This window comes from Rattus rattus, chromosome X (assembly GCF_011064425.1).
Source record: "Rattus rattus isolate New Zealand chromosome X, Rrattus_CSIRO_v1, whole genome shotgun sequence".
In the NCBI taxonomy this organism is placed as follows: domain Eukaryota; kingdom Metazoa; phylum Chordata; class Mammalia; order Rodentia; family Muridae; genus Rattus; species Rattus rattus.
In genome coordinates, this window is record NC_046172.1 from 128,195,368 (window position 1) to 128,256,315 (window position 60,948).

At 46.2% G+C, this 60,948-nt stretch overlaps 1 protein-coding gene across 1 annotated transcript; it reads right to left on the reverse strand.

Annotated features, from left to right (window-relative positions):
• Positions 1-32,436: 32,436 nt before the first annotated feature.
• On the reverse strand, positions 32,437-59,015 carry Flna (filamin A). Its single transcript, XM_032889607.1, is given in 52 exon segments — positions 32,437-32,955; positions 33,566-33,769; positions 33,850-34,068; positions 34,228-34,404; positions 35,076-35,208; positions 35,735-35,850; positions 36,067-36,204; positions 36,360-36,626; positions 36,715-36,837; positions 36,951-37,103; positions 37,183-37,386; positions 37,615-37,776; positions 37,874-38,048; positions 38,227-38,372; positions 38,694-38,834; positions 38,923-39,025; positions 39,167-39,262; positions 39,372-39,619; positions 41,966-41,989; positions 42,148-42,337; positions 42,935-43,091; positions 43,172-43,295; positions 43,611-43,781; positions 43,870-44,030; positions 44,111-44,273; positions 44,357-44,530; positions 44,619-45,216; positions 45,769-45,908; positions 45,911-46,033; positions 46,148-46,186; positions 46,189-46,218; positions 46,221-46,263; positions 46,449-46,618; positions 46,711-46,801; positions 46,889-47,049; positions 47,137-47,260; positions 48,130-48,273; positions 48,364-48,386; positions 48,389-48,473; positions 48,799-48,992; positions 49,093-49,229; positions 49,372-49,495; positions 49,575-49,712; positions 50,265-50,465; positions 50,549-50,711; positions 50,805-50,882; positions 50,963-51,081; positions 51,784-51,931; positions 52,020-52,117; positions 52,223-52,471; positions 55,333-55,820; positions 58,925-59,015. Coding segments are annotated over 51 exon segments (7,950 nt in total). The 5' UTR covers positions 55,706-55,820; positions 58,925-59,015; the 3' UTR covers positions 32,437-32,767.
• Positions 59,016-60,948: the final 1,933 nt, after the last annotated feature.

Below are 60,948 nucleotides of genomic sequence, written 5' to 3' on the forward strand. Positions count from 1 at the left end.
TTTGCATCAATATTCATGAGGGAAATTGGTCTGAAATCTTTCTTTGTTGGGCCTTTGTGTAGTTTGTAATAAGCATAATTGTGGCTTCATAGAAGAAATTGGGTAGTGTTTCTTCTGTTTCTATTTTGTGGAATAGTTTGGAGAGTATTGTTATCGGGTCTTCTATGAAGGTCTGATAGAATTCTGCACTAAACCCATCTAGTCCTGGGCTTTTTCCGTTGGGAGAATTTTAATGACTGCTTCTATTTCTTTAGGGGTTATGGGTCTATTTAGATCATTCATCTGATCCTGATTTAACTTTGGTACCTGGTATCTGTCTAGAAAATTGTCCTTTTCATCCAGATTTTCCAGTTTTGCTGAGCATAGGCTTTTGTAGTAGGATCTGATTTTTTTTTTTAATTTCTTGAGTTTCTGTTGTTTTGTTTCCCATTTCATTTCTGATTTTGTTAATTTTGATACTGTCTCTATGCCATCTGGTTACTCTGGCTAAGGGTTTATGTATCTTGTTGATTTTCAAAGAACCAGCTCCTGGTTTTGTTGATCTTCTTCTTCTTCTTCTTCTTCTTCTTCTTCTTCTTCTTCTTCTTCTTCTTCTTCTTCTTCTTCTTCTTCTTCTTCTTCTTCTTCTTTTTTTTTTTGTATAGTTCTTTTTGTTTCTCCTTGGTTGATTTCAGCCCTGAGTTTGATTATTTCCTGCCATCTATTCTCTTGGGTATATTTGCTTCTTTTTGTTCTAGAGCTTTTAGGTGTGTTGTCAAGCTGCTAGTGTATGCTCTCTCTCCAGTTTCTTTTTGGGGGCACTCAAAGCTATGAGTTTTCCTCTTAGCACTGCTTTCATTGTGTCCCATAAGTTTGGGTATGTTGTGCCTTCATTTTCATTAAATTCTAAAAAGTCTTTAATTTCTTTTTTTATTTCTTCCTTGACCAGGTTATCATTGAGTAGAGCTTCCATGTGTATGTGGACTTTCTGTTGTTTTTGTTGTTATTGAAGACCAGTCTTGGTCTGTGGTGATCTGATAGGATGCATGGGATTATTTCAATCTTCTTGTATCTGTTGAGGCCTGTTTTGTAACCAATTATATGGTCAATTTTGGAGAAGGTTCCATGAGGTGCTGAGAAGAAGGTATATCCTTTTGTTTTAGGATGGAATGTTCTATAAATATCTGTTAAATCCATTTGGTTCATAACTTCTGTTAGTTTCTCTACATCTCTGTTTAATTTCTGTTTCCACGATCTGTCCAGTGATGAGAGTGGGGTATTGGGTGTTAATCTCCTACTATTGTTGTGTGAGGTGCAATGTGTGCTTTGAGCTTTAGTAAGGTTTCTTTTATGAATGTAGGTGCCCTTGCATTTGGAGTATAGATGTTCAGAATTGAGAGTTCATCTTGGTGGATTTTTCCTTTGATGAATAAGAAGTGTCCTTCCTTATCTTTTTTGATAACTTTTGGTTGAAAGTAGATTTTATTTGATATTATAATGGATACATGGATACTCCAGCTTGTTTCTTGGGACCATTTGCTTGGAAAGTTGGTTTTCAGCCTTTTACTCTGAGGTAGTGTCTGTCTTTGTCTTCTGAGGTGTGTTTCCTGCATACAGCAAAATTCTGGGTCCCATTTACGTATCCAGTCTGTGTTAGTCTATGTCTTTTTATTGTGGAATTGAGTCCATTGATGTTTAGAGATATTAAGGCATAATGATTTGGGTTCCTGTTATTTTTGTTGTTAGAGGTGGAATTATATTTGTATGGCTTTCTTTTTTTTTTTTTTTTTTTTTTTTTTGGAGCTGGGGACCGAACCCAGGGCCTTGCGCTTCTAGGTAAGCACTCTACGGTGAGCTAAATCAACCCGGCTTTCTTCTTTTGACTTGTTTAAAGATTACTTTCTTGCTTTTTCTAGGGTGTAGTTTTCCCTCATTTTGTTGGAGGGTTTTTTTGTGTGTGTGTGCATTTGATGTTTTGACTATTATGTTATGGGAGGAATTTCTTTTCTGATCCAATCTATTCCGAGTTCTATAGGTTTCTTGCATGATTATGGGCATCTGTTTCTTTAGCTTAGGGAAGTTTTCTTCTATAATTTTGTTGAAGATATTTACTGGCCTTTTAAGTTGGGAGTCTTCACTCTCTTCTATACTTATTATCCTTTGGTTTGATCTTCTCATTGTGTCCTGGATTTCCTGGATGTTTCGGGCTAGGAGATTTTTTGTGTTTTACATTTTGTTTGACTCTTGTGTTGATATTTTCTATGGTATCTTCTGCCCCTGAGAGTCTCTCTTCTATCTCTTGTATTCTGTAGGTAATACTCGCATCTATGACTCTTGGTCTCTTCCCTCAGTTTTCTATCTCAAGGGTTGTCTCCCTTTGTGATTTCTTTATTGGTTCTATTTCTATTTTCATATCCTGGATAGTTTTGTTTAATTCCTTCTCCTGTTTGGTTGTATTTTCCTGTTATTTTTTAAGGGATTTTTGTGTTTCCTCTTTTTTTTTTTTCGACCTATTTACCTGTGTTCTCTTGTATTTCTTTATTTATGTCCTTCCTAAAGTCCTCTATCATCATCATTAGATGTGATTTTTAAATCAGAATCTTGCTTTTCCTATGTGATAGGGTATCCAAGACTTGCTGAAGTAGGAGAAATGGGTTCTGATAATGCCAAGTAGCCTTGGTTTCTGTTGCTTATGTTCTTGGGCTTGCCTCTCACCATCTGGTTATCTCTAGTGTTACCTGCCCTTGCTGTCTCTGACTGCAGCCTGCCCCTCCTGTGATCCTGGTTGTGTCAGAACTCCTCAGAGTCCAGCTGTCTCTGGGATCCTGTGATTCTAGGATTCTGTGATCCTGAGATCCATGTTGGGTCCAATCTCTTGGAAGATAAGCTTCCTCTCTAATCCTTAGATCCTGGGCATTTCAGAGCACCTCTGATCCTGGACGTGTTAGAGCACTGGGAGTCCAGCTTCCTCTGGGTATTGTAGTGTTGTAGTGTTGTAGGAATGGGTGCAGAGCCCAAGTATGCTCAGGGCACTGGTTCAGACCAGAAGGGCCCTATTGTTCTTTTATAGCATTTTTCTAACCTCCCAGTACTGTGGAATTTAGGGGGGGAAATAGGTGGAATCATATTTTTTTTCAAAATTGAGCTCCCTGTCAAAAAATCTTGCTGGTACGATTGCTTCACTGATTACTTCAGTCAACAACCACATGTTTTGTGCCTCCCTTTGGTAGGCCTCCTGCTAGGAACTTATTACATAGCTAAAAATTAATCATAAATGTTTGATCTTCATGTCCCTACCTCACAAGTGCTGGGATTACAGGTGTGAGCCACAGTGCCTGGCTCAACATGATTATTTCAAATTGTTTACTGCTTGATCTGAAGATTCATACTCCAGAATGCCACCCACTATAAAATCAAGGTGGGTGTAAACATGTTTTTTGACAGTTTGTTAGCTGGAAGGTGGTTGGCAGAGAGACAGTGGGAAAAGAGACCCTGGGTCCTTTCTCAGTATCTTGATTTTGGAACCAGCCACAACCACCATCCCCCTTGGTAAGTTCCAGTTTGCTTCCAGAACAGAAAATCAGGTCCTAGCTTAAAGCCTTCTAGAGTATATAAACCTGGAGTGCCTACCAGAGGAGCTGTAAAGAATAACAGTATAAAGTGGAAACCATTAATATGCACACCAGGGGCTGGAGAGATTGTTTGACTAAAAGATCTAATACCAATGCTTGGCAGCCTCCAGCTCCAGGGAATCCTTAGTCTCTTTTTGCCTCTATGTGTTGCAGTAAAAATAAAAAGTGGCAGAAGTTCCGGGTTCTAGAGTACCCTGACTGTTGCACTCTCTGGATAGTTCTGGCCATTTGAACTAGTGCTAATTTATCTCAGATTAGTATCTCTCCGGGAGGCTCTCTGCTAGCCTCAGAACTCTCTGGTTCCAGCTACCGGGTAAAATCAAGACTCAACAAACTGTAACTCAACAATCAGATATACATGTTAAATTCTCAATCCATAGTACATCCATACAGTAAACTTACACAACCAATAGATAAAGATATAAACCACCCACCTAGATAAGCTATAATTTGCCCATCTGGACAACACAAAATCCTGTACATATCCATCCCTTAAGAATAGTCATAACAACCTGTAAATGTACAGAAATAAATCTTAATATCTGCCTCCATGTTCTCTGGACTGTCTCCCTCCTCCTCCCTCTAGCCTCCTCTGCCTCTCTAAAACTTTTCTCCCCACATCCTTCTCGTCCAATGACAGGCCTCATTCTATCCTGTACCTGCCTTCACCTGCATAATGACATTAACCTACATCCATGGGCACCCAAACACACAGAGACACGCATGGAGGGGTGTAATGTGTAATTTTTAAAAACTATGCTAAATCTGTCTGAGGCCAGCCTTAACAGTTTTGCCCACCCCTCATGGCTAGCCCTAAGCAGCCATCTGACCCTGACTCCAGCTGACTCTGGCTGCTAAGCTGACCAAACCATTTTTTCCTGAAAAATGCCTAGAGCCTGTGTTCCTCAGGCCAACCCCCACTGATGGTCTGTGGAATGCCAATAACACTCTGGTCTTAGTTAGCTCCTTCTAGCCCCATGAAAGGAAAACACTACAGACTTATATTTATACCAGCCAGATTTATGTCAGTAAATCTCCAACCCCAAGATGCCTGTGCAAAGAGCACACAACTCAGTTATTCTTCCCTCTTCTTCTCCCTCCATCTTTTCTCTTTTTCCTCTATCTTTTCTCTTCTTCCTCCATCTGTCCCTCTCTAAAACTTTCAGCTCCTCCTTTTCTCTCCACTGCCCGATCACAGGCTCTAGCCTTTATTTGTCCAATTAAGATTTTACCTGGGGATTGGGGATTTAGCTCAGTGGTAGAGCGCTTGCCTAGCAAGTGCAAGGCCCTGGTTAGGTCCTCAGCTCCGGGGGGGCTAGATTTTACCTGACATTGCCTGAGTATGTGATCTACTCTTCATCGGGCACCCCTCTTGAGGGGCAGAAAAATACACTCAGCAATCCACAACAGAGGAGGGGGGCAAAGGGAGAGGAGAGAAATTTTTTTAAATTGTGCCAATCAGACAGTCTCCCAGATCCAGTGGCCCAAAGAGGAAGGATGAGCACAGAACTTGGAGAACTCACTCTATATGCCCATCAACAAGAGGTGTGCATACTCTAGCAACCTTCATAAGGCAACAGGACTGGTCCTATTACAACATGACAGAAATCTGAAGCATGATGGTCCTTGTGCCAAAGAGGCAATTTGTTCTGAATATGAGTAAGAGGTCAACTGTGATGCCACTCAAGGTCAAGAGACCACTTGGAAAGATTTTAACTTTAGGGTTTTCATAGGAATGGAGGCCTAAATTAATGTAGGCCATGGAAAAAGGAGAAAATGGGGACAATGACTAGATGACTTTTTGATAATTTTTCTCTAAATTAGAACCAATTAGGGGCAGTTTCTGGAAGGAAGGGTAAGGTGGAATGGGAAAGTGGAGATAGAAGGTATTGACACATAATTGAATGGCAACAGATGACTTAAAAGAAAGTGAGAAATTGTTGAAAGGGAGGGAGTCATGGGATTAGAGACACCACCTAGTAAGAAGTTTGGGATCGGGGTTGGGGATTTAGCTCAGTAGTAGGGCGCTTGCCTAGGAAGCGCAAGGTCCTGGGTTCGGTCCCCAGCTCCGAAAAAAAGAACCAAAAAAAAAAAAAAAAAAGAAGTTTGGGATCTAGGATGAGCATTGGGCAGACTATTCACAAGGTGTAGGTCGGGGGATGGAAAAGCAGATGACAGACACTACAATTCTCAACTTGGTCTCTAGGAGGTGTGAGGTATTTATACCACCAGAGGTGGGTAAGAAAAGTCCAAAAGATGGGCTAGAGAGATGGCTCAGTGATTAGAGCACTGACTGTTCTTCCAGAGGTCCTGAGTTCAATTCCCAGCAACCACATGGTGGCTCACAGCCATCTGTAATGGGATCTGATGCCCTTTTCTGGTGTGTCTGAAGATGGCTACAGTGTACTCATATGAATAAAAATTAATAAAAAAAAATGAAAAGTCCAAAAGACAGACATGCTAAGACTGCAAAAACGTTGACCATGTACAGAAGAAGTTACATCATGTAGTCTGTGTGCTTTAATGGGCGAAGGGATTAAGCCAAATCCAGGGATGTTCTGCTTCCTGATCTTTGTGTTTTAGGTGAATGTGGCTCTAGGATGTGCCACCCGTGACCGGACCATTGCTTTTGCTTGCACCTTTGCCGCCTTTTTCACCCGAGCATTTGATCAGATTCGAGTGGGAGCCATCTCTCAAATCAACATCAACCTTATTGGTTGTCACTGTGGGGTATCTACTGGTATGTAGTATTCTGAACATTTTCCTGTTTATGGCTTTGTTTAGGCCTTGCATTTTTCTTACTGTTCACTAAAGGAATTTATTTTTGAAAAGTTGTACTGTGTTTCAGATACTCTGGGTACCAATCCAGATGAGGCATATTAGTATAATGTATCCACTCAGGCATCAAGAAATACTTGTCTGTGGTCTTTTCTGAAACTTGCTATATATCAAATCTGAATAAAGATAAAAATTGTTTTCTGTGCTCTGTGTGGTCACAAGCTAATTGGAATAAGCAACATGGGTAGAGGGAAGGGAGGATTGTGAGCAACTGAACACATATTTAGGTAGAAGCAGAGCAAGATTGCTGTTCTCCCTTTTTGTATTCTGGGGTAGTAATCTTTGAGGAATATGATGCAGGAAATTATGCTAATGAAAACTTCATTCTAGTATCAGTAACCTGCCAAGGATTGCTGGAAATAGAAAAGTCTGAAAAAGGATTGAAAAAAGGTGGGAACTAGCCAGAGTGTAGAAACTAAAGGTGGCCCTGAGAGAGCATAGTAGTAGTAGTAGTAGTAGTAGTAGTAGTAGTAGTAGTAGTAGTAGTAGTAGTAGTAGTAGTAGTAGTAGTAATAATAATAATAATAATAATAATAATAAATGTTACTGACTAACAGAAGATATGGAGCTATATAAAAAGCAAAAAAGCAAGTATCTAGGAGTTTCTTGGTTGACAGATAGAATCCTGCTCATGAATTACAGAAATTGCATGAGAAAGATAAGTCAGCTGGTGACAAGTCATTTAGATAGTTGTGGCAGTTTATGTTTGTTGCTAGAATGCTACTTTTTTGTACATTCAGGAACCATTTAAGTGGCTCCCTGGGAGAATGAAACTGTAGAAAACAGCTCTGACATGAGCTTGGAGTGGAAACAGCTAGATGAGTGAAACTGAGGCACAGATGGTAGCCCAGGGAGCAAATATAGCTGAGAGACAAGGCATCTGAGACATAGAAGCACTGTATTATGGGTAGGAATAGCAGCATGAGAAAGGGCCTTAGAATCTTCAACCAAAACTGGATTCAGTGAGAATTTGGAAATCAGGACAGCCTACAAAGACAAGTGAATCTATCATATAGAGAGCATTTGGGTTTCTGAGGTTAGACAGTTGTCCTAGGCAACACAGTGTACAGAGGATACTCCTTTTCCAAACCTGAAAGAAATAGGCTGCTTCTCAGTACATTGTGATTTCTGTATACTGATTCCATATACTCAAGGGCATCCTTAGTTACAGCAGCATCCTAGGATATCCCAAAATTATGTTATTCAATACTTGACAGGCAAAATGAATAAGACACTTCAGTGTGAAAAATTCTAATTTCTTGAGGGTGAAAAGTAGATTAGGCCAGAAAGACAACACTTTGGGAAGCTCTTAAGAAGAGGAGGACACACGATCAGAGACTAGTATGGCGGGATAGGTCTGACTCGGGAAGAAAGGGCATTGGCTTAACTTGGACACGAGTAGTACAGTGTGGCCAGCCAACTAATTACTGAACTGAAAGATGATTTTCTAACCTAACCCAGAATATTATATATAATGAGCTTTCAAGGAGAATGGATATGTAAAAACTCAATATAAATTACAGCAAGTGTTTAACCATGCAATGCTTTACTGCAGTTCAGGTACTCTGGAGCAATAAGAGTAGCTGCTTCTCAAGAATGATGGAAGGAGTTCAGGATGAGTTTCTGGTAGGGTTGTATTCATGTTTTTGTTGGTCTTTGATTTTCTCAGGTGATGACAACCCCTACCATATGGCACTGGAAGACCTGGCAATGTTCCGAGCAATTCCTAATTGTATTGTTTTCTATCCAAGTGATGCTGTCTCCACAGAGCATGCTATTTACTTAGCAGCCAATACTAAGGTATGTTTAAAGGATGCCAGCTCAGTCAGAAAATACTACGTTTTGAACTGATGACAGTTTTTTGTTTGGTTTTGTTTTTCTAGCATAAAATATAAAATTTTGTGCTAGAAGCTGAGGATATAACTCAGTTGCTAGCAAAATTGTGTAGCATGCATGAGGTCCTGGGTTTGATCCCCTATACCATATAAACTGGTCATGGTGGTACATACCTAAAATCTTAGCATTTAGGAAATGGAGCCTGGAAAGTCAAATTTTCAAGGTCATATTAAGCTATATCAATAGTTTTAAGCCAGCCTGGGATGCATGAGACACTGTCTCAAATTAAAACAGCTTTTACAACAACAGATGACCATGTACATGAATGCATTGGTATTGTAAAACACTCAAATTAAAGCCTAGTATAGGGCTAGAGAGATGTCTCAGTGGATAAATAGCTACACAAGTAAAAGGACCAGAATTCAGGTCTCTAGAACTCACATAAAAACTGTGCAGGGATCCAGGTGTGATGGTGCACATGTTTAATCCTAGCACTTGAGCTTGAAAATGTGTGCATTCAAGTGGACAATAAAAGTATATTTATACCTTCTGATTAGAAATGGCTGGGTCACTTCATATTCACATGTTTAAAGTCTATTGATGGATAAATCATTACTAACTATATTGTGCTGAAATTAATTTTAATGTGTTTTGAGCTTTCATGTCAACGCAAGTCAGTGCCTCTGCCCTGACTTTTTGTTCCATGAGAACAGGAAATGTCAGTGCATATTTTGGAAATCTTCCCAAACCAAAAAATGGAACAACATAGAAAATATCAGTGAGGACATTACTAGGGTCCTGCTTGAGAGTTTCCTGTGTCCGTAGCAAAGTCAAATGTTGCATTGGCTGGTTTTGTGTGTCAACTTACACAAGCTAGTCATCAGAGAGGAAAGAGCCTCAGTTAAGGAAATGCCTCTGTATGATAGAGCTGGAAAGTATTTTCTCAATTACTGATGAGTGGAAAAGGGCCCAGGACAGAAACCCTGTCTTGAAAAAAGAAAAAGAACTGTTCACTCCTCTGTTCTAGTGTTAGATGGTTTATTACCTGGAAATTTATGGTTTGGCTTAATTTTCTTTTTCATTTTGAGATTATAATATAATCATTATATTCCTCCTTTCTCTCAACTCTCTCCAAGCCCCCTCCCATATATTCCTCCTTGCTCGCTTCCAAATTCATGGCCACTTTTTTCATTAGGTGGTGTGGGGTGTGTGTGTGTGTGTGTGTGTGTGTGTGTGTGTGTGTGTGTGTGTGTGTGTGTGTGTGTGTTATTATAATGTTACCTGTATAATGTTACTTGTACGTTTATGTTTTCAGAGTTGACAGTTGGTGTGCTCTTCCTGGAGAAGATTTATTTCTCCATTCTGAGCATTCCTTAGTTACTTGTAGTACTTTGTGTAAGGTTGAGACATCCTCCTGGGCTTCCCCACCCACATCCATGTTAGCTTATCTATTATCATTGTCCATATTCAGCTCATCTTTAGGCAGACATGTTAAGACGTTATGTGTGTTGCTTCTAACATTCCTAGGAGACACAGTCTCATGGAACACTTCATGTTACTCTGGTTCTTACGGTCTTTACACCCCCTCTTGGTGTTCCCTGAAGTTTACATTTGGGGAGTGTTATGTAGATGCATTCATTGAGACTGGACTCTACAGCCCTGCATTTTGATTGGCTGTGGTTTTCTGTAATGATCTCCATCTGTTGCAGTTTAATTTCCTTAACTGTGGTTTCTGGTTTGCACTCATGCTACAGGAAATGTGCTTCATTCGTACCAGCCAAGCAGAAACAGCAATTATTTACACCACTCAAGAAACTTTTGAGATTGGACAGGCCAAGGTAAGGGCATAAGTTTTCCTGTATTGTCCAGTATCCATTATATAAAGAGCCATTCTAACCCTTAAATGATGTGTTTTGGTCACTTTTCCTTTACTAAGTCTGCTGTGATCTTTACCTGCTGGATCTGTACTTCTTTCCAAATGGAGTCTCTTTTTTTGTATTTTGTTTTGAAACAGTATCTCATTTTGTACCCCAGGCTGACCTCAAACTTGGACTTTCTGCCTTACTCTCCCTCCCATGTGGCAGCACACCCAGCTTTTTTGAATCCTTTTATAGAATAAGGGTTTGTTTGGGTTTTGTGGTGCTAGAGATTAAGACTAGATCCTTATTGGCATGCTAACCAAGTACTCTCTGGGTCATTGTCAGTCAGTTTTTCCCCATTTGTTTTTACTAACTGTATGTGTTTGTGCGTGACAGGTGTATCACTGCATGCAAGTGTCCCAGGCTTTCTTTGACATCTCTGCTTGGCTGTCCTTGGGTGACAATAATATTCAGATAACAGTGTTTCCTTTTCCACTGAAATTCATCCAGTCTGAATTGGCATTCAGGTGTGGCGGGCACAGGACAATCCTGGGGTGTGATTGATTCTGTCTTCCCCCTATGTGGGTCTAATGAATAGAATTCAGATTATCAGCCCTGGTGGCCAGCACCTTTATCTGCTGAGCTATCTAGGCTATACAATAAAACTTTCTTAAAGTTTTATTTTACAATAACGTCTCACAAAATTGCTCATTCTGTCCTTAAGCTTGAAATCTTCCTGCCTCTGGTTCCTGAGTGACTGGGAATGTTGCACCTGGCTTGTAGGTGAATTACTTTACTAATAAATTTGTTGGCATTAGGTCAAAAGTAAAGTGTCTTTGAGAAGACTTTCATAGTAACCATATTCTGTTTCGTTGATGCTATACCAGGTTGTCCGCCATAGTAACGATGACAAGGTCATAGTTATTGGAGCAGGAGTCACTCTGCATGAAGCCCTAGTAGCTGCTGATGAGCTCTCTAAAGAAGGTCAGTTGATTGTGTAAACGTTGAAGTTATAAGCTGGGAACAAGTAGAATGTCAGCTATTTAATATACTCAGACTGATCTCTGCTTCCCGAGTGATGGAATTAAAGTCATGTGCTGCTACCACCACCCAGTAGTCTCTGTTTCTTAAACTAAGCTGATACTGTTTTTTTCTTTTTTCCTCCAGATATTTCTATCCGTGTCATTGATTTGTTTACCATTAAACCTCTGGACAGTGCCACCATCATTTCCAATGCAAAAGCCACAGGTGGCCGAATTATCACCGTGGAGGATCACTATCTAGAAGGTAGGTTGGATACTTTGGGTATGTATGCTTTTGCAAGTTTTTTTTGGTAGAAAGTGTTTTTGTTTTGCTTCACTGTATATATACCATGTTCTCTAAATAGCCTACCACTAGTTCAGTATACCTTTGTTATGATTTTTAACAAGTGCATCTAGGGGGCTGGAGAGATGACTCAGCAGTTAAGAGCACTGACTGCTCTTCCAGAGGTCCTGAGTTCAATTCCCAGCAACCACATGATGGCTCACAACCATCTGTAATGAGGATCTGATCCCCTCTTCTGGTGTGTCTGAAGAGAGCAACAGTGTACTCACATACATGAAGTAAATAAATAAAATCTTTAAAAAAAAAAAAAAGCAAGTGCATCTATGTAGGGGCCTCTCAGCCACCTAGTGTATTCCTATCATAGAGTCCAGTCAACTAGGGCAGGTCAGTAGCAGCACTGAGGTGGCTAATTGACAATAGACAGGGAAATAGTCAACACTTCTACAATTTCTTTTGTGTTTTGAATTATTAATAGTCGACTCACATGCCCTTTAAAAAACTAGCTCCTCCTGGGCAGTGGTGGCACACACTTTTAATATAGCACTCAGTCAGAGACAAGGTAGATCTTTGAGTTTGAAACCAGCTGGGTCTACATAGCATGTTCCATACCTGCTGGGATACATAGACCTGTCCTTGCAAACAAAACAGCAAGTGGCAAAAAATAAAGAGTATTTCAGGGAAATAAGGCTTGGGCTATGTTTGGGCCTAGAAAAATAGGTAGGAGAGACAACATTCTGTTTTTATAACACAAGGCTCTAAGAGCACACGCATCTCATTGGGTATTTCTCTGGAAGGGCTCCCAAATCCAGCATACAAGTGTGAGAACCTCTGGTAGAGATGGGAGAGATACATACCCCCATGAAGGGTACAAGGAACACTTCCTACAAAGACCATGTCTTCCCAAGGGTACACAAAATCAAAGATAGGACACCCCATGATTCTACTGAAAACTAATATGTTGACAGTTTCTACCAGACATTTGTATCAAAATTTACCTGATTCTTGGCAGAAAAATGAACAGTTGTTGTAGCCTGCATTGTTTGTACACATAGCCTAGGCACAAGGGCTATCTATGAAGAAGGAGAGGTAATAGCAGTGAAGAACACTTGTACCAGCCAAAGGCCACCCTATCACTAGCTATATGTACAAACAATGCAGGCTACAACAAGATGTGGATTAGAAATGAGAACTCTTTAAGCCAGTTACAACATGACTATTTGAGTGAATCAATGAGTAGTGAAAGTACTTTGCCCTAGAATGGCAGATTTAAAAAGTCTATATCACATGAGTTTTAGGTTTACTAGCCATTTTGGGAAAAAAAGTTAATATCCTTTATTTCCATAGGTGGCATTGGAGGAGCTGTCTGTGCAGCAGTCTCCATGGAACCTAACATTGTGGTTCATCGGCTCGCAGTGATGGATGTGCCTCGGAGTGGAAGATGCAATGAAGCACTAGATTTTTCTGGAATCAGTTCCAGACACATCATTGTGGCTGTGAAATGCATCTTAATGAACTAAATTAGCTGTTGGCTTTGGTCTTAGAATATTAGCCTCTTCTCTGTATGTTTATGCTTATGCCAAAACCATAAGTTAGAAATGATTGTGCTTTGTTTTCCTTAAAGGCAAAACCAGTTAACAATTTTGTTCCACATTCAGAAATTCTAATTTCCGTTTAATCTGTAACTACATATACAAATATTACTGTTTTAACCATCAAAATGGGTCATAAAATTTATAATGGCAGAATAGCTAACAAGACAATCACCTGACACTGAACTTTCTCATTAGATTGAATGTAAGTGGATTAAGGAACACTGTAGAAGTGTCAGTTTAAAAGTATTTCCTTCATAAGTAAAGCAAATGTGTGTGGAATTGTAGTCCTCAGACCACCTGTCACAGAACTAGACCCCTGAGATACATAGTGCTGTTCAACTTAAGTTAACATGTATACTGCCTTCCTACCTGCAGCTTCCTGAGTTATGTGTAACTTCAGATGCTCTTGATTTTTCTCTGCTATTTCCCTTTATATCCTCTCTACAGTTCACAGGTCGATGAACAAAATAAAAGCAGTTAGGATGACTTCTGGTGACTGTTCTGTGAAGACATAAGGATACTTCATCTCCACACTATCCTGTTTGATGTTAATAAAGCATTTCAAAACTACTTTATTCGGTCTGTGCCTTCTATAGGATTTGGATCCCTCTTGCAATAGTCTTAAAGGAGGGACTTCTATCTCAACCAGACAAAACCATGGTCCCTGACATTAAACCTAGGGTAGGGTAAGGGGCTGCAGACTAGGCCACTCATTGTAAAATAATATAGCCTTAAAATTTTACCCTAGTCAATTATGAATGTAAGTTGTGACTGAATTTCAAAGGCACACTGGATGTCATATTTCTTATTCTCATTAAGTGGACATTGGGGATTTGGGGAGGTAAGACCACATTGCTTCTGGAGTTGTAAGCAAATGTGTGGTGAAGATTAACCTGGACTAGGTATCATTAGAGCCCGCTCATTCTACTCCACTGATTGGGCATCCTGCTCTGTAAAAGGAAAATCATAAAAACTGAGAAGGTGGGCTGCAGTAGTGGCTCAGTAGTTAAGAGCACTTGCTTCCAAGTTTGTTTCCTAGCACCTACATCAGTTGTTTTACAACTGACTATAACCCAAGTTCTGGGGAATCTGATACTTCTGGTCTCTGGGCACCCACACACAGATAGCACACATTCACAGACATACCATACATACTCTTAAGTAAAATAAAATCTTCAAATGACTGGGTGTGATGACACATGCCTTTAAGCCAAGCACTTACGAGGCAAAGGCAGAAAGTCTGAGTTAGAGGCCAGCCTGGTCTACATAGTGAGGCACAGGCCAGCCAAGGATTAGTAAGACCCTGTCTTAAAAGAAAAAAAGCAGGGCAGTGGTGGCTCATGACTTTAAATCCCAGCACTCAGGAGGCAGATGCTCATGTGTCTCTGTAAAAGGCCAGTCTGGTCTATAAAGGGCATTCCAGGACAGCAGGTACACATAGAAATCCTGTCTTAGGGGGGAATGTTTGAAATTATTTCGTGATAATCACAGTAGTTTTGGAAAAAAAATTTTTCTGGGTACTGAGGCACTTACAATCCTAGCACTTAGGAAGATTAGAAGCTAAAGGTCATTTCAGCAATGTAGTGTCTTGGAGGCCAGCCTATACTACTCAACACCTGTCTCAAAACATTATCTTATTTCCCCATCTTGGGGTAATCACTTTCTCATAGAATTTACTCCTTTAAAGCATACAGTTCAAAGGCTTTTATATACTCAGTTAAGTTTTAGAATTCCATTTTTATTTTCCTCCCAGCTCTTAGAAATCACTGATTGGGTTTTTGGCTGGATTATACTTTTAAGAGGATATTTTGTAAAAAAAAAAAAAAAAAAAAAAAAAAAAAAAAAAAAAGAATAGAATCAACATATGAGCTTTTTGTGTCTGGCTTTCAAAAAAACATAATGCTCTTTGTATATATGTACATGCACATGGAAGCCAGAGGACAAACTTTGGTAACGTTCCTTTGATGCCCACCATCTACCGTTTTGGCCTGGAGCTCACCAATTAAGCTAGATTGGCTAACCAGTAAGTTCCAGGGATCTGCCTGTCTCTGTCTTCCTGGTGCTGAGATTATCAAAGGGGAATCAGCTAATCTGACTTGTTTTACATGAGTTCTGGGGAATCAAGCTCAAGTTCTTGAGCAATCACTACCTACTGAACCACCTCCCAAGCCTCAAGTGTAATGCTTTTGAGGTTCATCTGTGTAGCTATGTTCATATTCCTTTTTTTTTCTTTTATTCAGAGTTGGGAACCGAACCCAGGGCCTTGTGCTTGCTAGGCAAGCGCTCTACCACTGAGCTAAATCCCCAACCCCCATATTCCTTTTTTGATGGAGAGGACTCAGCCCATCTACTGTAAGGATGGCCTTGAACTTGCTCTGTAACAGATTGTGACCTCGAATACTTTATTCCCTACCTCTCCAAAGCAGTCATTACTTTTTTTTAAAACTAAACGATTATTTTATTTATTTACATTTCAAATGCCCCCCTTTCTGGTCTTCCCTCCATAAACCCCCACCCCCTCTCCCCTCCACTTTACCTCTAAAAGGGTGCTCACCCAACCACCCACTGCCACCTCACCCATCTAGCATCCATCTACATGGGCAACAAGCCTCCATGGCCACATAATATTCTTGTTTACATAAACCCTATTTTAATCATTGAATAGACATTTGATTTGTTTACAGCTTTTACTATTGTGCATAGTGTCATTCTGAGTCACAAATGCAGGTTTGTGCTAGGTAAATTTTCACTTAGTATGTATGATTGGAATTTCTGGGCTATATGGCAATTCTATTTGCTTCTTTGTATGTAGAATGAGTGTGTGGTTAAACCCAATTTTATGAAAGAGTAAATGAAATGGAAAGATTATCAGCAATCTGTAAAGCAAATATAGAAGCTGTTAATACAGTAAAGCCACACTATGCACAATTATGCATTCATCTGAAAGTGCTAGATTCAGAATGTCTGCAATTCACACTGCACATAAGTATACACTAGCAATGTAAATGAGTCAACAAATGTGCCCAATGGAACTATAATTCCAAAAGGCAAGATATAAGCCCTAAAGCCTCAATTCTGGCTCCTAGATGATGTTGGGCAGAAAAGGACAGATAAAAGTCCGAAGTGGACTCAAAATCCATGATCACAGAAAAGAAAAATAAGTCCCATTGCCAGGAGTTCTCATTGCTGCCGTGGAGTAGCCAAGGTATAGTATCCAAGTGATGGGGCTGGTTCCCTAAGCACTTGAGGCTGAAGTTCATTAATTCATGAGGCTGGCAGCTTGTAGGCTCATGAACAGCCCCTGAAAGATGCCATGGACCTTTGCAGTTGGGATCAGCCCCTGAATCTTCTAATTCCCTTGCATGGAGAAGCACCAGTTGCAGTTTAGTGTCAGTAATCTAGACCTCTTAGGGGGAGGTAATTACCTGGAGGTAATTACCTAGGTCACCTTGATATCTCAATTTTTTTCATATCTAAAAGGTATAATGGAACTGCCAATAGTGTCTGTTTCAGAACTGTGGTCAAGATTTTACAAAACTAAAACATCTCTATTTGGACCCACCCCTACCCATCCTGCTGGGTTCCTGCTTCCCCTCAGCTGCAGCCATATCCCAGTTATCCCACCTCCTCAATTGATTCTTACACTTGCCACTCTCCTGAAATTAACCATATTGGGGTAGCAGCAACTATGTTTTGCTTTTCCTCTCATTTCCTAGGCTCCCTTGTCTTCAGCATTGTCTGCTCACTTGCCCCTCCATTCTCCAGTTCTTTCCTCTGATTCTCTCTCTCTCTCTCTCTCTCTCTCTCTCTCTCTCTAATCTCTCCATTTGTTTACTCCATTTCAAATGTTATCCCCTTTCCCAGTCTATTCACGAACCCCCTATCCCATCCCCCTCCCCTTTGCCTTTAAGAGGGTGCCCCATCCCCCACCCATCCCCCATCCCCCCTCTAGCATCTCTGTTCTCTGGGGTATCAAGCCTCCACATGACCAAGCACATCCCCTCCCACTGATGTTACATGAGGCAGTCCTCTGCTATATATGTAGCTGGAACCATGGACCCTGGCCCATGTATACTCTTTGGTTGGTGGTTTAGTCTCTGGCAGCTCTGAGAGGTCCAGTTAATTGATATTGTTGTTCTTCCTATGGGGTTGCAATCCCCTTCAGATCCTTCAGCCCTTCCTTTGACTCTTCCATTGGGTTCCCTGGACTCAGTCTAATGGATGTCTGTGAGTATCTGCATCTCTCTTAGTCAGATGCTGGCAGAGCCTCTCACAGGACAGCCAAACCAGGCTCCTCTCTCTAAGTACACCTTGGCATCAGCAATAGTGTTGGGGTTTGGTGTTTGCAGATAGAATGGATAACATGGTGGGGCGTCTCTGGATGGCCTTTCCTTCAGCTTCTGCTCCATTTTTGTCCCTGCATTTCCTTTAGACAGGGACAATTCTGGGTTAAAAATTTTGAGATGGGTGGATCGTCCCAAACTTCCACTGGTTGCTGTGTCTATCTATAGGAGGTAGTCTCTTCAGAAGATCTCAGAAGATGGAAAGATCTCCTATGCTCATGGATTGGCAGGATTAATATAGTAAAAATGGCCATCTTGCTGAAAGCAATCTACAGATTCAATGCAATCCCCATCAAAATTCCAACTCAATTCTTCATAGAGTTAGAAAGAGCAATTTGCAAATTCATTTGAAATAACAAAAACCCAGCATAGCTAAAACTATCCTCAACAATAAAAGAACTTCTGGGGCAATCACCATCCCTGACCTCAAGCAGTATTACAGAGCAATAGTGATAAAAACTGTATGGTATTGGTACAGAGACAGGCAGGTAAATCAGTGGAACAGAATTGAAGACCCAGAAATTAACCCACACACCTTTGGTCACTTGATCTTTGACAAAGGAGCTAAAACCATCCAATGGAAAAAAGATAGCATTTTCAACAAATGGTAGTGGATCAACTGGTGGTCAGCATGTAGAAGAATGCAAATTGATACATTCTTACAGCCCTGTACGAAGCTCAAGTCCAAGTGGATTAAGGACTTCCACATAAAACCAGATATATGTAAGGTTGTGGGTCCTGTGTCTGCTCTGCCACAGGGCATGACTACCCCACATAAGGGGTAGTAGGACAGGTATGGTCTGTATCTAAGCAGTGAGATACCACTCTGAGGGTGGGGAAGCACAGTCTGAGGCAAGGGACAGCTAGAACTGGTTCAGGGTCCCAGGGCCTTTGAAAATGCTGGGGTGGAGGAGTTCCCAGGCTCTTGGATACCCAGGCACCACTGGAAGTCTCTGAAGAGCTGAGAATTGAATATGGACCCGCAGGCTGGATCTAGCCTGCGGGTTAGGGGATGAGGATGGGGTACGGAGTAGGGAAAAGAGGGAGGTCCCACAGTTGTTATTCTTGGCTTGGTGGGTGGTGGCTTAGGCTTGGTGGCAGTTGTGGCTGGGGGTGAAAAGAAGCCTTCTTTGGGAGATTAGACAGCAGCTCTGTAGGCAAAGGCCTTCTCCCTGGCTTCCCCACAGCAGATTCCAATGAAAAGAGATAGTCTGTGGTTCCAAATCATTTATTGCGGTGGGGTGAAGTAGATGTGTAAAACCATACCCCCCCCCTTCTCAGGGTGAGCCTGAGATTAAATACCTTTTGCCCGGGAAGGAAAACTTATTGGCTAAACCTCTAGGCTTTAGGCATTTCATTAAAATGGATATCTCTGTCTTGAGCCCATGTGACCACAGGGCTCACCTTTTTCTTTTTTCCTTTTTCTCATCTACATGTGGAGGGCTTGGGGCATTGCCCTTGTGTCACGGATGGCCACAAATGGGGGTGCTGCAGCTAGTGGCAGGGGCCTGGTGCCCAGGAGTAGGCAAAGCTCCTACTGTTCCTTCAAGGTCTCCTGGACTTCTAGCCTTAGTTCAACCAAGGACCAGGCTACCTTTCATGGTCCACTTCCCGACAGATACACTGAATCTAATAGAAGGGAAAGAAAGAGCCTTGAACACATCAGCACAGGAGAAATTTTTCGTAAAAAACACCAATGGCTCAAGGCGCTTAAGATCAACAAATGGCAAATGGGACCTCATAAAATTACAAAGCTTCTGTAAGGCAAAGGACACTATCAATAGGACAAAATGGCAATCCACAGATTGGGAAAAGATCTTTCCCAATCCTACAACAGATAGAGGCCTTATATCCAAAATATACAAAGAACTCAAGAAGTTAGACCACAGGGAGACAAATAACCCTATTAAAAAATGGGGTTCAGAGCTAAACAAAGAATTCACAGCTGAGGAATGCCAGAATGGTTGAGAAGCACCTAAAGAAATGTTCAACATCTTTTAGTCATCAGGAAATGCAAATCAAAACAACCCTGAGATTTCACCTCACACCAGTGAGAATGGCTAAGATCAAAAACTCAGGTGACAGCAAATGCTGGCGAGGATGCGGAGAAAGAGGAACACCTCCATTGTTGGTGGGATTGCAGACTGGTACAACCATTCTGGAAATCAGTCTGGAGGTTCCTCAGAAAATTGGACATTGAACTACCTGAGGATCCAGCTATAACTCTCTTGGGCATATACCCAAAAGATGCCCCAACATATAACAAAGACACATGCTCCACTATGTTCATAGCAGCCTTATTTATAGTAGCCAGAAGCTGGAAAGAACCCAGATGCCCTTCAACAGAGGAATAGATACAGAAAATGTGGTACATCTACACAATGGAATATTACTCAGCTATCAAAAACAATGACTTCGGGGTTGGGGATTTAGCTCAGTGGTAGAGTGCTTGCCTAGCAAGCGCAAGGCCCTGGGTTCGGTCCCCAGCTCTGAAACAAAAAAAAAAAAAAAACAATGACTTCATGAAATTCATAAGCAAATGGATGGAACTAGAAAATATCCTGAGTGAGGTAACCCAATCACACACATGATATGCACTCACTGATAAGTGGGTTACCCAAGAAATAATTCACAGACCACATGAAGCTCAGGAAGAAGACATACCAAAGTGTGGATGCTTCAGACCTTCTTAGAAGGGGGAACAAAATACTCAAGGCAGGAAATACGGAGACAAAGTGTGGAGCAGAGACTGAAGGAAAGGCCACCCATAGACTGCCCTACCTAAGAATCCATCCCATATACTGAAACCTAGTCACTACTGGGGATGCCAAGAAGTGCTTCCTGACAGGAGCCTGATGTAGCCAACTCCTGAGAGACTCTGCCAGAGCATGACAAATACGGAGGCGGATGCTTGCAGCTAACCATCAGACTGAGCATGGGGACCCAAATGGAGGAGTTAGAGAAAGGACTGAAGTAGCTGAAGGGGTTTGCAACCCCATAGGAAGAACAACAATATCAACCAACCAGACCCCCCAGAGCTCCCAGGGACTAAACCACCAGCCAAAAAGTACACATGGAGGGACCCGTGGCTCCAGCTGCCTATGTAGCAGGGGATGGCCTTGTCAGGCATCAGTGGGAGAAGAGGGCCTTGGTCCTGTGAAGGCTCGATTCCCCAGTGTAGGAGAATGCCAGGGTGGGTAGGCAGCAAGGAGTGGGTGGATGGTTGGGGAGTACCCTCAAGGACGGAGGGGTTGGGGGGATTTTATGGGTGCTTTCTGGAGGGGAAACCAGGAAAGGGGATAACATTTGAAATGTAAATAAATAAATATTCAATAAAAGAAAAGCAAAAAAAGGAGGATGGGTATAAATTTGGCCTCAGCACAGGGATCTAGGAGGAAGTGGGCTTTGATATATATCAATAGGTGAGGAAGTCCCTCTGAACCCCAAAAAGCTGAGCTCACTTTCCACAGCTTATGTAGAAGGCTGGGAAGTCCTAGAAAGACATGAAGTTACCCTACTACTAGTCATGTCATATTCCTGGACCCTGGCAGAGTCATGTACAGGACTCCCAGGGATGAAGCTGAAGGTGGGTCAATAGGCTTCATATTGAAAGCAGCAAAGATTGTCACTGTCTCTAAGAATTAAGAGGTAGATGTAGTGACACTTTTGGAATTTTTGTTTTTAAAAAACACAGAAATATTGTAAGAATATATTGTCATTTTAATCCTAGGTGGGGATGTTGGCTGCTTTGAAGCAGCTAACTATGATTTGCCTAATGCTCTAGCAGAGGCATAGTTTTTGCTAGCTGCAGATCATTTCTGTGTTTGTGTGTTATTTGGAATTCTGGGAACTTTTCAGAGGGCATATAAATGCTCAAGCCCAGGGGGGTGTTGGCTGCTGTTGATTGTTGTTGTTTGTTGTTTGTTAAGTAGTCATACTCAAAGAGGAAACAAGAAGAAATTAGATATTCTGACAATGAAGGAACTAGTGTAATGATAATTTTGACCCTCCTTTACAACCCCCAACTTTGTTTAGAGATCTCTTTCCTTTCCTCTCAATTCTTATTCTCTCTTATCTACCGTGAGGAGGTTGAAAGGGTGGAAGAAAAAAAGAACCCACAAAGTAGTAAAAGTCCAATTACAGGTGGTTCAAAGAGCACGATTGGAGCTGTCATATTTCAGAGAGCATAATTCTCAGAGACCTAGTAATCAGCAGTAATGAATAAATATTTGATATGTGCTAAGCTGTTCCAATACTTCACTAGGACGCAATGTGTTCTTCCCTCAGTAGCCCTTACCCCACTGTGTTAGTGTGAATGTTACTCTCTGAGGTTTCTATATGAGCAGGCTTGCTTTGGAAGGAGTTACTGAGGAGACTGGCCAGCATATGAAAAATAGAGAAGGGTAAAATGAGAAGCACCCTTTTCTTCTTGCTTCATCAGGATGAACTTTACAAATCAAAATAGACATCTTTGAATTCCCATGAGCCCAGAGAGCAGTTCTCACTGATGTTTACAGATTCAGATATAAAGCCACACCAATTCCTCAAAATATTCAATAGTTTCTGAGGCATAGAAAAATAAAGATTTAGGGGCTAGGCATATAAGTCAGTGTTAGATTGCTTGCCTAGCACATGCAAGTGAAAGAATAAAGATTTTAAACTATCCCCCACTGACCCTGCTGTGAGGACAAGTGCACCTTACAGCAAAGAATAACATGACATGTTTTGGAGATGCAGCCTGGCTATAGCCACCACAAACCATCTGGCCTCGATAAGGCCTGACTCAACAGTCCTGAGAAAAACAAGAGCTAGGGTCAGCTTGCCCCAGAAGCAGGGTGGCCTAGAGTTGAACTGAGCCCAAGTTAGATCATGTGTGCCAATGTGAACAAACCAATGAAGTTGCTTTGTGTGACTGTTGCCAACTGCCTATGTAATTTTTCCTATAAATACCTTCCCCTAATTGGGCTCGGGGTCGACTCCTCTGTCTCCTGTGTGAGATATGTGCTGTCCCCAGAGCTCTGGTTCTTCAAATACACCTCTTGTTTATTACATCAAGACTGGTTTCTCATGAGTTCTTGGGGGGTTGCGTCGTCTCGAGACTTGAGTGGGGGTTTTCCCCACCCCGGTCTTTCAAAATAGACATCTTCTTTGAATTCCCATGAGCCCAGAGAGCAGTTCTCACTGATGTTTACAGATTCAGATATAAAGCCACACCAATTCCTCAAAATATTCAATAGTTTCTGAGGCATAGAAAAATAAAGATTTAGGGGCTAGGCATATAAGTCAGTGTTAGATTGCTTGCCTAGCACATGCAAGGTCCTGAGGTCCATCCCAGTACTGAAAAAAAAATCCAAGCATGTTATCCCAGTACTTGGCAGGCAAGGAGACTGCTGAAATTATAGGCCATCTTCTTCTACATAGTAAATGCCAGATCAGCCAAGGCTATATAGCAAGACCCTGTCTCAAAGATAATCTTTTTATACAGCTTAAGCTGGCCTTAAACTCTTAATTGTCTGGTCTCAACCTTATGATTGCTAGAATTCCTACCACAGTTCTGTACCTGGGTTCTGGATCTGAGTATTTCTTTAGCTAGTTGTGTGTCTTTTTCAACTAGATTGGGAATCACATTTGGTATAATTTCTGGTTTCCTGAATCCTAAAGCCACAGCTTTTCTCACTGGCAGAAAAAGATGTTATAATACCAGTAGAACAAAAGTTCCATGGTTTCGCATCATCAGACTGGTTAATCCTAGTTTCTTTTTCTGTGCTGCATGTGGTGTGTTCTGCCCAAGACCCTAATAGCTTTGGAGGTTTGAGCATTGAAAGGAACTGCACTCATGATAGTTCATGCCTACCTTCTCAACTCCACTGTAAAACCCAGCTGTACTGAATAGCCATCAGCATTCAGCCTCTAGGCACTCAGTGGTTAGGAAGGGTGCCAGTGTATCTGGGAGCACACAACTGTGAGGCATCTGTGAGGTCAAGGTGCAAGCATTCGCTGTTAGCCCAGTGCATTTCCGGGCCTCCGGGCTGTTTAGCTGTGACCAAGTGGGTGATAGTACAAAACCCAATGATGAAATGCTAGCCTGAGTGTGAATTTGAAAGTATTGCGAGCAGGTGCCAACATACCAGTGGCAGGCAGAGTCAAATGGTGGGTAGAGAGCGTCGGAGATTCTGGTTCTATCTCCCTGCTGTTGGGCGTTTCAGCTAACGTCATCCTCATTGGGTCCTGGGACCTTCTCACATCCTTGGTGTCTGGAATTTCCTAGTGGTTCCCCATCCCCTACTGCTACTTATTTTTGTTTATTTTCCTGGCCCTCTGGACTTATCTCCTGTCTCTTCCCATACCTGGTTCTGCCTACCCTTTTCCCTCACCCTCCCCTCTCCCACCTAGATCCCTCCCTCCCTCTGCCTCCCATGATTATTTTGTTCCCTCTTCTAAGTGGGTTTGAAGCACCCACACTTTGACCTTCCTTCTTATTAAGTGTCATATGGTCTTTAAGTTGTATCATGGGTATTCTGAGCTTTTGGAAGTATCTGCTTATCAGTGAGTACATACCATGCATGTCATTTGGGTCTGGATTACCTCACTCAGGATGATATTTTCTAGTTCCACACATTTGTCTATAAAGTTTGTGAAGTTGTCATTTTAAATAGCTGAGTAGAATTTCATTGTGTAGATGTACCACATTTTTTTAATCCATTCCTCTGTTGAAGGTCATCTGGGTTCTTTCAGCTTCTGGCTATTATAAATAAGGCTGCTATGAACATAGTGGAGCATGTGTCTTTGTTATATGTTGCAGCATCTTTTGGGTATATGCCCAGGAGAGGTATAGCTGGGTCCTCAGGTAGTACAATGTCCAATTTTCTGAGGAACTTCCAGACTGATTTTCAGAATGGTTGTACCAGTCTGCAATCCCACCAACAATGGAGGAGTGTTCCTCTTTCTCAAAAGATCCTCGCCAGCATCTGCTGTCACCTGAGTTTTTGATCTTAGCCATTCTGACTGGTGTGAGGTGGAATCTCAGGGTTGTTTTGATTTGCATTTCCTGAAGACTAAGGATGTTGAACATTTCTTTGATGCCTCTCGGCCATTCGACATTCCTCAGGAGAATTCTTTGTCCATTTCCTCCAGATTTTCCAGTTTTTTTGACTATAGGCTTTTGTAGTAGGATCTGATGATTTTTTGAATTTCCTCAGATTCTGTTGTTATGTCTCCCTTTTCATTTCTGATTTTGTTAATTTGGATACACTTTCTGTGACCTCTGGTTAGTCTGGCTAAGGGTTATCTATCCTGTTGATTTTCTCAAAGAACCAGCTCCTGGTTTTGTTGATTCTATGTATAGACCTTTTTGTTTCTACTTGGTTGATTTCAGCCATGAGTTTGATTATTTTCTACCTTCTCCTCCTCTTGGGTGTATTTGCTTTTTTTTTGTTCTAGAGCTTTCAGATGAGCTATTAAGCTGCTAATGTATGATATTTCCTATTTCTTAGAGAGAGATATACAACTTCAAGGCTTTTAGTTGCAGTCAATAAATAAGTTGTGATAATATAAATAATCACGAAAAGGTTATCAACTGGGGATTATAAATTATAATACGAAATATGGAAAGACCAGAGGAAAATGAACTAGCTGGTTTCTATATACATGGAGGACCTCAATGTTTTACTGCTGTACAGGAGGATCACAACAAAAATGAATTGGCATCTGTGTTGCTCTAAAGCTGTATGAATATTACATTGGTGATCCAAAACAAAAACAGAAGATAGAGAAAACACAGTCTTGCTTAAAGTATCTTTTCCTGGCACTTTTTTCAATGACTTGCTCTAAAAATATGCATGCTAGAATACAACTTGATAATTTCCACTAGACTTACACATCACCTCCCACATGAGCTAGCAACCATTGTCTTGTGCTTTAATTTAAGGAAGAAATAGAAATATGATTCTGCAAAAACTTGTAGGTGGGGCTGGAGAGATGGCTCAGCGGCTAAGAGCACTGACTGCTGTTCCAGAGGTCCTGAGTTCAAATCCCAGTAACCACATGGTGGCTCACAACCATCTGTAATGGAATCCGATGCCCTCTTCTGGTGTGTCTGAAGACAGCTACAGTGTACTTATATATAATAAATAAATAAATCTTTAAAAAAAACTTGTAGATGATTGTTTAACTTTGGATTTTTGTGTAGTAGTTTGTAAGTTGAAATGAAGGATTAAGGGTGTAGCTTAGTTAGCAGAGTACTTGCCCAACATGTATGAAACCCTGAGTTCAATCCTCATCCCTATATCAATTGGGCATGCTGGAAAGGCAAATGCCTATAATCCCAGCACTCCAGACGTAGATGAAGATGTTCACGACCATATTCAACTGAATAGTGAGTTGCAGGCCAGACTTGGATACTTGATATCCTGTCTCAAAAAAATTGAAAAACAAAACTCTGGCCCTTTTACTGACCACTGCCAAACTATGGTTCACCCAAATGTGAAGTATTGCACAGCAGTGAAAGGAAGATTTATTGATAAAAGCAACAACTCAGTGGTCTCTCGAAAGCATTAAATTGAATATAAACAAGACTACTGTTGAAGGTTGTAAGCTACATGAGTACACTAAAGGCAACACTCCTTCAGTGACTAAATTCAAGACCCTGAACAGGAAGCAGTTTATACACATTGCCATGGATTGCCAGGAAGAGGCAGAATCTATAGGAGGGACCCTTCAGCTCAGGAGGCCTATGTCATAGCTGGGATAGTGAGAAAGACCCATGTGGTAAGTTCAAAGGGCTGTTTTTTAAACTGCTGGGGATGGAACCCAAGACACTTAATACTATGCCGGTGCTCTAACACTAACTACATCCTCAGCCCTTCTTAGAGAGCTTAATAGCCATACTGAGGTCAGCCAAGAAGCCCAGAGTGAAGCCAATGCCAGAAGGAGCCACAGGCCTCTTGTATGCCTCTGGGCAACTTCCAGTAAATCTGTGGTTTGTACATGTAATCATAGCTACATTAGTGGCTGAGGCATAGGAAAACAAGTTTGAAACCTTCCTGAAGCAAATGACGTCTAGGAATGGGGGCAGTAAAGGGAAGATGGAGCGAGTTGTAGTTGTTGTTGTTGTTGTCGTTGGTGGTGGTGGTGGTGGTGGTGTTTTAGGGTTGGGTTTTTTATTTTGTTTTGTTTTGTTTTTCAAGACAGGGTTTCTCTGTGTCGCCTTGGCAGATCTGTTTGCCTCTGCCTTCTGAGTGCTGGAATTAAAGGTGTGCACCACCACCACCTGGATTGTTTTGTTGTTTTAGCAGAGTATATAAGCAGCATTCTTGCAAGCATCCCAGCACCAAAAAGGGAAGTGGGAGAATGGATAGAATACACTGAAGCCTCATGCTCTGGAGTCCATTTAAATTCAACATAACTCAAACACTAGACTTGGGAGCTGAACGTTGTACAGCATATTTTAAAGAAGAAACCATTAAGAGCAAGGTAGGGGGTTATTGGGTGGTCTGTAATATTTTGACATAAAAGGATGAACAAGGGAGTTTCCATCAATCAGGATAGGAGCTGGTTCCTGAGTCATGAATTTAGTATGACTCTGACAGCAAGATGGAGAAGTTGTCCTTGAGATGTCTGGACTCAGACAACTGTTTCCTTAAACAGAAGTTGTTCAACTATTGGGAAGTCCCTAGCTCTCCTAGGGCATGGAACCTTGAATTTAGTTTCTCCCTATGATTAAGTGAAATATAAAAATGAAATGATAAAACCTAAAATAAGTTTCTTTGTTTGTTCCCAACATTCAGAAGTGCAGAAAGCCGCATCTGACAACTAAAACCTCAAACCAACAAGGAAAATACTACTGATATGAAGACGGCAGTGGTCCAGACAAGCAATGGGACAGTTAATTGGGCAAAATAGGCATCCGTTTGAGAGAGGGGCGGAACTTCCGTAGTGGCCTTGATTTCTCATTGGTAGAGCTAGTCAGCCTCAGAGAAAAGAACTTCCGTTGCAGAGCTCAGCCTCTTGAGGTAAAAATGGGGCGGGGTTGGTCACTTTGATGATGCCGTTTGAGTCGCAGGTGGTGTTTTTTATCCGTTCCGGAGGTGTTAATTCCTTGCCCAGTGAGAGGGAAACCTACCTCAAGTGCCAAGTCATAGGCAACCTTGTAGATGCGGGTCTGCCTATTCTCTTTCCCCACAAATCTCATTCTGAGAGGTAATTAGGCCCAGAAGGGCCCCAAAAGTTAGGCTTGTCAGGGAATTGGAGAAACAGGAAGGAGGCTGGCCACATACCCAACCTGGGTAACCATGGAATTCCATCACAGTGCCTCAGCGCACGACAAAGAATTGGTCTTGAGCTGTCTTGAGCCAACTTTCATGAATCTCGAAGCCATTGAACCCATCTCCTTTCCAATGTGTCCTGCTCTCCAAATGGTTCGGAGTGCAAGTGTAAGAATTAACAACCAAGAACCACTCTCCCGGGCTGGAGAGATTGCTCAGTGGTTAGAGCACTGACTGCTTTTCCAGAGGTCCTGAGTTCAAATCCCACCAACCACATGGTGGCTCATAACCATTTGTAATGGGATCTGATGCCGTCTTCTGGCATGTCTGAAGACAGTTACAATGTACTTATATATAATAAAAAAAAAAAAAAAATCTCCCAGGGAGAAGTTGGCTAACCATCATTTCAGGGGAGGTGAAAGGGAGGGAAGTAATAAAGGTCTAACCATGTCACTTGAGAGGTGTGGCTCACCAGAAAGAGAATCTTGTTCTGCCTCAGGACCACTTGTATCTTTGCGTCATTCAACTGCACTTCTTTCAGTTTCTGGCTCTAGTGTTTCCTGGGGTAGATAAGAGAAGGAAAGTCCTGTAGAGAAAGCTGGTAAGTTTCTGGAGGGTCTCATAACCAGGGTCTCCAGAAGCTGCTCCCATGTGTCTGCCCACAGGTAGGATTAGGGACCTTTGGGAACAGTGTGACCACTCTTGGCACTGACACTCAGATCTTCTCCAGCTGTCTCAAATCAAGGGTTATGCTTTTGCTAAAGATCAATTTCTGCTGTCTGCATTCAATTTGCCTGGGACTATTTGTTATAGGCTAGTGGCTCCTTAGGCCACTCTCTCACTATGTCAGCTGGCCTGAGTGTCTTCTCTACTCTGGGTGTTGTGGAGAAAGGACACATACAGGCTCTATTTGGGGTGACCAGTAGGCGACCCAGAGGGCACTGGCCTTCACTGCTCTGGCTCTGGTAGTCCTTAGCAGGTACCATGACTCAAACTGGTGTCCTCGTCCTTCACCTACCAGTCTTTTTTTTTTCTTTCTTTTTCTTTTTTTCGGAACTGGGGACCGAACCCAGGGCCTTGCGCTTGCTAGGCAAGCGCTCTACCGCTGAGCTAAATCCCCAACCCCCACCTACCAGTCTTAGGACCATGGTTGATCCCCTCCTGCCACCCATCTGAGTTTCCTTTCCTCTGCTTCAGGCCTTGGCTGCCAGGCATGTTCCTCCACTGATTTCTATAGCCCTTACCTCCACTCCTAAGTGTCTGTGGCCCCTACGAGCTATTCCCCAAATCACCTGCTGCTTGTCCCCTCTGTTCTATTCTCACCCTGATACCTTGACCTGGGCCAGCCCTCTAGAAGTCCAAGGAGCTACTGGCCAGTTACTGGAAGGGTTTAAGTGCTGTGTCCCCACCCTTCAGGGAGCTCTACTGAAGGCATTGTCCCCCTTTCCTTATGGGGGTGGGTGGGGTTTTGAGCATAATGTCTGGGCTATCAGGCTGACTAAGGGAGGAGAAATGGTCAGCTGGGCCTGCCCCCTTGTCCTGAGCATTTTGGTTTCGTTAAAACCCCAGTTCTGGGGTTGGGGATTTAGCTCAGTGGTAGAGCGCTTGCCTAGGAAACGCAAGGCCCTGGGTTCGGTCCCCAGCTCCGAAAAAAAAAGAACCAAAAAAAAAAAAAAAACCCAGTTCTGTTATGTGAATATGGTTTTGTTTTAATCCCAGGTATGGAATACAGGACTGCTTAGGATCGTCCACAGCTACTATGATTGTCTCATGCTCTAGGAGGGGCATGATTTTACAGACAGTATATATAGTATGTTTGGGACTCTGAAGACCCTTGAGAGGGTATAAATGCCAGAGCCCCAAGCAGGGGCTCCACCTGCTGCTGCTGCTTTTACTAGTGCTGTGGCTATGGCTGTTACTGTGGATTGCCAGATTACTGGTTGAATATACCCTAACTATGGAGATTGGCTTGCTCCAAGGGGCCCGCCCGACACCCATAATCAGCAGGAAGTAGTCTGAAGAGATCTATCCCCCTTCCCCCCTCTAACCTTCCTTCTCTCCTACCTAGTGTTGGGGGTTTGGAAGGGTGGTAGATATAAGAACCTAATCAAGTAGCCCAAAAAGTACACCTACACCCATGCCTTGCCCTGCCCTGAGTCCAGCCTGAACTTGCAGTCTCTGGGCCCTGCTTCCAGCTGGAGTTAACAAACCCATTTTCTTTCTTGGTCTCACTGGGTGGGAGGTCAGGCTGTGGAGGGCATCTGGTCATGAGACCATGACTTCTGTGACCTAGGCTTCTAGTGCCTGTTGGCCAACAGAGCCAGGGCGTGAATCAGTTGTGGTTGCGCATCTCCACCCCACCCGATTCTAGGCCATGTGGCCTGGCTGAGCAGTCAGCTGAAGTGGTCACAAATGTGCACCTGGCCTGCCTCTTCCTGGTAGCCTCCGAGACCTGCATTTACCATGCGACTGGGTCTTTTCCAGAATGGTATGTACTCAGTGTTTAAAACTACTTGCTCCTCTTCCACAAGACCTGGAATTGATCGATTCCCAGCATCCATATTATGGTGACTCACAACCCTCTAACTCCAGAGCCAGGAGATCCAATGCCTCCTTCTGGCTTATGCACATAAAATAGCTAATTCTTTTTAAAGGACCCATTAAGGATGGTAGGCATAATTGTGGGTGTCATATGCCTGACTCCTGGCCAGTATGGGGCACCCATCTCTTTACCTTTTGCCTCCCTGGCCTGATATCTTCCAGTTCACTGCCTGGAGCCTCTGACCAGGTATACTAAGAAGCCTGTCCCACCCACCCCCAGTCAGACATCTGCTCACTCCCCCTACAGCCCCAGGGGTCTCAGCCCTCTGTGTATGGTGTAGAGGCAAGGAGACAGGCACCCCTGCTTAACCCAATTCAGCCTTGGACAGTGACTCCCCTGAGTAACTTTGTCAGGCCTTGGCTTGAGAAGAGAATGTGAAGGCAAGCCTATGCAGGCAGAACTGGTGCTAGGACTGGCCGGGTAAGAGGCTCTTGGTTATTTGGGCGCTTGGGTGTCCCAGGATGCAGAATCCTAGCTAAGTAGAGGAGGAAACTGTCTCGTTCCCCTCTGTTAGAGCTGCATCTCTTTGGACTTGCCTTTGCTATCTCTTGCGCCCTGTGCAGGTGGGTAGCTTCTGAAGGCTCCCAGAGTGTCGGCCCCTCCTCTCTATCCTGGCTGTTGACCAACAATACCAATGGACTAAGGGAAGGACTTATCTAGTTGCGTATGCCTGTCTCCTGGGCAGTGTCTTCCTTCTGGGACTGGCAAGCCTCAGATTTATAAGGTGAGGATCCAAGGTATACCTGTTTCTACCTGGTACCAGTGTAGAAGCAGGTTTCAGAATCTCCCAGAGTCACAAGACTGAACTTTTAGTTCTGTAATACAGTCCTTTCTCTCCTTGTGTTCTTAAATGTCTAACCTTTAGCCAAGTGCTCTGAAGTCCTACCTGGCAGTTTCAGCAGAGGCCATGCCAATGAATCAAGTAATAGGAACTAAGAGAGGATTATGACCTGTAGGGTAAGCCTTCCTGGCCCTCACCTACAGATGAGTTAAGTGATGGCACTGAGCCTAAGAGACATGCCTAAGGCTAGATAAATTTTAAGGAGATAGCCCAGCCATTTGCAGGCCTTAGGACCTTGTTTAATTTACCTCTAAAGGACATAAGGGTGTAGAAAGGATTGATCCACTGTACTTGTAGCAAGGAGGCACTATAACAAGTCCAATTTAGGGCTGGAGAGATGGCTCAGCGGTTAAGAGCACCTGATTACTCTTCCAGAGGTCCTGAGTTCAATTCCCAGCAACCACATGGTGGCTCACAACCATCTGTAAAGAGATCCGATGCCCTCTTCTGGTGTGTCTGAAGACAGCTACAGTGTACTTATATATAATAAATGAATAAATAAAAAAAAAACAAGTCCCATTTAAAGATAGAAGACAGGACCATTAAGAATACCTAGAACCAGAGTACTGTTCTTCCCTCAGAGTAGGTAATCCACTGATGGACAAGAAACCTACCCTGTTGTGGGAAGGGGAATTTGTTTTTTTTTTTAAAGATTTATTTATTTACTTTATGCACATGAGTATACTGTAGCTATCTTCAGACACACCAGAAAAGGGCATCAGATCCCACTACAGATGATTGTGAGCCACCATGTGGTTGCTGGGATTTGAACTCAGGACCTCTGGAAGATCAGTCAGTGCTCTAACCACTGAGTCATCTCTCCAGCTCCAGGAAGGAGAATTTGTAATGGTGTCTTATTTAAAGGATTCATAGCAAGCCAGGCATGGTGGTTGACCCTTTAATCCCAGCACTTGGGAGGCAGAGACCAGAGGATTTCTGTGAGTTTGAGGCCAGCTTGGTCTACCCAATGAGTTCCAGGCTATTCAAGGCTGCATAATGAGGAAACCCTGTCTGGAAAAAAATCTAAAATAAATAAAAGGGCTGGTATCATGTTCATGGTATCTAAGAGATGGCTAGGCCCTGATGCTATTTCAAAGACTGTTCATTACTATTAGGGATCACCAACCAGCTAGCAATGAATCTTCATGCCCCACATTTTGCCTGCTTGATCCATTCTAGGCACACCACATATCCCACTCTGTAAAAGATCAAGTACAAATTATGCTGCTGAGAGGATGATCCCACAGCCTATGCTGGGCCTATGCTTTTGCCCTGTTGGTGCCCTTGCCAGTTTGGTCTTCCATCACTCCTTCCATGAAAGCTACATTCACAGGACAATGGAAGCAAAATTTTTATTTCTCTTGGGTGGGAAAGAGAACTAGGAGGTGGTTGTACATAGGACTTCCACCCTCCCAGAACCAAAGAAGACATGCTCTGCCACCAAATGGCTCCCTCTGCCCAAGTGAAAGCCCAAAGGCAGGTGAACACAGCGCAGGGCAAGGGCAACTGCAGTGAATAGTGGCTAGAGTGACTCAGGGAAGGGAGGGTCCAGGGCACAGGAAGGAAAATGGGGCTTCTTGGGGGATAAGACAGGTATGGGGATGCTCATTGCCATGGGAGCTTCTGGCTGGCACAGGTGCCAGCTCAAGTGGCAAGCTCAGGGCACCATAATGCGGTATGGGCTGCCTGGGATATGCTCATCACCCCACTTGACCACCAATGTGTATTCCCCTTTGTCTTTGAGCAGGTAGGAGACACTATAGAGGCGACTGCCCATGTGTTTCACCAGGATCTCTTCACAGGGTGTCCTTGGGCCATGCACGCCCACCAGCAACATGTTGTTACCTAAGATAGGAAGGAATAGGTCTTAGTGGCCTTAGATACTTTCTTTGGCTTTACTTGCTCTGAGCCCTTCTCACTATTCCACCTTCTGTCCCTTGCCTGATTATTAACATGCCCAAGCAAGCTTGTCATACTCCAGCCTTGCCACCCAGGCCACCAGAGGATAAATTCCAGCTCCTCTAGGACATTGGTATTTTGTCTATATGTATACCTGTGCAAGAAAGTAGAGGAGGAGGAAGGAGAAGCCACCATGAACTGAAGTCAAGGACCCCGAGGGCTGCCCAATTGGAGTTAAGAGCAGCCCAGATAAACATAGCAAGTAATAACTTGGGATTATCCATAGGAAAGTAGAGTCTAACAAGAGAGTAGTATCTTCCAAGCTCTTGTGTTGTTTAAGGCTTATTGTAAATATAAAGATTGTGTGTATTCTTTATCTGGGAACTAAAATGGTCTAAGGTGGGGTAGAAACCCTGGACAGGGATTAAATAGTTTCTACAACAGATCCCATGGAACTGGAATTACAGATAGTTGTGAGCTGCAATGTGGGTGCTATGGTGACCATCGTGTTATTTCTGGATTTTCACTTCCAGAAGCTAAAAATAGGGCTACTCACCTGCTTTGCTGCAATCAACTGTGAAGTTGCTCTTCTGGCCTACATAAGCTTTGCTTAGCCCCAGGCCTTTGGCTACTACCTTGCTGACATCAGCAGGACCTGGGCCTGAGGTTGCATGCTGGGGAACAGTAGCAACTTTAGTCAGAGAGTCCACAAACACAGATGATGTCTCATGGAGGCTGTGGTTGCTAACAAGACGGGGACCTACAGAATAGAATGGGCGAGACTAAGAAGCAGTTGAAATATCAAGGCATTGGCCACATACAACTTAACCTAAGGCTCACCTGTGACCTTGGCTTTGAAGGGGCTTCCCCCAATGTGATAGGGGCCACCATACTTGATGGAGATGAGGTAGCTGCCAGGTGCCATGGGGGTATAGGTGACACGGTAGCCCTCAGGGCACTCCTGGCAATCCATCTTCACCTTGGAGGGGCCATCAATGGTAACCGAAAGGGCACCAGCTCCTGCATTGCTTGTGTTCACAATAAACTCAGCTGGGCTCCCTGGAAAAATGGAAGGTCAGGCAGAGTCTATCTCACTGGTTTAACTGCATTCAGCTACCCAGCACAACCTCAATACTTCCAAATCCTTCCTGGTGCTAGGGCTGTACATTCACACTCAAGGCTGTATATCCACATTTGGAGCTGTACCCACAAACCTACCTGTGACACCACCTTCCAGGCCTGCTCCATAGGCGGATACTAAGCCTGGGTCCCCTCCATGACCAGGCTCCCCAACTCGAATCTTGAAGGGACTTCCAGGGATGTGAGTACCATTGAACTTGACATCGATCAAGTAGACGCCATTCTCTCGTGGGATGAAACGCACAGCATACTTATCTGAAATGAAGAACATGGTAAGGGATTGGGGTACTTTTTTGTGTGCAACTAGCAAATACTATCTGAAAGGAACAGTTTTGGTCAATAGCTCCTTCATTTCTGGTAGGAACCCAGCTGTTCCATGGAGCTCCCTCTGCTTCCAGAATTTTGCTGGGTATTCACCCCAATAATACATACATCCTGAGATCTAAGGCTATAGATACCTAAGAAATCTACGTGTAAGTCTTTTGGACTAACAAGCAAAATGCCCACATTGCTGTCTCCTTGGACAGTATGCTGTTAATACCATGCTGCCTACAGATTAGCAGGCACTGAGATGGGGAGGAATCTGCTTCAAGTCATGAACCTGGGGGAAAGGGAAAACTAGTGAAACTAGTGTGCTTTAATAGATTTGTCATTTCTCTGGCCCCAGGGATAGACTATCTCTCTGTGTCTCTGTGTGTCTGTTTCTGTGTCTTTCTTATGTATGACACTGCTGTAAGGTGTTTCTCTGGTGGCAATGATGGAAAGCCATTATCTTTATGGGTGCTTATCAATCTGGGGAAGGATTTCTTAGCTGAGGAGCCCAGTTCTGATTACTTCTAGAATCATTACTTTCCTGGTGTACATTCAGCCTAGTTCTAGTCAGCTAGGTCAAATGACTGGATGATTAGGCAGGGATAGAGCCTCACCTTGGTCAATCTCTGTGACATAGCACTCCTCCAGAGCTCCTGAGGGGCTATGCACCTTGGCATCAATTGCCCCTTTGGCTCCATTCAGGCTGACTGCAAAAGATGCTGGCTGGTTGACCTTTAACCCTGACTCCTAGAAGCACAGCAGATGCGGTTAGACAGGATGGATAGAGCCAGGGCAAATGGGAGAACAGGAGACCCACAGAGTCACTTACCCATCTGGTGTCCAACATGGTTTAAAGAGGGAGAGCCATTGATCTGTGAGGGCAGCAAGCCACAGCCATACCCCCAACCTCCTATCCCCTAGACAAGTTCTCTGCAATCACACCCAGGTAGCAGAAAAGCAAGGTGGCCCCACCCTATAGGTAGCACTTAGCTCTAACAGGCTGTCCCTCTTTAAACCTCAGCCCTGGTGCTCAATGGGCACAGGCTTCTGTTCAAAGCCTTTAGACCTGAGACACGAGAAAAACTCCACGCAGTAGGCAAGGCACTTCCTGCCAACCTCAAGCATGGGCTGTACCCGGCCAGAGCAGAAGCCTACCATCCAGAATTGTTTCTGGGTAGGCCACTCAGCTCAGGGCCAAGGCCTGCTTGCCATGGTGACTCTGGTCTGGCCGGGCCTAGGAGCCCCAGATGGGCAGTTTCTCTCAGTGCCTCACCTGAAGACTAGAAACAGTAAGGCGGCGGGCGTCACCAGACGGAGAAGCCACAGGCACCACGAAGGGGCTATCAGGTATGTGTTCCTCGTTGAACTTGACTGAGACCTCATAGTCACCTGGACAGAAAGAAAACATAAGGCTATACTAGAGGTGCCATATATCCCCAAAGGCTAGCCTAGGAAAAACCTCTTGCCTCCCACAGTCAGCTTGGGTGTCCCTGAAACCTCAAAATGGAGAATAAGACCCAAGTGGAGACCATGTAACACCTGGGTTCAACAGAGCCACACTCAAGTCCTACCTCTCCCCACCCATGACATTTCTGTCCCGAATACCTGGCTCCTGAACTACGTAGGCCACACCACAAGAGCCATCCTTTCGGTCCTCAAAAGAGATCTCAGCCTTGCTAGGGCCTTCAACAGCAATGGCCAGGCCTCCAGCGCCAGCTTCCCTAGTCCAAATGCCGAATTCCGCTGTAAAAAAGCAGTGTGAGCTCATGAAGCAGAGGACTGGTTCCCAGCCTCAGCCAAATCTAAGCAAAGCCAAGATCAACATGCCTGCTGGCAACTTCCCACAAACACCCATCTTGGCCCACCCAGAATAGCAATAATTAGACAAGTACACCTACCTGGTACTCCAGCTTCAGCCCTCTCTAGGCCAGGGCCTCCAGCACGGACCTTGTGAGCACCCCCTTCCCCCAGAGGTCCCACAGTGAACTGGAAGGGGCTCCCAGGTACATGCTGGCCCTTGTACTTGACACTGACTGTATGCATCCCCATCTCAGCAGGCACAAATCGGATACAGTAAGTATGGTTCTCTCCTTCTACAATCTCTGCCTCATGGGTCTTGCCTGATGGGCTGGTCACCTGGGCTGTCATATCTTGGATGCTAATTTCTACAAATAGAAGATAGCTTGGTGAGCAGGACCCTGTTTCTCTACTTATGTAGGGTTGCCCCAGGAACCCTCCTGATATTTTTCTTACCAGGAATCTTCAAGCTGAGGTCACAATGACTGCCAACATTGGCCACAGAAGGGGCACGTCGCCTGCGTGTGATACTCTCTTTTACCCGGCCCTCACCTGTCACCTTCACAGAAAAAGGACTGCCTGTAGGAAAAAAAAGTAGAGTCCATACTTTGCACAAGTTACAGGTGGGCACTGGGGTGTGTCCAGGAATGCTGCCAAACCATGGTGGGGAGGGGTATAGCTGCCACACTAACCAGGCACATGTTGGTCAGCAAATTTGATGTTTATAATGTAGTTTCCAGGCTCTGTGGGACAGTAGGTGACCCTGCATGTGCCGTCCTCCAGGTCCTCTGTGTTGATGTCTACTTTGCTAGGGCCCTCAATGGACAGACTGAGCCCACCATAGCCTGGGAGATAGATAGCAGCTATAAGCCAGAATGACAAGAAAAGCTGTATTGCCCCAAGTGGCAAGCCACCACTGCCTACCTGCATCTCTGGTGTCAATAATAAACTCTGCAGGCTCAAAGGTATGGCCTTCATGGAGGCCTTGACCAGAGACCCTTACACGGCTGGCATCACCTATCTCCGACTGGCTGATCACTACTGGGATGGGACTGCTTGCCACATGCTGGCCATTCTTCTTCACGTGTACCAGGTGCTCCCCTGTCTCCTTGGGCACGAAGGAAATCCCTAGGCATAGATAGGATAGGGCTATCAACAAGGTGTAGTCCCAAAATCTCCTTCATTTCTCTCTTTGTTTGAAGACAGGGTATCACAGGCTAAAATGTCTTTAACTCATTATGTAGCCAATGATTGGTTCCCCTTATTCTCCTACCTCCACCTCCCAAGTATTGGGACTATAGGTAATCACCACACTCCTTCCTTCCCAGAAACTCTTGCTGCCTCTTAACCTCTTACCCACGTGGCCATTACGCAACCGTTTCAGCAGACAGGGTTCCTCTCGACCTGAAGGTGGCACCACAGTGGCTGTGAGTAGGCTGAGGTCTGTTTCTGAGATGTTGATGGGGATATCAGCAGCAGAACCCACCTTTAGGTGGGACATACGCATGGAATCATCACCTGGTAAGGGTGCAAGCCATCAGCCACTATAGATCCAGCCCAAAGAGACTATACCCCAGTGCTGCCTGTTCCTGTCATTCCTCCTGATGCTCCCTACCTGTTACTCTGGCAGTGAAGGGGCTGCCTGGGATGTGCTGATCATTGTACTTGACTAGGATGCTGTAGTCACCAGGCAGCACAGGCAGGTAAGAGACACTGCATGTCCCATCCTGGTTGTCAGTGCAGCTGATTTCTGCTTTAGATGGACCCTCAATGGCCAGAGACAAAGCCCCCTGGAAAGTATCACAGATAAGAGTAAGAAATGTGCCCAGGCACACATTGTTGAACCTTTGTGAGTGAGTTGACTTGATGGCTCAGCATCGGTGTGAAGATAAGGTAGAAAACTCCATTCAGGATCATCTCCCCCCCCACAGCTCTCAGCCAACAGAAGACAACTTGGACAGAGCAAACCTAGAGCTTCTCCTTACCTTCTCCTGCATCCTTGGTGTTGACAGTGAAGGTGGCAGGTTTGTTGACCACTCCATGGGTAAGGCCAGGACCATAGGCAGTGATGTGACCACAGTTGACATAATCGACATAGAACTGCAGAGGGCTTCCTGCGGCCAGAATAGAAGCCACATGGAATACTAGCCTCATTCATGTGCTAGTCATTTTGTTTTTGTTTTTGAAATAGGGTCTTATGTTTCTTTGGCTGGCTTTGAACTCACTGAGAAGCTAAGGATGACCTTGAACCTCTGATCCTCCTGCCTTGAGGGCTATGATTATAGGCATGTGCCATGATACCTAGTTTATTCAGAGCCTGATGTATGCTAGGCCAACAGTCTACTAACTGACTTATAACCCCACCCCAGCCTGTCCCTCCTAAGATGATAGTAACATGGACCTAAGATGGAGTGGACAAGAGGCAATACACCTACCTGGGATATGCATATTGTCATAGCGAATGTCCATTTCATGCAGGCCAGCTTCACTGGGTGAGTAACGCACAGTAACAGTGCCATCTTTGTTGTCAGTGATAGAAGGCTGGGCCACCTTGCCAGAGGGCATTCGAACTTCCCCTACAGAGCAGTGGTTTCAGTGTCAGAACAAGAGATTGGAACACCCTGGCATCACTGATTTCCGAGTTCTTTCCTAGCCCTCACTCACCAGTGATCTCACCCTTCTTGATAGTGAAGGGGATGACAAGATCAAAGGGCCTCAGGCTGGTCACATCCAGTCCATTAACACCCACCATGGGCCTCTCTGGAATCTGCAATGGAGACAGAAGAATCAGGTGAGGGGCTATGAGAAGATATGGGGTTTCTCAGGGCCACATGAGACACCCAGATGGCCAACTCCAAGTGTCCCTATAGGTTACACAAATTGAATAACAGACCAGGCCAGGCCTTACCCATGTTTGCTGGCTACCCTGAGGATAGGTATACTGTGAAGGCAGCTGCTGAGGCCTTAATGGGGTCTGCACTGTTGGTTGGTCCCCAGCTAAAGCCTGTGGGGCAAAGTGAGACGGTTGAAGACTGTTGTCACAAAGGAACCTAGAAGAACAAGATAGGACTTTCCCAGATCTCCCTGCCCACCCATCCTTGGCCTCTTCTCACTGTAACTTGGAAGGGGCTGTTGGGCACATGCTCGCCACCGAAGCGCACACAGATGACATATTTGCCCGGTTGCGGGGCTGTGTAGAAGATGTCAAAGGTGCCATCCTCATTCTCCACCACGTCCACATCTACCTCTGAGCCATCAGGTGTGCACACTGTGCAAGTCACTTTGCCTTTGCCTGCTGCTTTTGTGTCCACAGTAATCACTGTCTCCTCTCCAATCTGGATGGTGGGGCCAATGCCAGCACCTGGGAAGGCAGAGTGAATCCCCAGAGGGGAGCCAGCAGGTGAGCCTAACATTTTGGCTACGCCCATCAGCCTGCTACCCATCCAGGCCTCTTACTGCTACAACCAAGCACAGCCAGCCCCAACCTCTAGCCCAACCCATACCCCAAGCTACAATGGTGAGTGGTTTCTCAGAAGGCAGGAAGGATTCTCCTGACCACCTCAAGCCCCTTTAATGAGAGAAGACCAACAGGTGGTACCCAGGTACCTGGGAAGAAAAGTNAGGNACCATCCAATCCCAGTACAAGCATTTACTGCTNCCTCCTCTGCCAACTCGGCTTCAGCTGGTACTATGGCCTATGCTAACTAATACCAGCATTCTGGCCAAGCCCATGGCTACCTGTACCTGTGGCCTGGTCCTGGGCCCCAGTGCTATGTGTGGATGAAGTGAGGCAGAGTCCTGCTGCAGTGTGGGGGATGTGAAACTTTCCTCCCTACCCAACCCCGAGGCCTGAAGGTGAAACTGGAGTTTCCTGACAACTGAGAACGCTTGCTCAAGCCAGAGGCTTGGAATGAAAAGCAGCCCAACACAGCCTGGCACAGGCAAGAGCAAGCAGCAGGGAGGCAGCAGGGTTAGCACCTATGCAGTGCATCACAGCAGGCTTGGCAAAGCAGTAGCAGCACCCAAGGAACAGGGGACAGGAGGCCCAAGCCACCACTGCAGGGTTGCCAGGGTAGAGAGCATCTGAGCAGCCTCTAGGGCCCCATAGTGCCCGAGGAAAGAGAAAGGACAGTGACATTATGATCTGGGGCTCAGCTGTGGAGGCTTGGGAGCTGTGGATTGTAAGGCCTGGCAGAAGAGCATCCCTGCAGCCCAGCCTCCCACAAGGAAAGCGTCTAGGAACACCAGACCTATTTGAGGACCAAGTTTAAAGCCCCCCCCTTGCCAGCCTGCTACCAAGCCCCCTTTTACCTCCGTCTCTCACCAGCTACATGAGACTCAAATAGCAACTTCAGTTATAACCCTAGCTGCCTGCTGTTTATGTTGCCAAGAGCTTCCTATATGCCTGTCCTATATCATCTAGCTAATGATTTTGTGCCTTCTCCTGAAAGCTATTTCATTTACTTTTTTTTGTTGTTGTTGTTCTTTTTTTTCTTTTTTTTCAGAGCTGGGGACCGAACCCAGGGCCTTGCGCTTCCTAGGCAAGCGCTCTACCACTGAGCTAAATCCCCAACCCCGCTATTTCATTTTCTTATTTCTGTACCCAGGCTCCAGGTGATCAGCAAGTCTTGACCATAGCATCCTGAAAGTTCACTTGTTAATTGGGCTACTGCTTCATGTCCTAATGGCCACTGAGCAGGCCCAAGACAACCTTCTGGCTTGCCTAAAGATGATTTAAGTTTCCTAGCTGGGCTCCCTGTCTCCATTCCACACATAATGACCAAGAAAACTGAGGTCACTCCAAGTCCCTGGCCTAATTCTGTCCTCTCCTATGCACATATATATGCCATCTCCACCCCATAGACTATTTCTACAAAGCAATTTAGCCTCTGCCACAAAAACCTAGCTACCTTAAATCCTGCCCTTGGCCATCTACCCAATTGCCTGTCTGACAGCCTTTAGAAGCCCATAAGTAGTTGTAGCCTCATATCAGTATCCCTGGGATGTCTTTGTCTTGGGGCAAACAAACCTGCCTGATAGGGACTGTCTAACATCATTGCTGGGGGAATGGGAAGAAAGAAGGAAAAAAAAGATTGGTCGCAGAATGCACTTTGGAGCTCTGAGGCTGGGCCAGGCCCCGCCATGCTGGCCACCCAAGCAGTTGACACTGGCACTACTGCACCACCACCCAGCCCCACCCACTCATGCACCTCCCCCAGCCCAGGACACAGAGGCCCCTGGGAGGCAGGGATGGAAGTCTGTGGATCTGACAAGGGCTAGACTCCCAGTGGGTGGAGGAAATCACCTTGTCCCCTGAGCCCATGCAGGAGCCCTTGTGAGAAGGAAGCACCTGCTGCCCATCCCCGGGGTGCTTCCCTGGGGTGCCAAGATCCCCAGACCCCAAAATCCCCAGTGAGGTACCTCCTAGGATACACTTCACCCCAAAGCTCTCAGCTGCAACCCAAGTTCTCAGATGGGGAAATGGAGGCCCAGAGAGGGGAGAACCAGAGCACTCATGCTTAGCTCCAGAAACCTCCCTGGGCCCTGACCCTCCAGCCCATGGCCTTGTCTTCACAGCCTCCCCAACTTTGTCCTTGCCTAGAGCTGCAGCTGGAACTGTCCTGGGAATGAATTAGCAATTAAGAGGAAAGGAAACTGCCTCTCTGGGCAGTAGGGGCATTGGGAGTGGCCCCAGCAAGCAGCTTACCTAGCCCGTGACCTCCGATTGACACTGAGGTGAGAGGGCAGAGAGCAAGGAGAAAGGTCAGGTGAGTCACTCAAGGGGGCGGGCCCCACTCCCACACGCCGCCCCAAGCAGCGAGCCCTTGCACACAGGCACACCCAAGCCCCGTGCCGAGCGACACCACGGCCGATAGTAGGCTGGCTCACCTGTGACTGTGCACTTGCTGGCATCCCCAGTGGGCACAGCCCGGACACGGTATGGGGAAAAGGGGATCTCATCACCACCATACTTGATGAGGATTGTGTACCGGCCTGTCACATCTGGCACATAGGCCACTGTGTATGTGCCATCATGATTATCTTGGATGTGTGTCTTCTTGGGCTTGCCTTCAGGGTCCTATGAGGCAAAGAGCAGGCAAGGAAGTTGGTCCAAGCCTAGCAAGACCTGGACTATCTCAGGTCTTTCACAAATACGTCAAGTACTAGTATAACAGCGATATATAACAGGGACACAGCTTCTGGGCCCTTCATCCCTCATGGCCCCAGTGGCTGCCTGCCTGTGGCAGAGACCAGAACTGAAGCCCCCCCAAAATCCAGCATTCTCTGACAAGACAAGAGATATGACCAGTTTGGTGCCCAGGCTCAGCCCTGGGCCTATCCTAGGGCACTATGAGCTTATATGAAAGATCTCAAGTGTTGCAACATTATACCTGTTCTGTGAGAATATTGCATGTAGGGAATCTGAAGGGCTACAGGTTTTAATACCATACCTAATAGCAATGAATGTATGTTTAGGAAAGCTTGTTTCTTTCAACTTGAAGAAAATTGTACACATCCTAATGTAGTTACATTAACAGACCAGAAGCAGAGGCCCTGTCCTTAGAGCACAGCTCCAGACAGACTAGTTAGCAAAACTGAGCTGCCTGCCTATCTGTAGTCCTACATCCCAGCTGCCCAGACCTGGTTCCTTGCCTCTCTTCCCTAGGAAGCTCACCGTAATCTGGACAGCCAACAGACCCTCCCCAGCATCCTTGGCATCAATGGTGAACTCCACAGGCAGGCTGGCAGGCACACCAGTGGTGTTGAGTCCAGGTCCACTGGCCTTCACCTTACTGGCATCATGCGTGGGCAGCACCTTGACCTTGAAGGGGCTGTGAGATTAAGGGGTTATTAACCATCAGAAAAGCTTAAGTATGTAGTCTGCCCCCAAGCAAGTGAATCTGTTTCTTACCTCCGTGGCACTTCTTCTTCACCATATAGCACAGAAATGCTATAGGACCCTTCTCGGCTGGGCACATAGTTGACAGTCTGAGTACCATCAGCATTGTCCACTACATCCACTGGCTCCACCAGGCCTAGCCCCGGTCCCAAAGACAGAACCTTAGGTTGGCTCTTTGTACCCATTCCCACCCCCATCTCCCTGAAGGACTAGGGCTGGCCCCAAAGACTAGACCTTAAGTTTTTAACACCCAATTCTAGGAATTCCTTAGGCTTTCCCCCGTGCTATATCTAGTCAGTGGCCAAGTCCTGTCCACTATACCTTTTCTAGGGTTCTGCCTGATTTTGTGGTTACCTGAAACCCTTCTACTATCAGTGCTAACCCACATGCTACTGGGCCTAAAATAAATATGCCTCCATAACTCCCTGTTACCAGGTATGTGAAGTCTCACCTTTGGGTCCCTGCACTTTGACCTGCAGTGGGGCAACTCCGGCTTTGCTTGTGTCAACCTGAAAGGACTGAGGGAGGTTGGCACGGACCATGCCTGGGCTTAAGCCAGGTCCAGAACACTTGACTTTAGATGCATCTGTCACATCATGTACAGGAACCTTGAAGGGGCTACCTGGGGATTGATACAGAAGGATGATAGCTATGTAAGACACTGTGAATATGGCAGAGTCCTAGTTTCATCCTTGTCATCATCTTCTCACCTGGCACTTGGTGACCACCATAAGTGACGTTAAGGCTATAGGTTCCAGCTTCATAGGGAATGTATTCTACCGAGCAGCTGCCATCTTTATTATCCATACAAGACATCTTGGCCTCTGAGGGACCCTCAACAGCCAAGCCCAGGCCACCTGTGCCAGCTCCCCTGGTCCAAACAGACAGTCTGTCATTACTTAGGGTTCCCAAGCCCATTGCCTGCCCCTGCATCCTCAGTGGCTCACTCACCTAGTCTCTACTGTGAACTTGTTGGGTTTGTTGGTGGTACCACTTTGGATGCCTGGCCCATGGACACGCACCCGGGAGGGGTCACAGCCCTCTGTTACAGGCACCTGGAAGGGGCTGCTGGGTACAGGGCTGCCATCATAAGTCACATCCACAGAGTGTACTCCTGGAGGGCAGGACAGGTCAGGAAAAACTAGGCTTTTCCACTTATTCCCTGCCCTTCCTAAGGTACCCCCAGCACATTCATACCTTCCTCATATGGAGTATATTCCACTTTGTATGTGCCATCACCACAGTCTTGCACATAGGTATCTGTCAGATTGCCTGAGGGGTTGGCCACACGGGCCTTGACATGTGGCCCTCCAGTCTGTGTAAGAGCCCGGGCATCTACACTGAACTCAGTGGTTGCCTCTCGGAAGACACCTGGAAAAGGCCATAGTGAGGAGGCTGTGGCTGTAGGACTCTTTGCACCCTGTAACTGCTACCCATCCCCTACAGCAGGTCTCCTTACCTTGACCTTCAATCCCAGGCCCATAGCACTGTACGCCTGAGGTATCTACAGCAGGCTCCACCTGTAGCTTGCTGGGGAAGTTGGGCACAGGCTGGCCACCATACTTGATGGTAACAGTGTAAGCCCCAGGACAAAGAGGAATATAGGTAATGGTGTGTGTGCCATCACCATGGTCCTGAATGTATACTTCAGCTGGCAGTCCTGCCTCAGAGCAGATCTCAATCGTCAACTCGGCACTGCCAGCACTTGAGCAGTCTACTTGGAACTGCCCTACCTCACCAGCAGTAGCCCGCTCCAGCCCAGGGCCTGAGCACTTCACCTTGGATGCATCAAAACAAGGAACCACATGGGCCTTGAATGGGGATCCAGGAATGTGGGTGTCAGCAAAAAGGATGTTGATGTTGTAGTCCCCAGGCTCAGTGGGCACATAAGACACAGAGCATGTACCGTCCCCATTGTCCAGGCATTCAAGCTGTGCTTCGCAGGGGCCTTCCACTGTCAGGCCAAGGCCACCAGTGCCAGCTCCCTTTGTATCAATGGTGAAGCGGGCAGGGGAGCCTGCATTGCCCCCCTGCAGCCCTGGTCCAAATGCCTTCACCTGAGGGAAGGAAGAAATAAGAAAGCAACTATCAGCCCAACCTTTCATATCTTCTTTTGCCCTAGGTTTCTTCCTTACCCAGAGACATGACAGGAATAGGCTGCCTAATAGGTCATCCATTCATCAATCATAAAAATAGAAATGACAAAGGTTCAGGAAAAATCTGGAGAAGATAGGGGACCCTAAGAAAGGAAAATAGGCTAGTCATGACGGTGCAAGCCTTTAATTCCACCCAGTAGAAGCAGGTGGATCTTTGTGATTTCGAGGTCCACCAGGTTTATAGAGTGAGTTCCAAGACAGCCAGGGCTAAAAGAGAGAGAGACAGAGACAGAGACACAGAGACAGACAGAGACACAGAGGAGAGGACAGGTGAGGGGAGGGGAAGGAGGGGATGGGAAAGGAGGGGAGGAAAGAAGAGAAGAGGAGAGGAGAGGAGAGGAGAGGAGAGGAGAGGAGAGGAGAGGACAGGAGAGGAGAAGAGAAGGGAAGGGAAGGGAAGAGAGAAGAGAAGAAAAATGGGTCCTCCCCTTATAGCCTCCCAAAACTAATTACCTTGCTGGGTTTGGTGGGGGCCACAGCTTCTACTGGAAAGGGACTGCCAGGTACAGGCACACCATCATAGGTCACTTCCACCTCATAAGGCCCCTCTTCACAGGGGGCACAAAACGTACCCACACTGTTGTCAGCTCCAGGCCTGGCTCTACCTTGCAGGGCACTGCTACACCCGAGGGACTCACAATCTTGGATGCTACTTTGCCTTGACCACCTGCACCCTTTGACTTTACTGTGAACTCTTGATCTTTGCCAACATCCACTTCTGTTGCAATGATGAAAGCAGAGAGAAAAGAAACAACCATCATTTATCCAGCATCCAGGCTGGATGGGGGTTGACTGGTCCTCAATGGCAATGGCAATTATAGCAACTACTTACTGTCAACAAGGCCAGACACCTTAATCTTGCTGAGATCAGGCTTGGAGATACTCCCACTGAAAATGGACTCTTGGTATGTGATCTCCTCCATAAGTGACACTGACACCTACTGGGCCCTGAAATGGGTACAAAGGACAGGGTCACTAATCAGTATCCTCAGCCTACAGCTATCCAGCTTGAACAGGTGTGTGATATTTGCTCCTCGGACCCCTTCCCAGGTGAGAAATTAGAAACCCCTTGCAGGAGTCTACCTAGCATACCAATAAGGAGGAGTATGGCGGCAGCAGATAAAGATAGCTACCTGCTGCACAGGAGTATACTTTACGGTGTAGGTATTATCATGGTGGTCAATGATGTCCACATCTCGCACTGCATCTCCCTTAGCCAGTCCTGAGAACTGAACATCCAGCTTGCCTTTTCCAGCAGTTTTAGCATTGACTGTGAAATGGGTGGGTTTGCCAAGCTCAACACCTGAGGAGATATAACAACAAAGTAAGAGGCACCCTACTCTGAGTTCCCTATCCTTGATTCTACTCAGCCTTCTATAATACACTCATCCTTACCAGTGCGATTTAGGCCAGGACCCTCAGCCTTCACTTTACTGGCATCATGAGAAGGCTCCACTTTGACTCTGATGGGGCTGGTGGGTGTGGCCTATAAGTGATGGGAAAAAAAAAACAACTGAGGATAGCATACCCCAACATTTAGCAGTCTAGGAACTGAAAGCAATAACACGCCTACCTGGTCAGCAAAAAGAACCATGATGGTATAGCTGCCAGCCCCACAGGGTGTGTATTTCACAGTGAAGGTGTCATTGTCATTACGGATGATATCAAAGTCAATATCAGCCTCAGTGGGGCCCACTACTCCAGGGGCACACTTGATACCAATGCTGACATCTCCTGTCATTGAGAAGTGGGGTAAGAAGAGGTTGGGACTTTATGGAGACAACCTGTGCACCTATCATCCCATTCAAGGCTAGACCTTACCCTGGCCCGCCTCAGTACAATCCACAGTAAAGTAGGTAGGTTCATGGGCCTTGAGCCCAGTCTTGGCCACTCCTGGACCATACACCTTGACTTTGTTTGGGTGGCTGCCAGCTCCCACATTCACCTGTAGGGCATAGGGGAAAGTGAAAAAATATGACAAGCCTGTGGCAGAGGAGATGAGAGGCTCCCTCAGTTACTGCTGGTAGGCCAAATATTGCTGCTGCCTTGGAACAACTTGCCAGTTCCTTGAACAGGTAAAAGTGAGTACATGATACTGTAATTCTGCTTCTAGAGAAATAAACACCTAGGTCCACACAAACACCCAAATGTTCCTACTAACTATTCGCATAGCCCAAGAGTAACACCTCACATATCCACAAAATAGACCTCATGTTTTCCATTCACACAATGGAATGGAAAAAGTAGTCAGCCATTAAAAAGGTATGAAGCATTGACATGCTATAAGTTGAAAAATCTTCCTATGACACTCAGTGGAAAAAAAAAACAAAAAGTCATACAACAAGCATGGTAGTGCACACCTTTAATCCCAGCACTCAGGAGACAGAGGCAGGTGGATCTGTGAGTCAAGGCCAGCCTGGTCTACAGAGAGAGTTCCAGGATATCTTGGTCTACATGGTGAGATCCTTTCTCAAAAAAAAGAGATAAACAAGAAAAGACACACACTAAAAAGGTCACACTGTGTGTAATACACACACACACACACACACACACACACACACACACACTACATCTATATGAAAGAAATGCCCAGAAAAGGCAAATCCATAGATCGGTGGTTGCCAGAGGCTAGAGAAAGAGAAATGGAAAGGATAGGAGTTTCTTTGGAGATAATGAAAATACCCTAGACTGTAGTGATGGCTGCCAACTACTCTTTGAATATACTAAAAGTCAAGTCCACTATAAATGGGTAAACTGTAGAGATGTTAAGCTTAATCTTGTTAAAATTAACAAAGGAGCTCTGGGATGGCTTACCCGGAAAGGACTATTGGGGATGCTGACACCTCCCCAAGAAACCATGGCTGTGTGCTTCACTGGCTTTCTGGGCACATAAGAACAGCTGTAAGTACCATTGCCATTGTCCTTGACTGTTGTCTCCACAGAGTGTCCTTCATTATCCTGTAAAGCAGGCAAAAGCAAGCATCCTGCTAGTCAGCAGCCAATCCTAAGAGCCTATCACTTCTGTCCCCAACATGGTAGGTATCCCACCTGAACTTGAACTCGAAGAGGGCCTTCCCAGCATGCTTGGCATCAACTGTGAATTCTGCTGGCTTGTTGATAGCTACACCAGTCTTCTCAATCCAGGCCCGTGCCTTCACCTAGTAAGAAAGAAGATGAGGGGGCTGGGATTTAGCTCAGTGGTAGGCGCTTACCTAGGGAAGCGCAAGGCCCTGGGTTCGGTCCCCAGCTCCGAAAAAAAAAAAAAAAAAAAAAGAACCAAAAAAAAAAAAGAAGATGACCAAGGTAAGGCCACCAAAGTCAGGCAGGAGTAATACAGAGTAGCAAAAGCATGGTGCTAGGAATACCAGCCAGGGTCTGGGCTCATGACCTTCCTGACAAGATGAGATAATGCCCACCACCATAAGCCTTCCCAAGCAAAAGCAGAAGAAAGATATGCTGAGGTCAGTGTTATGTGCACTTTACCCGGTCTGGGTGAAAATCCTGAGGTGCCTCACGGATGTCAGCCATGAAGGGACTGAGCCGGATATCCTCACTGTTACATAGCACATGAACAGCATACTCGCCAGCCTCCTGGGGCCAATAGCGCACATCACAAGAGCCATCACCCTTGTCGTCACATTCAATCTTTGCCTGTGATGGACCTTCCACAGAGAAACCTGACAACAGCCATCAGTTCTACTGGTGCTCTGGAGCCTGGGGATAGGCTGCCCTTGCCATCCTCTAGTCCAGGTACCCACTCTGAAGCCTCCAACTTACCCAAGGTGCCCACATCATCACCAATGGCCTCTACTACGAAGTCTGCTGACTTGCCAACAATGCCACCTTCCAGACCAGGACCCCATGCCCGAACCTTCTGATTGCCACACTCAGTGCCTACCTTCACCTCGAACGGACTGCAAGCAAGAACACCATACAGGTAAGCTCCAAGAGCCAATGCTATATGCTTGACGGCTATAGGAGGAAGATGCCACTGGCCCCCCACGAGATAGAAAGATGGCAGGGCTCAGAACATAGTGAATAGTAGAGGGAGCTTACCTGCGGCCAATGTTCTGGCCACCCCATGTGATGGTGACAGTGTATGTGCCAGGGATTGTGGGGTAATATTCAAAGCCATACACACCATCCCCTAAGTCCTTCTGCTTTACACGCTCTTCACCCTCTGCAAAACAAGGAAGAACTTAGGCCTGTCCAACCATGACCTGAGGTCTATCACCCACCACTGCACCAGAAAAACTTACTGGGACCCTTTACAGTGACCTTTAGCTCCCCACTGCCAGCGCCTTTTGTGTACACCTTGAAGTCAGCTGTTTCCTTCACTCGCACACCCTTAGGCTGGAGGCCTCTACCAACAGCCCGGCAGGCAGCTGGGTTACAAGCTGTGGGCAAATAATCCAGCTGAGTTGTGGGGAACTGGGGCTGGGTATTCCCTCCCTTGCTACCCATACAGCCAGGCCACTAGGACTGGAGGGTTCCTCAGAGTTTAGCCGACAGGCAGGTGAAGCACATGCAAGGAAGAAATTAAATGGGTCTAGAACCTGCACCCAAAGGAGAAACATGGCAGGCTTTCTTCCAGCTGCTTGAAATTAGCCCCAATCAATACTTCCACCCAGCCCTCCCCTCCAAGAGAAAGATGGATCCAAGTACCGTTGACCCTGCGGGCAGAGCAGAGAGCAGCAGGTTTCTAGACAGCTGGAGCGAGCTCTTCCGAAGGTAAAAGCATGGAGAAAAGAGATGAAGAGGGGCAAAGGGGAAGAAGAGAAAAAGGGCCCCAGTACGGGAAAGGAAAGATAGTGCTTGCCCAAACAGTGGAAGCTCAGACACGGGAGCTTCTAAACACAGGTTTCAGTGGAACAGTCCCAGTTGCCTACTCCTCCCGGGAGACCCAGGCCACAGCACCACAGTAGAAGAATATCCATGAGCAGGCCTACCTTGACCAACAGTGACAGTGTAGGGGCTGCGAGGGATGGGAACACCAGCGAAGGTGACATGTACTGTATGGACACCCTCCATGGTAGGCTGATAGCTACAGCGATAGGTGCTGTCACCCCTGGCCTCCAGCTGAGGTTCCACTGTGCCTTTCTGTCCTGTAGGGTCCTGGATGACAACTTCCACCTCGCCTATGCCAGCTCCTGTCCCAAGGCACAGACTCAGCTCTGGGACTCCAGCACAGCTCTCCCCCATGGCTGGCTGGGTCTTGGCTGCCTCCCCTCACCTGCAGTGAAGATCTCAAAGTAGGTAGTCTTGTTGGCGATATTGCCGCTGGGCTCCAGACCAGGGCCCTGGGCAGTCACTTTGCTGGCATCACCCTGTGACTTGTCCACATACACCTCAAAGGGGCTCTTGGCAATATGTTGGCCAGCAAAGAGCACAGTCACCTGTTCCCAGGAGGGACAGGCTGTGAGGGTAAGATAAGGGGCCCTTCACCAACTACCCATGGCCACCAGCTTCCTTCTCAGCCAAGGACTCACCTTATGAGTTCCTGTTACTTCAGGGACATACCAGACAGAGAAAGTACGGTTCTTGTCGTTATTGGCAGTCACTTTTGCCTGTAATGGGAAGAGTGTTAAAAGCAGCCTTTCCAAAAGGGGACACAGTAGAATCCTGCCCTGCCAATGCATAATCCTACCTCTTCCTGGTGTCCAGCTGGGTCCTCCACATATACCAGCACCTCTCCCTGTCCTGCACTTCGGGTCTCCACAGTGAATTCTGCTCTCTTCTTCACCATATTGCCTGTGGGCTCGATGCCTATTAGAAGATGAGGAAGCGGGTTGGGGATTTAGCTCAGTGGTAGAGCGCTTGCCTAGCAAGTGCAAGGTCCTGGGTTCGGTCCCCAGCTCCGAAAAAAAGAAAAAGAAAAAAAAAAAAGATGAGGAAGCCATGAACCAATTGGTAGGGCCACTCCTCACCTCTATACCCTGGTTCCCAGCACTAAAGGTTTATGGACACAGCATTAGAGACTCTATCCCTCTGTAGGCTCAATGCCCCTCCCCCAGCTAGACACAATCCAATCAGGCAGGTTTGTTCAGTGTAAACCCAGCATTGAGCCTGGTCTCAGAATCCAGCCATGTGTACTGTTGCCATCAGGACAGGCCCATGACCGTTCTCTGAAATAGTCTGGTTTGCTGCACTTGTTTCCCAACTCCTTGCACCTGAATGATCCTGACTGCTCCATCTCCAATTATAGAATAGCAGTATGCTGCATCCTCCTTCTATCAAGAAGCTTCCTACAAGTCAGCATGACTTAAAGAACTTATCAGTACTCCCTTGCCAAGGCATCATTTCTGACCAAACCTGATCCATTCATCCTCCTCAAGAGTGATTATTTCATTGTCCAACAGCCATGACTCAAGACCTCTTAGGACCCAAGTTGAAAGAGAATACTGTATGTTCCATGGGCCAGATATAAGTGCTCAGCCCCTTGGAATGCCACTGAACAGGCCCCCTCACCTGGCCCATAGGCTCGGGCTTTCTTTGGGTTCAGTTTGGGCCGAAGAGGAGCCCCTGGCTTCAGTTTGGCCTTGGGAAACTGAGACAGGTAAGTCATAACAGAATGCTCATCTACGTTGGGGTCCACAATTTCTTCTGGGGTAATCACCTGTTACAGACAGAAGACAAGAGCCATTGGGTCTCTCCTCACTTTGACCAAGCACCCCTTAGCTGCAGGGGACAGTTAAGGAGCATACCTGAGGAATGCCCAGCCAGTCGTCAGCCTGCTGCATGGCTTCCCGTGCATTGTTCACAGGCTTACTAGCATCCCAGGAGTCCCAGTCAGGACATAGGCCTACAACACAGAAAACAAAATATTGTGAGTCTGGGACTACAGAACTACCTTCTAGGCTGACTAGATAGTCTTAGTCCAAGATCCCCCATCTATGTGCCCCCTCACCTGGGGCACAGCTATCAACAAGTGCACCCAGGGCCCGGCCACTCTGCCAGTCTCGACTGAAGTTGGTAATGGGCAGCTGTGGTAGCTTGTTCTGAATCCAGCCTAGAAGCCTCTGTTTGGGTGTTTGCTTCTTGGCCTCCTCATCCTCTTCCTCATCCCACATGGGCATCGAGATGGAGTAGTGCAGGATCAGGGTCCAGATGAGTCCTAAGATCAGTTTCAGATTCCCATCCACAATGGCCTTGCTGTCTGTGGAAAAAAAGGTGGCAGCACTGCACAGTTAGGGATTTCCCTCACCAAGGTCAGCAAGGAGGGACCTAGGTCAGCAGCACAGCCAATCAATTAGATGACAAAAGGCCCCTCCCAACTAGGGGTATTAAGTGGATCAAGCTCCCTCTGCCCAGGGCCTCTGAACCATGTAAGAAAATATTTAGTGATAAAGGAAAGTTTGAGAAGACACTCATAGATACATGATGATAACATAATGCAATAAGAGGGACTCTGCCAAAAACCCCAAAGCCCAGAAAGAGGGTGGGAGAACAAGTGAGATGAATGCTTTGCAGCTGCTGAGATCAAGACCTGCCCTAATATCTTGGGATCTATGGGAACTAAGAGAAGTGGCTCAGTCCTGACTGGCCAAAAACAGGGCCCCTGACCTCAAGTTGGGCTGGAACCAAAGAAGAGGAAGGCTAAGTTGGCAAAGAGTAGTTAGGAAATACAACTGCTGCTCAGAGTGGGGATAAGGCAGAGGGGGGTGTTGGTAGGATCCTTGTGTAAAAAGGGTGTGAGCTCCACCCTTTGCTACTTCCTTGTCCCCCACCAAGCTAGTAAACAGGGGTGGCAAATAAAGAGGGCTGGCCAGGGAAGGGGTACAAGTCAAAGGAACTATGGTTAGTTCAACCCATTGAGGCTTATAGGGAACTCCTGGGGTGACAGCTGAGTTAGCCTGCCTTTGGTTCCAAGAACCACTTGGGAACCCCTGTTACAGGGGCCTTGCATTTTGTCAAGTCCCGTTGTTTCAGCATAACCTGCTTAGATGCTACTCACCACCCAGTCTAGTTGCTACCTAATGGGCTAGGTCTCCGGAAGTCACTAGGCTTGCCACAAGGGAAGTGGTTAGGGCGGGCACCCTAAATACCCATCACTATGGCAACTCCCCTGAGCCCCACCCAAAGCCACCTCTTTAACCTCCTCAAGGGTGGATGGCTTATGGTGAGTAGCATTTTCTAAAGCTCATCTTTGGAAACCCTACAGAACTTCCCTGTAATCAGAGAATGTTGATCTAGTGAGTCAATGGGGGAGGGTCATGAAAACTAGGAGGATACCATTGAGAGAGCAGATAACATTCCAGCCCAAAGGGAAAGTAACTGAAAAACTACTACTGAGCCTCTCAAAACAGAGTGATCTTTCCGATTCACAAACAGATCCTGGCCCTTTGTGGATGTTTTTCATTGTCCCAAAATACGGAGAGGGGGGGGGGGGGTTCAAAGAAGACCAAGGACACAAGGATCCTGCCCTACCTAAGTCATAGGTCCAGCCAAGAACCCCCAAGGAGACCATAGTCCTTGGTAGCTTCCAAGGGAAAGAGCAAAAGCAGACCCATCATCTTAGTAAGGTACATCTGGTCCCTCCCCTAATCTGATTAGGTGGGGGGCTATGCCAGCTTCGTACTCCCCCCCCCAGTGGAGGAGAGGATCAGGGCCCAGGGTTGGGAAGCAGCCTGGTTAGATGGCCCCGCCCCATCCCACCCCTTATCCTCAGCCCCTGGGCCAGCCGGCCCCCTCCCTCCCCTAATCACTGCTGCTTTCCAACATTTTTTTGCCTTATATGGCAAAGCTCTGGGAACTAGGCCTGCTCCAGCCAGCTCACAAGAAGGAGGGGAGAAAGAAGGGGGGAGGAGACCCCCCTAAAGAGCTGGGGTGTGGCCTGCCTCCCCACATCCGGTTGCCCCCCTCCAAGACTCAGAAATGACTCAATGACTCAGCTGGCTAGACTGGGGGCTGGGACTGGGGGTAGGTTTTCATACATCCACTGAAAAGCATGCCTCTATGGCATTCCAAAAAAAAAAAAAAAAAAAAAAAGATGAGACTCAAATCTGCTCTCTAAGGGCCCAGGAGAACCTTGGTCCCTCACTGGATTAACAGCCTGTACTATTGCAAAGTTGTGAATAACAGAACCCCCTTTCTATTATGGAGAAAAGTCCATTCTTCTACTCTCCCTGTTCCACATTCCCATGTTACCAATTCTGGTGCCTGTCCATGAGCAACCCCTACTTTGTAAAAGGCATGGGATTCTGCAAGAGACAATGCCAATGCCAACCTCTCCAGTTCAAAGACATGGGCACTGGGCTAGCAGTAAACCGTGTGCACATTGGAGCACCTTTCAACCAATCTCTGTGTTCTAGAAGTACAAAACCAAAGTTTACATGGAAACAAGAATTTGAGTCATGATAGACAGCAAAGCTGGCAACCAAGCATATACTACAGCCAAGTGCCCAAGTGCCTCCAAGTCAACCACACTCAATACACCCGGAGTACACTGGTGCCAGCAATGCATCTCTTGCCCCCCTCCGAGTTCAGCAAAAAAAGATATAAACTGGGAATTTGAACTATCTCCAATGGGGAAGCAGGTTCCAGGGCAAGAAGTTGAGGGAGTCCTACATAAATAGAACAAACTGCAACCTTCACTTTAGAACTGCAGAGGCAGCCGAAGGCTAGAAGGGTACTTTTTAAATTATTGTAGGTGAAAAGCATGGATATCCCCAGGAATGGGGTGCGGCTCTCAGGGGCAGAAGCCTAGTCTGTGCCTGTCCCACCTCGGGTGCAGCGTTGGGGGCGCGGCCTACAGAGGATGTGAGCTCAGCCTGGGAGCAGGCCAGCAGGGCGCAGAGGGCGGGGGCGCGTAGCGGTTCGCACGCTCCCCAGGCCAGCTTGCGCGCCTTTGTTCTCGAGGACCTCGAAGAACAAGGCGGCTGAGGGGCCTAGGGGAACCGTTGGTTGTGCTTCAGCTAGGGAGGAGAACTGAGAGGGAGCCTCTAGAGGGGAAGAGAGGAAGAATTGTGGTGACCACGCCCGCACCCGCGCGTGCCCCAGTGTGGCCCGCGCTCTCACCTATGGACACGAGCTTGATGCTCTCACGGTCCAGGAATTCAAGCGCCACCGACACATTTTCCAGCTGCATCTGGCGGAAAGTGGGTCGTTGGTTGTGCTTGCGGTGCATCTTCTTCTGGCTGAGTACCTCAAGCAGCGCGATGAGCCGCAATCCATCGCTCAGGTCCGTCTGCAGATTGGCGATGCGCTTGCTCACGCACTTAAGGTGCTCATTGCACCAGCGGGTAAATGTGTTCTGCTGGATCTTCTTCCATGGTGCATCTTCTGCTAGGTCTTTTTCGGTAGCCGGCATCTCAGCGTCCCGTGTATCAATACCGCCTGCCGGAGACGCGCCTGCCGCACTCTGGCCGGAGCGGGAGTGAGAGCTACTCATTTTGAGGCGCGAGGAACCTAGGGGCGGTGCTGCAGCCTCGCCGATGGGACGGCCCTTTAATTAAAGTAGTAGGCACCTCCGCGCAGGAAAGACGAGGCACAGAACAGAGGTTGCACTGCGGAAAGAGCGAGCCCTTTAAATGGGGGCGAAGGGCGGGGCTAGAGGCAAGGTTTCCTTGGGGCGGAGCCTCTGGGTGGGGCTTGTGGACCGCGCCCGCCCTACCTCGCCCCTCCCGTTGGAATGCTCCCACCATCCCCCCATCCCCCACCGCTGCCGCCGCGCCCCCGCCAAAGCAACTCAGCTCCCCTGCTTCAGAAGGGTTTTTGATCCCCAAAGAGCACAAAAAAGTCTAGCAACATCCGTTACAGTACTACAGGAAGCGGACCCCAGATCTAGGAAAACTTGAGCAATTCTGTCACAGAGTTGCTCAGCTCCAGCCGTCACAGAATTGCTCAGCTCCAGTCGGCACACCCTTACAAGGGACTTTCTTACCCCAGGGTCCCTGCAGAGGGCGGAGCTAATAACGTTCCCGTATCACTTGGGCTCCGCCCCAACCCTGTACCCTGCTCTATCTTCATTCTCTGTTCTTCCTAAGCTAAGCTTAGGATTCTCAGCCACAGTCTGGTCCACAGCTATGCGAAGAGTCCAATCCTGAGAGCAAACCTTTCCACAGCGCCTGACGCTGTTGCGAGCTCTTTGTGTGCACAAGTGCTGTCATACAGGACTCTCATCACCTACATAACCACCCACAGACCCCTGGCACTCGCTACCCATCTCCGCTGGTCTTCACAGGCTCCATGGCCCTGGCCTGCACACCTGTACAGGCCCATTCCCACCGTCCTCTCTGCCGCCTAGTTCCATCCGGGAGGAAATGGGGCTAGCACTGGGACAAGAGGCCGCCAACACTGTAGGACCAAGCAGCTTTCCAAAGGTCCAGGGCATGCCAATGGGCACAATCAGAAGGTGCCTGCTGTGTGATGCATGTAGATGGGTACAACTTGTACCTGCCTAACTCACTGTTCCATCCACCTTGGGCCCTGAGGAGTTTTGAGGGGAGAGGGCTTCTCTGGCAGAACAGCCCCAAGCTCAGGGATAGGTCCAAGATTACTGAAGGAAGGAGAATCACCAGACACCAAGGCTTGCTAAAGAGCCTGGGTGTGTTCCCTGAGTAGTGTGAAGCTATTTGCTAAAAGTTAATTTTATGACAGATATTTTCTGGAGATAGTGATGAGGAGCAAAGATACAGAGACAAGAAAACTGTGGGGATATTCCCAACCACCCTCTTGAGTTAAGAGGATTCATTTTACCTATGTCTTTCCCTTGGTAGACTCCTTCCATCTACTTTCTCTGTGTTTCAAGCCTCCCCAGAATGTTAAAACTGTTTTTCCAGAAAGGCAGGTCTCTATCCCTATTTCTCAATTCTGGCTGGAGCTGGAGAGATGGCTCCGTGGTTAGAGCACTGGCTGCTCTTCTAGAAAACCTGGGTTCAATTCCCAGCACCCTTACAACTGTCTATAAGTTCAGGTCCAGGGGATCTGACACCCTCACACAGACATGAATGCAGGCAAAACTATGCACATAAAATTAATAAGTAAAAAAAGACCAGTGGCTGAAGAAGGCCTTGGGTTGGCTAACATGTCATGCCCAAATATGGTTGACTCTCCCATGGCCTGGAGTGTCTTCATTGCCTGTGGTGACACTATGATAGGACTTTGATCATAATGGGCATCACCTTTCAGCATGGTCATCTTGAGATTGTCTATAATATTACCAGTCAAATAACATTTTCAGTAGAGAACCACCACCCCATCCCATCACCTACATAAAGAAGAAGATATCCTCTCCTTTTCTGTTTTCATAAGTGAGACAAAGGTTGAGTTGGAGGACAGGATGGCAGAACTGTGAAAGGGTAACCCAAATGGAAACTTCCAGTGATGTTATTCAAGACACGATTAGGGTAATATTTCTGGTCCCCCTGACCTATTGGAGAGCAAATCCCCATGTATGGAATTGCATCAATAAATGATTTTCCACTCAGTGCCATTTGGGTGGATCACCTGAGTTCATCAATTTACAAAGAACAAGGAAAATTGAACCATAGCACAGAGAGAGCACAAAGAACTTGCGTTTCCCAGCCCTGTGATTTGGCTATTTAGGGAGAAAAAGGGAATTGGGTGGGGGGACATTCTGTGTGGACAAGTGTCACCACCAGATGTCGCTCCATCCCAAAAACCCAGATGGGGCAGCCCCAGGAAGCCAAAATCCAACTCTTTCATATTTTCCCTTATTTGGAGTAGATTCTTGGATGTTAGACACACCCCGCCCACCTCCCCACCCCATTCCTCTCAGACCCCAGGCCAGGCCCTCCCACAAAGAACTGTAGGCCCAAGCCCACCAGCTATATTGGGATCCTGAAGAGCTATTTCTAGACCTGTGTAGCCAGGGGGCGCCAAGGAGGAAAGGAAATAGAAAATCCCCAAAGTGAGACCAGTGCCCTTAAGGTAAATCCAGGTGTGGAAGAAAAGTACAGTGATTTCCTGAGCTCTCACCTTAGCCAGACGGTCTGGAGCTGCAATTGACTGCGGGTGGATTTCACCCACTTTTTCTGGCCCCAGTCTGGCTTTGGGATCTAGGAACGCTGATGCTTATGTCCTGGCCGGCAATGACCATCATATTCAGAACCAACCTGAGACAGGACCCAGACTGAAAATCTAGCTGGCCGTGCTCCTCACAGCCCTAGAATCAGCTCCCCATGGCCAACCCAACAGGGAACTCTTGTATCCACCCTTATTTCATTTCTCTTGTGTCCATGCTTGACATTGGCTGAACAATGTCTTTCCAAGTTGTCACTCATCCTTATCCTAATCAGGGTACTAGTCTCAAAAGACCTTTCCCAGAAAGGTACACAATGACCAACCAGTTGATGGGTGCCCATGCCTGTACCCATCTCCTGCCAAACGCTCAGATACCAACCCCCTTTTCAAGAACTCCTCCCTTGGGCTCGAGCTCCCAGATTCCTGGGCATAGACACAGTAAGTTTGTGGCAAACTATGCAAGGCTATCTCTGGACACCAACGCGATGCCTGGGACCTGAGTCCACACCCAACCTGCACCTGGCCTTGGCCTCTCTGACTGCTTTCCAGAATTCTACCCAGTTGGGGAGCCGCACATCCACTATCTGAGGACTATTCGGCGTGGAGCTGACCACAGAGCCCTCACCTGCTGTCCCTGCAACCGCGGGGTGGCGCCCAGCTCTCCACGCCTGCGCCGGAAGCCTGAGAGCTCCACTGGCGTCCGCTGCGCGCCGCGCGCCTCCACGCGAATGAGCCGCTGCTGCCCGCCTTCTTGTTAGCCGCATCCCCGCCCCACTCCCGCCCCGCGCCCGGCCCGGCCCGACCCGGCCCGGCAAGAAAGCCTTAATTGGTAAAAATCGCCCGGGAGCTGGGGGCAGGGAGGGGGTTCTGAGCGCACCACGAGCTCCAGTGCCCCGCTAACTGGCGACACCGCCCCCCAGAATGAGCTCAGCACTCTATGAAGGCTGCCAGGCTCACCTCCAGAGCAGGGTCTGCAAACCCTATGTTTAGGCCCAACCTTTAAGGGACTAGATGAGTGTAGGGGAGCCAAGTGTTTCTTGGCTGGAAAGGGGGCTCTGTTCCAAAGCCACCTATTCTGGAGAGTTCCTCACAGTCACAGCCTTCTGTCTCTGAGCAGGTCTGGGTTGGCCACACTGGTAATATCTTGCTCCATGGGATGAGAGATAACGGGTACCCTGAGCCATGTGATGACACCCCTACCCCTAGCCCCAGCTAGGATTGATTTGGTCCCAGTTAGGTGCCTGGGAGCAAGCAGAAGAAATATACTGAATTCTCAAAGCAATCAGGTGCAGTCCCAAAGCCTGGGAATGTGGAATGTGGTACAAAGAGTCAATTATCTGTGAACTTGGTGGGCATAGCCATTAACTAATATTGTCAAACTCTCTCTTCCTCTTCTACATGGCCATTTCCTGGTAGCTTCAGATTCAACTCAAATGTCACTTCCTAGGGGAAGGCCACATAAAAAAATGACATTTCAACAGTTCATTATTTTATTTTTTCCCTACAATCCCAATATGAACTACATTTGTATTATGCCAACGTATATACACACAACTGAAATAGATAGTGCAAATGAGGTTTTCCTTACCACCTACAATATATTCCTGTGTGTGTGTGTGTGTGTGTGTGTGTGGGTGTGTGAGAGAGAGAGAGAGAGAGAGAGAGAGAGAGAGAGAGAGAGAGAGAGAGAGAGAGCGCTCAGGCTGATTAGGAAATCACTATGTAACACCCAAACTAGGCCTTAAGTGGAAAATCACCCTTATTTCTGCCTCCCAAGTGCTGGAATAACAGTCCTGTTTGATTTCTTTTCCTATTTTATATTATCAAAAGAGAAGGAATCCTTGTACTCTGGAAGCTGAGACAAGAGTATTCCAAGTTACAGCTCAACCTAGGTTACACAGTAAGAAGAAAAAGTGAGGAAGGGGAAGAATGGCAAGCTACAAGGGAAGAAAGAAGAGAAGGGGAGGAAGGAAGGAATGGGAAAGAATGGGCAGTGATGGCACACGCCTTTAATCCTAGCACTCTGGAAGCAGAGGCAGGAGGATCTCTGTGAATCTGAGGTCAGCCTGGTCTACAGAGTGAGTTCCAGGACAGCCAGGGCTACATGGAGAAACCCTGTCTCAAACAAACAAACAAACAAACAACAAAGATGGAAAAAAGAGTGAGTGTGGGAGTTTGACCACATCTGCAGAGTCAATTTGGTGATCTGTGGTTTAACTTGAAGAGCAAAGTGCTGGAGTTTTCTCCAGGGAGCATGCGTCCCTTGCTAACTTTGTTGGCTCTGCTGGCAATGACATTTCACATTCTGGTCTCCAGATAGGACTAAGGTCTCTTACTGTTCTATCTAGTGGAAAACCTCTACTAGGCAGGCCAATCTTTGCTAAATTAGTGGCCTGATTTCAGGTTCATGAGGTGGCTACACCAGAGTTCATGAAAATGACTGTCCTTTCAGAGGAAAAATCCATTTACCCTCAAACATGGCAATCAGATCAATGGGTAGGAAGATTCAAGGAGCATGAGTGAGGTGATGAATATATAGTTGTATTTCAGGATGCCCCCCCCAACACACTGCATTAGAACTCTCTTTATTGACCCTCTCAGTGCACACAAACTGAAAACACAAGAAGTTGGTGCCATCAACTTCTTCTT